At 35.4% G+C, this 72,089-nt stretch overlaps 5 protein-coding genes across 5 annotated transcripts in view; 1 reads left to right on the top strand and 4 right to left on the bottom strand.

Annotated features, from left to right (window-relative positions):
- Window positions 1-3,638: 3,638 nt before the first annotated feature.
- Window positions 3,639-21,395, bottom strand: znfx1 (zinc finger, NFX1-type containing 1). Its single transcript, XM_051112308.1, has 16 exons — window positions 21,353-21,395; window positions 20,523-20,675; window positions 19,127-19,212; window positions 15,913-17,393; window positions 15,206-15,492; window positions 14,768-15,006; window positions 14,469-14,591; window positions 13,989-14,137; window positions 13,068-13,211; window positions 11,622-11,724; window positions 10,656-10,906; window positions 9,158-9,297; window positions 8,000-8,300; window positions 7,677-7,787; window positions 7,070-7,165; window positions 3,639-6,955 (listed from the first exon to the last, which is right to left on the bottom strand). The coding sequence occupies exons 3-16, from the start codon at window positions 19,191-19,193 to the stop codon at window positions 4,499-4,501; spliced, it is 5,949 nt and encodes a 1,982-aa protein (XP_050968265.1). The 5' UTR covers window positions 19,194-19,212; window positions 20,523-20,675; window positions 21,353-21,395; the 3' UTR covers window positions 3,639-4,498.
- Window positions 21,396-22,117: 722 nt separating this feature from the next.
- On the bottom strand, window positions 22,118-33,511 carry ddx27 (DEAD (Asp-Glu-Ala-Asp) box polypeptide 27). Its single transcript, XM_051112313.1, has 21 exons — window positions 33,209-33,511; window positions 31,991-32,140; window positions 31,840-31,899; window positions 31,211-31,409; window positions 31,076-31,125; window positions 30,880-30,963; window positions 29,757-29,862; window positions 29,462-29,635; window positions 28,269-28,419; window positions 28,089-28,188; window positions 27,148-27,289; window positions 26,514-26,667; window positions 26,357-26,438; window positions 26,091-26,268; window positions 25,034-25,140; window positions 24,818-24,914; window positions 24,199-24,290; window positions 23,896-24,016; window positions 23,713-23,803; window positions 23,557-23,628; window positions 22,118-22,609 (listed from the first exon to the last, which is right to left on the bottom strand). Exons 1-21 carry the CDS (start codon window positions 33,293-33,295, stop codon window positions 22,594-22,596), a joined length of 2,313 nt encoding a protein of 770 aa, XP_050968270.1. The 5' UTR covers window positions 33,296-33,511; the 3' UTR covers window positions 22,118-22,593.
- Window positions 33,512-38,609: 5,098 nt separating this feature from the next.
- Window positions 38,610-42,123, bottom strand: snrpb (small nuclear ribonucleoprotein polypeptides B and B1). Its single transcript, XM_051112321.1, has 7 exons — window positions 41,972-42,123; window positions 41,035-41,186; window positions 40,836-40,947; window positions 40,601-40,753; window positions 39,289-39,421; window positions 38,941-39,066; window positions 38,610-38,847 (listed from the first exon to the last, which is right to left on the bottom strand). Exons 1-7 carry the CDS (start codon window positions 41,972-41,974, stop codon window positions 38,810-38,812), a joined length of 717 nt encoding a protein of 238 aa, XP_050968278.1. The 5' UTR covers window positions 41,975-42,123; the 3' UTR covers window positions 38,610-38,809.
- A 1,018-nt stretch (window positions 42,124-43,141) lies between these two features.
- On the bottom strand, window positions 43,142-60,002 carry itcha (itchy E3 ubiquitin protein ligase a). Its single transcript, XM_051112310.1, has 24 exons — window positions 59,837-60,002; window positions 55,325-55,385; window positions 54,849-54,990; window positions 54,159-54,283; window positions 53,362-53,493; window positions 53,178-53,226; window positions 51,967-52,136; window positions 51,666-51,855; window positions 51,373-51,468; window positions 50,133-50,307; window positions 49,938-50,007; window positions 49,737-49,821; window positions 49,216-49,344; window positions 48,918-48,990; window positions 48,204-48,275; window positions 48,019-48,107; window positions 47,782-47,941; window positions 47,553-47,686; window positions 47,278-47,418; window positions 46,387-46,507; window positions 46,079-46,183; window positions 45,845-45,941; window positions 45,266-45,338; window positions 43,142-44,750 (listed from the first exon to the last, which is right to left on the bottom strand). The coding sequence occupies exons 2-24, from the start codon at window positions 55,347-55,349 to the stop codon at window positions 44,651-44,653; spliced, it is 2,553 nt and encodes an 850-aa protein (XP_050968267.1). The 5' UTR covers window positions 55,350-55,385; window positions 59,837-60,002; the 3' UTR covers window positions 43,142-44,650.
- A 5,363-nt stretch (window positions 60,003-65,365) lies between these two features.
- necab3 (N-terminal EF-hand calcium binding protein 3) overlaps window positions 65,366-72,089 on the top strand; it is a 41,927-nt gene continuing 35,203 nt past the window's right edge. The window contains exon 1 of the mRNA XM_051112320.1: window positions 65,366-65,649. Within this exon, the coding sequence (XP_050968277.1) occupies window positions 65,521-65,649 (129 nt within the window). The 5' untranslated portion in view covers window positions 65,366-65,520. The remainder of the gene's footprint in view (window positions 65,650-72,089) is intronic.

Raw genomic sequence — 72,089 nt, forward strand, 5'->3', positions numbered from 1 at the left:
ATTCTAAATCACTGGACTTTTTCACCTGCCGGATAAAAAAAGCATGCAGAAAAATCTCATAGATGCAATTAAAGGAGAGATCCAAGTCATCAGTACAAACCAGATGTTCACAGGGACTAGTAACTGGAAAACCACCTACAATAAATAATAATGCACTAAAATCCATACAGAACAGCTAGCAAATGAACAGCAATGACCTCTACCCACAAGACTTAAGAATTACTATTTTATCTCCCAAAAATAAAAGAAAGAAAGAAAAAAGTAAGAAAAACATCGACATTTAAAGCTGCAATTACAACTTCTCCCTCATCCTACAATGTGTGTCCTTTGAGCGACCAAAAAATATTATTCTTATTAATCTTGACGCTCACACTTTCTCATCTTACAGCTTTGCCAGATTTTAATTGCAACTTTCAAATTCGCTCCTATCACAAAAAAGCATGTCGATGCATGTTTTTCTTTCACATGGCAAACAAGGCTTATTAAAAGCATGCTTTGCTGAGTCTGTAATTGGCAGTGGTTTTACAAAATACACTGGCAGAACCGATGCCAAGAAAGAGGGGAGGCACCAGAGAACTGGTCTTGATAAAAGACAAGAATGTGAGCCAAAGTGAAATCAGTTCAACAGGGAGCGAGGAATTAAGAAGCGTCTCAGTGGATGCAAGACTGGTGGTTTTAACAACCAGTTAAATTATTATTTAGTATTTTTTTCCACCCAGAATGCATTGCTCCAAGTCTAGTGAGAAATATTGAATATATGTTTTATTCAGTGCTGAAATGAGATGATTTGCAAACACATTTTACGTAACAGAAGTGATCTGTACTGGTTATTAGGTGAACTCAAATAAAAAATTCGAAACTGTTCATCTGCCAAAAAAACAAAACCGCAATGAAAATGCCAAACCACATTGGATGTTGGATTCATTCACAATCTCGGGCATTATCTAAAAATGAACGGGAATTCTTGTTGCAACAAGCAGGTTTCGTAACGGATGCGTAAGTGGAGTAGATTAGGCAAGTTGGAATGACAGAACCTATTAAGCAGGTTAATCTTTAAGCCACAGTTTTTTTCCCTATACTGTTCCCACTGGTAATTACATGATTAAAAGTTCAGAAATTTTCCACGTTTCATAAGACACTCCAAGACTCGACTTCCGATCACACCTCGTTACATGACAAACCTCCTTTTGAACATGAATCGGTGACTGTTCAAAGCACGTATAATCCAACATTAATTAAAGTAGCCGTACTGCAGGACAGAAAAGTGGCTGGCGCTGAAATGAGACAGTCGAGCACATGTATAGAACAAGTCAAGAGCGAATAAGGCTTTCATATGCTTTTATGGCGAAGCTGTAACCTTACCAGATCTATATTTACACACCCACATTCACATTATTTCATGAAAGCATATAGCTGGTCACCACAGGGCCCAATGAAATTTTAATCAGTTCGTTCCAACCAGGCAGGTTTGATAAATGTAATGCGGAAAACAGCCACAGATATCATAATGACGTGCACATCTACTGATGCTAACAGTGAGAACAATTTGCAGTCATTGAACAGATAAACCACTGCTTCGCAGAGGATCACGCATTGCAAATTAGATCTATTTTTTATTCAATAGTTTCTCCTAGAAAGCGACGAGATTAAATGGAGAACTAGCCTTGAAGTTTTAATTATTTCTGATGTTTCTCCTGAGAAAAGACACCAGTAATTGCATGTGTCTCCTCTAGAATTTAAGAAGAGATCTCAGTGTGTCTCAAAGTGTGCTCAGATTTTCTAAGATAGCAATATCTGCATTGAAAAACAAACCCAAGCATTTCTCATCAAATGATCCAAGTTGCTCTCCACATTCATTTTAAAGGTCAATAAACAATAACACAGCTATATTCTACTAAATTCCTAATGAAACAATGCTAGAAACAATGCAAAATAAAACTAGCACGTACCATAGTATATTTGTGATACATACAGCCTACCATAGTACTGAATGATTACCATGTATACCAGGGTTTCCCAGCTTTTTTCTGCCTCAACATGATGAAACCTCTGAAAGGAACATTTAAATAAACATAATGAATAATTGATTTAATTTACAATTTATGTAGCTCAAGCAAGTAAAACGTGGCAAACTAGCAAATTCCAATGTCAAAGACTTGATTTGATTTCCAGGGAATGCATAAAATGTACATATTTTATTATTTAAAAGTATATATTATTATTTTATTCAATTTAAAATAATTAATAACTACATTTGGTTTGGTTTAAATAATAATTGTTTTATTAATTATTATTTAATTAAACCCTGCCGTAAACCATATACCAAAAAATATAGTGTTACTATGTCAAAATGTGGTACATTTTGTCCTAACCACCTGGAATCATTTTCAACATGTGCCACATCAAACCAGAACCCTATGTTTCTTTCATCTACAGTCCTGTAACGTGTTTTTCCCCATCTGCATACTGAGGTACTTGAACCTTAATTACATTAGCGCTCAGGATGGACAGCACAAGTTAGCGTGTGCTCATCTGCATCTCTTGTGAACTCCAGCATCCAATCGGTGTGACACCTAAACGATTCTCTCCATTAAACACAATGACTCATTGTGACGAACAACCATGCATAGACGCTCGATCCCTCCCCCAATCATGCGTCAGACTCGTGTCCTGTCCTAATCTGTCCTTGAATTCAAACAGAAAATAAAAGTCACATCCATAATGAGCAGATGAGTGTGAAGGCATTGAAAAATCGACTCCTGGAAACCGTAACCTCACGCCAATTATGCATAAATCTGCCAAAATGCTGTGTTGATCTGTGGCGACAGTAAATGCTGTACAGCTAAATGAATAAATTGTATTAATTAGCAAAACAACTCAAGTCATCATCGTTCAGTGATTTATCGAACATCGCTACTGGTGCACAAAAGCAATAAAAGCACTGAAAGATTGATTTTTACCAGAGTTAAGGGATGTTCTTAGGCACTCATGAAGCATTAAACTAACGCAAAAGAATGTGACACGTGAAATTGTGGCGTTTTGCTTCACTTGCTTTTTTTCAGGCCTATAAAATCACCGGCTGTAAATACTGTCCCTCAGAAATATGCTTAAACTTCTGCTTGCTTTTCCTTCGCATCCTGACACAACAGTTTTTGTCGTTGTTGTCGCTTCTCCACCCCACCCTTAGTTCCTGTGCAGAAAGTGCCGACTTTGCATTCGGGTTTATGTTATGACAGGACGACATTCATCACATAATGAACTGATGTAAGCTGCTGGGAAGCCTAAATGGAAGCCGTCCCAGCAGCTCACAGACTAGCCTCTGGACTCACTCGACTGCTGGTAATTTGGGCTGAGAGCTCGGGTAATGCTTTATTATGGGGCAGATATCAGTGGAGAGCAAACCTGCTGAAGTTGACAGAGACCAGTGTGTTTCTTGATGCAGGTCAAAGTCTGACCGTACATGAGAGAAAGCACAGCTTGGGTTATGGAAAGCACGCCCTCTGAGAGAGTTGTTGATGATACACCGCTGCCACCTAGTGAAATCCAACCTAGTGAGGCCAAATACAACCATTAGTAGGGATATACTTGAAGCCAAGGCCTGAAGTTGCTTTCATGAAAACATTAAGGACACATTTTCATTAAAACTTTATTTTATTAAGCATATATAAGTGCTATTCTTTTGTGACATAGTTTATAACATGTAAGCTACTGTTAATCGTTAATGTGCTCATTGGGTAGCATTGTGTATGTTAGCACATCTGAATCAAAGACAATTAAGTACATTATTCATATTGCCCAATTAGCATTCAGGACCACAACTACCCATATATTTTATAAGAATGATTACATACCGACCTCCTTAATTAGGAGCATGTATATGTTGCACTTAAACAAGAAAATGCTTTTTTTTTGTCACTGTTATAATAATTCAAGTTTTTAAAAGCTAATAAACTGAAATGTGTGGAGGACTTATTTTAACCAGGTTCCACATACAAAGCATTAAATGTGAATAAAAACAGGCTTTGAGGAGTAAACAATGTGCAGTTCATTTAGCAGGCAGTAGCAATTATTTTGAGTCTTACGTCTGACATGAGCAAATCACGTATGAGCTGCTCTTTTTTTTTTTTTTTTTTTTTAGATATTTTGTGTTAATGAAAAATCTAAATTTTAGCTAGGAAGTTGAGAATATAATGAGGATCAAAATTCAAGTTCATTAAGAGATTGCCTAGTTGTGCACATAAATGTACATACAAGCAAAAAAAAAAAAAAAAAAAAAAAAAACCCAACAAAATTCTCTCAACATAGGTCAAACATAATGCAAAATACAATTTAATTCTCCCATCAGTGGCAAGTGTGGAGAAAAAAAAATCATTTTGAAAGCTCCTGCTAACTTTTAAATGACTTCACAAAGGTGCAATTACCTCCTTACCTCACTAAAAACAGCATTTAATTATTTGTGTTAACCAGATTAAAACCCTATCAGCAGTACTTAAGAATTTCAGAAGTCTTCAAAGTTTTCCCGGTCAAAGTTTGCCAAGTTGGCAGCATCTGACCAGGCACCATGCTTTGCGCCATCCATCTCAGTCGCCACAGCATTATCTTGAATGAGATTGTGATTGGTGCCTCCAATAGCAGCGTCGCATTCAGGACATTTGGCTTTTTCCATAGCACCCCCACATTCGCCGATTGCATACACGTGCCCATTGGGACATTTGTACCAATGGCCTTTACTCAAACCAACGGCTTTGAGTACCATCACCCTCTCCTCGTCAGTGATGCCCAGGCCACTGCGTGGCAGTTTGGTGTCCAAGTCCGTAAACATCTGCTTGACTGTACATTCCAGACCTTCAGAGAAAGGCAAATTGTCCTCCAGGATATCTCGTAATTGCTGGATCTCGGTGGCATGAACAATACTTTTGGTCCGCGACATGCCACAGCGCACATCGAGTTCAGCCAGGTAGGAGAGTCTCTTCAATTCACGCTCGAGATCTGCAACCTGCTGGTCTGAAAACCTCTGAGTCGGATTTAAGAGGAATCTAATGACTTCTTCAGCTTTTCTAGAGAATGGCTGAATTTCGTTCAGATTGGGTGTCATATGGTCTGCTTGGTTTGCTTTCAGTTTCCCAACGCTCTCGAGGAAGTTCATCAAGTTCTCGAGATGCCAAAGTTGTTGCAGTGAAGGGTCCTTTTTTTCGAGCCTCTCTGTAAGGATGGTAAACTCTTTGGGAAGATGGTTCCTCAAGTTCTTCTTCTCAAGCAGCTCCAAGATAAGGAATTCCTGCTGTTGTTCGATATCATGCGGCACACCGTTGATCTTCTCTTTGACCATCTCAATGGCTGCCAGACTGCGATTGATGTGAGTGCCATATCGAAGGTTTCTACGAATGGGAGTGCGACACCTTGGACACTCCTTGAGTTTGATCGCCCTTTGATCCAATTCGGCATCTTGGTTTTCATCAAGATTCATATATTGATCCATTCCTGTAGTCTCGAACAGGTGGTTGCAATCTTCAAGCTGAATGAAACAAGCATCCGGGTCGTCTTCATTGCCGAAGAAGATCTCCATGACCTCATCTTTATGGCAAATGCGACACTTATCGGGACAACGGTCTCCGCAGAGACCTATGCAGCGGTGTCCGCAGGGCAAGGTGTTGTTGCAGGGAACAGAACAAGGCGGACGGTCGCATGGTTCGTGACACAGCTTGGTACAGCTGTGGTGAGGGCACTGCCATTCGCAGGGTTCCATGCACGGGGCGCAAGGCTGACCGCAAGCCTTCTTGCAGATGCTGTGAACGCAACGGTTCTCACAGGGAACCGAGCATGGTGGACAATCTCTTACGCAAGGCTCCCAACACTGATGAGAACACACCAGGATTTGCTGGCATTTGTGGGAGCATGCTTTGTGTAGGCGACCTTGACAGCATCCATGGCAAGTTCCTGGGCAAGGATGGCCACATTTTAAGGTGGTGCCACATTTAGTTCTGCAGTGTGGCTCCCTTCTGTGGTCCGTGGAAATGTAGCATGGTTCTTCCTGCACGTGTCCACATTTCAGCTGCATTTGAACTCTAACCATGCACTGAGTGATGCAGGACTCTCCACAAGCTGCCTTGCAGGGATGGCTGCATGGAAGGGTCTTTTGGCAATGCTCTTGACAGACAAATGTTGCAGGATCCTGGTGGCAAGGCACCTTCTGGATGTGCTGGCATGACGGAATTGTCTTGTCTAGGAGTACCCGGCATTTACCGCACTCTTGGTAACAGCGTTTGGTACATTTGTGTTCCAGTTCGCACAGCACCTTCTGGCAGTCCTTCATGCACTTGAATTTCTTGTGGTCCGCATCATATGGGTGGCACATACGGGTGCACACGTGACCACAATCCAGTCGAAATTGGCAGGGCTGATCGCAACCACCCTCAGGGGCACCTTTGAAGTCAGCACTGCAGGACGCGAGGATCTGTTTATCTGGATGGTTTTGACAACTCAGCGTCAAAGCACGACCCACCTGATTACGCTCTCTCAGAGTGTGAATGATGTTGCTCCACAGCTTAACGGAGCTGAGCATGTCCATATTTCCGATGCAATAGAGACCCATCTTAGCACGAGAAAGGGCAACGCAGACACGGTTTGATATGTTTAGGAAGCCGACTCTTTTCTGTAGATTGCTACGCACCAGAGACAATATGATAATGTCGTTCTCCTCCCCTTGGTATTTGTCAACAACGTGGACTTTGACGCCAGAGAACTCCGTAGAGGGCATGAGCTTACGCAGACAGTGAAGCTGTCCGGTGTAGGTGGTGAGAATAGTGATCTGGGAAGGCTCGTAGTCCTGCAACAGCAAGTAGCGGCAAAGCGCGACAACAAAATGAGCCTCGTGAGTGTTCTGGTGGCTCCGTCCGTCCTTAATCTCTTCCTCGAGTTGGCAATGCTCCACGAAATAGAGATTTTCCAAAAGCCCCTGCAGACCGTAAGATGCAAGTGTCAAGTAGATAATAGTACATAAATTACCAAGTATCTACCAGGACTGATTATAAATAAAGGTTGTGTAATTGTATTTGCCTAAATTACTTACCTTAACATTTTCATACTCCAGTACAGAGGGGTGGTTTTCCAGAGTATCATATATATGAGGAGTCAACAGTCGAGCGATGCTTGGTCTCATGCGATGCTAGAAAGGCATTGCAAAAGAAATAAACAGAAAAGGATTGTTGTTTAAGTATGTGATTCATGAGAGGAATGACTGACATCTGTGTTGCCAGATCAAGCTATTATAAGCGCCTTTGGGCTTGTCTTTTCCTATTAATTTGACACTTTAGAAGTTAACAAAGTGGGAAGTTGCAGTTTATGATTAGAGATGTTTTTATCTTATCTTATTTACAAACAGTTTTAACAAAATTTTGGTCATTTTAGAGTATTTATTTTCATAGCAATATCTGGCAACACTGACTGACACGTAAATATGTAATCAAATGGGTTACACTTTATTTTAAAGTATGTGCACTTACCTATATTTACAGTGTTCTTATCTAAGAAAGTACTGATAATATCAGGTAACTAAATAGGTTAGGTTCAGGGTTAGTACCTAGTTATTACCCAAGTTCATGGTGTGCACATGCATAATTAGCCTGTAAAATAAAGTGCTACCCTTAAATGGCTGATGTGATAGTACAAAAACTAACCTGGTAGTTAAGGCGCACAAATGGAAAGTTCACTCCCACAAGCCTCTCAAACATCGACACTTCCAGATTGAAATTCTTGGCAAGTTCGTACACTGTTGCACTAGGCCTCAACTGTGCAGGTTGAAATGCATAAAGGCATCCGTTACCACATGAAGCATCATGGTATTTTATTATACAAGCATTTATTGTTTATGCAGTAAATCAACCTAGTTAATTAACATGACCTAAAAACAACATATTAATAAAAATAAGCAATTAATTTAAATAAAAATAAATAATATATAAATGAAATGGATTATTTTTATTTTGTAAGTGCTGTCTACCTGTTGGTGATCTCCGATCAGTATGAGGTGCTGGCAGGCTTTGCTGAGGGTGGTGATGGTGTGCGCCTCCAACACCTCTGCCGCCTCCTCCACAATCACCAGCCTGGGCTGCAGCTCCTGCAGAGCCTGTCTGTATTTAGCCGCTCCCGTGGTGGTCATACCGACGACCTGAGCCTGTCGCAGCACACACAGGTCCTCACGACGGCGGATTTCATTGAGCCGCTCAGCTGCGTCCTGATACACCTGTTCAGACGTGAGGGCCTTAGCGCGGAGTTCAGTCCGATAGCGCAAAATCCATAGCCTGAAGGACAAAACAAAGATGTTTATAGTACAAATCTAATCTAGTTGGTGTATATTTGGAATTAACAACTTAGTTCACTGGTGCATCTTAAAGGAGAAGTCCACTTCCAAAACAAAGATTCACATATAACGTACTCACTCCCTTGTCATCCAAGATGTTCATGTCTTTCTTTCTTTAGTCGTAAAGATGTTTTTTAAGGAAAACATTTCAGCATTTTTCTCCATATAATAGACTGATATGGTGCCCCAATCAGAAACTTCCAAAATGCAGTTTAAATGCAGCTTCAAACGATCCCAAATACTTTTTAATGTCAAATGCTCGTCTTGCTCTCCCTATGTCGAAAAACTCCCATCTCATGTTCTGCCTCAACTTCAAAATCTTCTTCTATCACTGTTTTACCCTTTTTTGAAAATATGATGTTTTTCGACATACCCTAACTGTCTTGAGCCAAAATACAAAGAGTTCAAGGAGAGCAAGACAAGGCAAGATTAAAAAGTATTTAAATTGGATTTTTTTAATGAAAATAGCCAATCGTTACGCTAAATAAGACCCTTCTTCCTCGGCTGGGATCGTTTACAACCGCATTTGGGATTGTTTGAAGCCGCATTTAAACTGCATTTTGGAAGTTCAACATCAGGGCACCATATCAGTCCATTATATGGAGAAAAATGCTGAAATGTTTTCCTCAAAAAACATAATTTCTTTACGACTGAAGAAAGAAAGACATGAACATCTTGGATGACAAGGGAGTGAGTACATTATATGTGAATCTTTGTTTTGGAAGTGGACTTCTCCTTTAATAAATTTGTAGGTAAATGCTGCCATCTGGTGCAAGGAAGCATGTTCGTGCATCTTACCGATACAGTCTCCAACGGTCTTTCAGATTGAGGCTCCAAATATCCCTGATTTGCCTTTCTTGTTGCTCACTCATGGCTGAAGTCTTCCTCAGCTCTTTTTTAGCCATTTGCTTCATTTTTTTCTTTTGGTGGCTTTGCATCTGAACACAAATCAGTAGAACATCAGCAACATACACATGGCAAAAACACCATTTAACTTCTGTAACGTTGCATATTTCCAAATAAAACAGGTTAAATTATTTCATAACTCTGGCTTTTATGCTTTTTTTTATGCAGTTTTTGGAGTTGGAAAACCATTAATTTTCATTGCATGCAAAAGAGAAGCATGATTTTTTTTTTTTTTTTACTTTTCAATTGCTTTGAAACAGTCCTGCGCTGTTAAAAATAAATTTTTAATATGCAAATTTTCCATGTAGTCTCAATTAAAGGAGAAGTCCACTTCCAGTACAAAAATTGACAGATGATGTACTTACCCCTTATCATCCAAGATGTTCATGTCTTTCTTCAGTTGTAAAGAAATTATGTTTTTTGAAGAAAACATTTAAGGATTTTATATGGTGCCCCAAATTTGAACTTCCAAAATGCAGTTTAAATGTGGCTTCAAACGATCCCAAATGCGGTTGTAAATGATTCCAGCCATGGAAGAACGGTCTTATCTAGCAAAACGATCGGTTATTTTCATAAAAATAATACAATTTATATACTTTTAAATGTCAAAGGCTCGTCTTGTCTCACTCTGCCTGAACTGTTTTTGTTCCGGTTCATGACAGTTAGTGCATGTCAAAAAATTCCCATCTCATGTTCTCCCTCAACTTCAAAATCGTCCGACATCACTGTTTTACCTTTTTTGTTAAGGGTGTTTGATCTTCTTTGCAAGAAGTTGCACGTTGCAAAGACTGTGTCGGTACTTCTGCAGCGATGTAGGATGACTTTGAAATGATTTTTGAAGTTGAGGGAGAAAATACGATTGGAGTTCAGGAAGAGCAAGACAAGGTGAGCGTTTGAGATTAAAAAGTATTTAAATTGTATTTTTTAAATGAAAATAACTGATCGTTTCACTAGATAAGACCCTTCTTTCTTGGCTGGAATTTACAATCCTGCATTTGGGATCGTTTGAAGACGCGTTTAAACTGCATTGTGGAAGTTCAAAATCGGACTGATCAATATCAGTCCATTATATGGAGAAAAATGCTGAAATGTTTTCCTCAAAAAACAAATTTATTTACAGCTGAAGAAAAAAGATATGAATATCTTGGATGACAAAGGGGTGAGTACATTATCTGTAAATTTTTGTTCTGGAAGTGGACTTCTTTCATATAAACTCATGAAAAGTTTACATAATATTCATAAAAAAAGTTTTATTTAAAAACTGTTATTTTTTTATGTGCAAAATATTTTCTACATTTTCATAAATATTACATAAACTGTTTTTATAGCTTATACATTATGCGAACTGTTTTTAATTAAATATAAATGATTAAATAATGAATTCTCATACCTGCCATTCGCCTTGATTAGTCTGAGCCTGATTCTGGGCTGGTCCTTGTGGTTCAGTTTCGTTCAGGTTCATAGCCAGCATCAGCTCAGCCATGTCAGCGATGTTTTTCTCCTCCCGTTTCAACTTTTTCCAGTCTTTATCCCCATGATCTGCATCAACCACGATCCTCTCAGCCTCGATCAGATCGGCCTCTTCATCGATATCTATCAGTTCCTCATCGTCCAGCTGTGCTCCGTCTTCATCTGCCATCTCTGAAAATGTAAGAGAGAGAGGTTTGAAATGTTGCTAGATGACATTTGTAATGTAAGCCTTAATTTTTTGTTCTTTATCAACATGCAGTAATAAAATGATTTATTTCATGATGTGCTTGGCCATGAAAACTTGTGCTTGGTCACAAGAGGCACATTTGAGACACAAACGGATTACAAACAGGACTCAACTTGCAGGGGGCGCTGATATATTACTATATTATTACCATATTATCTCCAGCCCTGCTCCTGGGGGGCTACCATCCTGCAGACTTCAGTTTCAACCTGCTCCAACACACCTGCCTGTAATTATCAAGTAACCCTGAACCCTTCATTAACTGATTCAGCTGTGTTTGATTGGGGTTGGAGCTGAACTCTACAGGATGGTAGCCCGGTTTTACTACCGCTGTACTTATGCCAATAACTGAGAAATATTGAAGACTGTGTCTTATGAATAGTTTGGCAGTTGTTGCATTCATGACCAAATGATAATAAATACTGCATCTCAGCGGTGAGAGAAAATCATTGTGCATTAAAGAATGAAGGTAATGCCATAAAAGAGCTCTTCCTTTCTTTAATGAGCATGTGCTGAAAGAATGATGTTGTGGAGGGCCCGTTTTTTTCCTTAAGGGAACAATCCACAGTTTAGCTTCCCTCATACAAAATATAATAAGATAAATTGTTGCTGATATTTTGGTTAGTGTATTAGAGTCTTCACCTGTTAGTTGTGGCCCCTGCATAAAAAAGTTGGATCCGATGCCGAGCCACTCCGTTATCATTGAAGGCTTCTTTTTCCCCACAGTCTCATATTCTTCCCACGCCTAACACAGAAAGAAAGGATGTTTTAAAAATTGCTGAGTTTAAACACAAAGTTACAAGATTCATTGCTTGGTGAAATAAATAATTAAATAAATGTTACTGATGTTCTAGAATAAACGCGAACATGAATTAATTCATCTCACTTGCACAAAAAAAAAAAAACAGATTCAGTATTCGTCAAAATGAATAAAAACAGTGAAATGCAACTCAGAATATGACAAAACCTGCATTAATTAAATGTTAAATAACACAAATATATCCTTTTTGTATTTAATCCCATTGTATTAACCAATGTCTTTGGCGATGACCTTTGATGATCCAATTCAACCATACTAATAAGCAAAAATTACGCTAGATAAACATTTGTGCTTCTTCTTTTTTATTGCTGAAGTGTGTTGAACTTTCTTCTTCTGCATTCTACTGTACAGACGTGAATTTACTTTTCCTTCACCCTGAGGCTTATGCATTTAACATTTGGTGTAAAAGAGCTTTTATGTTTGCCAAAAATAGAACTTTTTTATATTAAAAACAAACAAGCAAGCCCCGTCCAGATTTAAAAAGTAACGCAAAAGTAACGTAAGAATGAGTAACAAATAAAAACATGATAATACGTGTTATGCACATGCCTGATAGCACTTTTAATCTAATTATTAAATTAAACATTAATTAGATATTTATTGAGGTTTTTTTTAGGAACAGTTTATGCAAAAATAAAAAGGGTTTCATTTCAAACATTATGTCTTTCAAAACTTGAGTGTTCACAGAAGGGTTATTATGGTTAAATAAAAATAAATATAAATTATTTAGACATATTTTAATAATAATAACTTGAATAATAACAATAATGATGATGAAAGACAAATTTACTAAAACTTTAAAGAAATTAAAAATGAAAAATAAAAATATTAACTAATATAAAATATTATTAAAAACTATAACAGCATAATAATAATATAATATAAATAATATAATACTATAATATATATATATATATTATTATTTTTTTTTTTTTTAGCATGATATATTGTGAGAATATAGAGGTAAAACAGCTCAGTTTTATTCAGAGACCGAAACTGGGCAAAAAATATTAATTTTGGTGCAGTTTTTTAACAAATACTTTCATTTTAATTGGTCATGATTTTAATGGACATACACCACCTGAAGGTTTAGCAAGGAAGCCAAAGTTGTTTTTGTTAGCTTGTGCTGTTGTTCAGCTCAGATGTTCAGGAAAAATATCATAATGCAAAATATAGCTTTATCATGATCTGAATGCACTATTTATAGATGGCACGTCTGACAGCTGTGGCAAAGCTTTTCAGAGTCGGTGTATGTATCTCACACTCACTGGCTGTAGAGACAGACTGTCCCAGTGCTGCTCAGAGATGTATCTCTCCAGGAAGTCTTCTCTGAGGACGCCACGCAAGCTGCACTCGAGCTGAGCGGACTGTCTCTTTAAGAGCTCCTCTGCGGCCTCCATCTGTGTGTAGATCTGTGGACACAACCCATTACAACATAATTGCCACATAATTGTTTTCAGAGAACTTTTGAATATGTATTCTGGCATTTTCACAAGAAAGAGTAACAAAAAAAAGTGATAATACATGTTATGCACATGCCCGATAGCACAGTCACACATTTGATGTAATTTTTAAATTAAACATTAAGTTCCTGATTTTTTTTTTTTTAGAAACAGTTTATGCAAAAATAAAAGGGTTTTCATAATTTATTCATTCTTGTATCATTCCAAACATTTGTTTTTAACTTGAGTGTTTACAACAGGGTTATCATGGTTAAATAAAAATAAAATCATTAAAAAATAAAAAATAAAAAATAAAATGCTTTCATTACTTGAAAAGTACATTTTAACTAAAATAATATAAAACATAAAAGACAAACTTATTTTATTTTAGCTAGTTGCCAAGGTATAATTTCTTATTTTCATTTAGTTTAACTTAAAGTACTAAAATATATATATAAAAAAAAGAATAAAAAATTAACACTAAAATAATAAAAATTATTTCTATATATTAAAAATGAATAAGAATGCTACTTATAAAAATGACAAAACACAAATTTACTCAAACTTTTTAAAAAATTCTGAAAACATATACTAATATAATTAATATAAAATATTTATAAGTTTCTAACAGTATATCAATAATACTAAAATTATTTTTATTCTATTGACAGTCCTAAGAAATAAAGGATTTGTATAAAAATAAAATAAAATAATAAATCTGAGTTATGTCCATGATATAGGGCTCACCTCATGATGGGCTCTCCTCAGGTGCTGTGGCAAACTTTTGCGGAAGTTTGATACCCTGGTCAGCTCCCTCAGACCAAAGGGCTTTAGAATTTCACTGTTACTTCGTCCTCCAACTCTTACAATGCCCGTTTTTAGAAATCTGTGGATGCCTGGGACAAAAGTTACAAAATATCTCATAAATTCATACATGAAACAGTAGAGTTATCTTTTACTGGACTAAAATGAACTCTCTGAAAAAGCCATAAAGTTCAAAGTCCCTTAAATGCTTAAAAGACAATCTCTTCTGAGATTACTGGTATCTTTTTATCACAAGCAAGAACTCAGAAGTAGGAGGCATTTGCTATTTGCTTTCCATTTTATCTTATTGCTGGCTCTAAGAAACAACTGAGAGATCTCATTTGTGACCTACTTATGTTTGTCCCTGGATTTATCCACAAAGTATTGAAAAACGCAACACAGTTATAGATATTAGCACCATACCTTCCAGAAACTGGTCAAGAGCATGATTGGTATAGCAGACCACCAGCATAGGGCAACCGTTTGACCAGGCCGTATGATTCTCCAGCAAAGCCTGAGCGATCCTCAGTCCTACATGCGTCTTCCCTGAAGAAGAAAATAAACAGGATCTTCAAATTTTCCAGTTTGGAAAATGAACCATCTTGCACAACAAAACCAGATGTCTTTATACTCCAGAAATAGGTTGCATCTATTATGCTTTTATATGCATATGGAACTTGATTTCGAGAGTACCACGTTGGTTCACAGCAATCTCTAGTCACCTGTTCCTGGTGGTCCCTGTATGATGGCCAGTTCATTGGTTAAGGCTAGTTTAAGTGCTTTAAGTTGGCTTTCATCAAGACCCATTTTTTCCTCATCAGGCCAAGCGTGTGGGGTCAAGGGGTTGAAGGGTGGAATCTTCTCTTGTCCTTCTGCCATGATGCTAGACAGATCGTATGATCTTCCCTCCACTCGAAGGTAAGCTGGAGGATCTACATTTGTGTTGCACTGCACTATGTACCTAAAAAAAACAAAAATGTAACATGACTATTATTAAGGCTCAGACGTGGAACTGACAATACAAAGCCTTGGCGGTAAGTACTTTAGACATAAAACCACACAGGAACAACCCAAGCAACCACAAAACAACACTCAGAATACCTTAGATAGCAATTCTCTAAAAACCAGCCACAAACTTTTGCGCAAGTAAATCTGCGTACCTTTCAAAGGGAACATCATTCTCGTCTTGCTCTTGGAGACCTTCTAGGACATATCGGTAGGCCTCAAAGTAAGCCGTAGTCTCGACCATCAGGAAGGAGTCTGAGGGTTGAACACTGGCCAAGCTGGCCCTGCTGTCAGAAGAAAAACAGAGATGCACCTGTCCCTTCCTCAGCAGCTTTGGATCCCGATCGGTAACAGTGGCGAACAGGAAGCTTTGGAAGTTGTCCATGGAGAGACAGACAAGGGATCCGTAAAGCAGGCGTTTGGAATTTTCCCACCTGACAAACTGTAAGAGAAGATACAAAGGAATAAACCAACAGAAGGATCAATGGTAGCAGGTAGAGATGCACGATATTATCATAACGTTATTGGAATCGGCCAATAAATGCAAATGCAAATAATGGCATCGACCCCATGTGAAAACAATATGCTGATATGCCTTGGAAAGAGGAAGAGAAGCTGGCCAACCTGGCGCAGAACAGTTGAACAAGAACTAAGAAATAGCAATTACAACTAGGGCATGCTAGACCTTCTGGCCCATGATAAACATAAGTTTCCAACACCAAGTATATATTGGTATCTGCAAAAAATATCGGCATATCGGATATTGGCAAAAATCCAATATCGTGCATGCCTAGTAGGAGGACAAGGTTGGGTGCTACAGAGCACATGGAGTTCTCTCAGACAACTTGCAATTTGTTATTACCTGAAGAGGCCGTGGGTCAAACTGCACTTTGTAGGCAATTCCTGTTGACGTGCAGAGTGGCAAAATCAATCTGGTGTCATGGTACAGTCTGATGTCATCAAACTGCCTCTTTTTCATCGGTATTCCATCAGTATTGTGCTGGCTCCTTAGGACCTCCTTGACTCCCTCTCGCAGCGGCCTCACGAAATCTTCCCGCAGAAGTCGGAAGTGAGTGTCTAGATAGATGCGCGCGTTAGGAAAGCTTTGAGACATTATGTTGGGTCTCAGGAACGGCTTCTGGTCTAGGTGGAACTCCTCAATGGTTGGATAGATGCTCATCGTCCTGAAGTCTTCCTCCCCAGGTGGTGCATCCTCGTCAGCTGCAAGGAAGGAGTAGTTGTCTGACCGTAAGGTGCCTTCCCTTGATTTCTCTTGGAGATGGTTCACCAAACCCTGCACCCTCTCCAAGTCTTCATCTGTACTGTCGAGAATATCCACACCAGAAGCACGCAACTGATTGATGGTCGTTTTTAAAAGAGCTACCAGCATGGAGACCGACTGGATAGAGCTTTGTGGAAACATGTTGAGAACCTCAGAGAGAAGGCTGATGATGTTGCTCAGATACTGGGGATAGTGCTCCCTTCGAGCTTGCGTGTAATCCGTCATCATTCCAGTCACGTAATAAGGCAGAAAGTTACGGAAAAAGCGAGAGTCCTTGACGACGCGAGCCAAGTGCAGCACAGTCTTGCGGTCAATTCGAGACCCAAAGGCCTTGCAGAGAACTTGACAGACCAGCTGCACCAGGTCGCTTCTCATTGTATCGTCGTCAAGCAGATTCTTGAGCCCAGTGCTGGTGGAAAGAGTGATGGCCACCTCAGACGCTTCTTTCTCCAGCAGGCCTTCAAGCGTTTTATATCCCAGTCTGCGTACTTCAGGGGTGCCGTCTCTCCCTCTTCCTCTCCCTCTCCCATTTCCCCCTCTACCTCTCTGAGTTTCTGCTCTTCCCCTTTGAGGTTCTTCAGCGCTTACATCTGTCATACTTCCACTGGCTTGTTGGTGATGTGGGTTTTCAGGGCGGCTGCTTGAAATTAAAGGAGCTGGAAGTAAATAATTGGTCAAACGCTGATGCATGAGCCCGTGAATAGGTCTCCCAAATCCTCGAGAGGGTGAAGATGCATTAGAGAAGCCTCCCCTTATCATAGGGCGGTGGGAGTTGTTCCCGTTTGGCCTTCCGTGATGATGTTGCCCGCCTTCTCCTCTCCTCTGTCCTCTGCCCCTTCCATCTCCTCCTCCACCACCTCTTGTACCTTGAGCTCTTTCATCTGGCCATCTTTCCCTTTGGCTGTTTGAGCTTCCACTGGCTTGATGGTGACCTCGACCCCTTCCATCTCCTCCACCTCCTCTTCCACCTCTTCCTCCCCCCTCCCCTCGGCCATCTCTGCTGCTTCCTCTTCCTTGACTGGAAGACCTGCTTGCTTGTTTTTGACCAGGCACAGAACCATCTGTTGAAAAAAATATAAAATGTGGTGTATAAGTTATAAGGATGCATACTGAGTTAAAAGAGTAGTTCGATTCTAGAACAAAAATGTACAGATAATTTACTCACTCCCTTGTCATCCAAGATGTTTCTGTCTGTCTGTCTTCAGTTGTAAAGAAATTATGTTTCTTGAGGAAAAAATTTCAGGAATTATCTCCATATAGTGGACTTCAATGGTGCCCCCTAGTTTGAACTTCCAAAATGCAGTTTAAATGCAGGTTCAAAGGGCTCTAAACGATCCCAGCCGAGTCTTATGTAGCAAAACGATTGGTTATTTTCTAAAAACATTTACAATTTATATACTTATTAACCTCAAATGCTCATCTTGTCTAGCTCTGTGATGCACATACATACTCTGTGTAATCCGGGTCAATACAGTTAGGGTATGTCGAAAAACTCTAATTTTCTCCTCCAACCTCAAAATCGTCCTGCCTCGCTGCAGAAGTACCGACCCAGTGTTTACCAGTGAACGTGCAAAGAAGGTCAAACACCCTTTACAAAAAATGGTAAAACAGCGATGTAGGATGATTTTAAAGTTGAAGGAAGTTTTTTGACATACCCAAACTGTTTAAACCAGAGTGCACAGAGTATGCATGCGCATCACAGAGCTAGACAAGACAAGCATTTGAGGTTAAAAAGTATATTTAGAAAATAGTTTTTTAGAAAATAACCGTTTGTTTCGCTATATAAGACCCTTCTTCCTTGGCTGGGATCGTTTAGAGCCCTTTGAAGCTGCATTTAAACTGCATTTTGGAAGTTCAAACTCAGGGGCAATGGAGAGAAATCCTGAAATGTTTTCCTCAAAAATAATTTCTTTATGACTGAAGAAAGAAAGGCATGAACATCTTGACATCAGCATGACAAGGGGGGGAGTAAATTATTTGTAGATTTTTGTTCTGAAAGTGAACTTCTCCTTTAAAGCTGCAGTCCGTAACTTTTGGCACACCATTTGTTAATAAACAGAACTGCATGCATCTTGTGGAAGAACATTGTAGCCGGAGTTACATTTCTTTGTTTATGTATATGAAATATTAAATGAAATGTGCATGACTAAAAGAACCAGTCTAAAATAGTATGAATATAAACACTTCTTATAGGTGAACCAAAGTGAGAAACCGGGGTGTCAAACACAGTTTTGGTCCAACCTTTCTCCAACACACATACTATGCAGTTTTCAATTAAGCCTGAAGAACTTGATTACTTGGATCAGGTGTGTTTAATTAGGGTTGCATCTAAACTCTGCAGGGCTGCGGCCCTCCAGGACCAGAGTTTGACACCCCTGGGATAAACCAAAAGCACAGTTTGGAAAATGGATTCATGATGTACTCACTTATTATATACATTTTGTAAATTATGAACACACACACACGTTTGTTTTTGTGAATTGTGGGGACTTTCCATAGACTTCTATAGTTTTTATACTGACTAAATGATATTGTCTATCCCCTAACCCAACCCCAACCCTAACCCTAAACCTACCCCTTACAGAAAAGATGTTTGCATCATTACATTTTCAGATAAACACCATTTACTATTTTTAATCATTTTTTAACATTTTTTAAATGTCAAAAATGTCAGGTTTTACTATCCTTGTGGGGACATTTGGTCCCCACAATGTAGCAAAAACAAGTACACACACGCACAATTATGGACTGCAACTTTAAATAAGGAAATGTAAAGAAGTAAAAAGATCTATACCTCTTCTGTAAGGGGCATTGAAGCCTCCTCTTCCTCTTTGCTGTCCTCCTCCTCTTGGATTGACCATTCTTCAGTGGTTAATATAGCTGCAGAGCGATTATACAATACAGTTAACAGAAAAAAATGAGAATAATTCTTCTCTGTACACATCCGCAATACCTTCACTTCCCTCTAGGTGGACATCTGTTTCTACAAATCTACAATTGCTTTAATACATTTAAGTTTTTGTACATTTCTTGAATCATCCTTAACACTTGCAAAACAGTAAGTGCATTTCTTAAAACATTGCATAAATACAAACAAACAAGCTTTGATAGAAAGCATGGAACCTGTAACTCTGAAAAGTAAATGATTATGTCAATGAACATATCAGTACCATCAGATTGACATACTGTGCTATTGTTCACAAACAAATTAGATATCTATTTATTATTAGTCTGATTAGTCAAGCAGAGCCAATCTGAAACGGATACATCAGTGAATTATTTATATGGCACTGTGAAATATCAGTTTCATTTCTCGTGAACTTACAGTGTATATATACTGTGTATATCATACACATATACATACATGTGTGTGTGTGTGTATATATATATATATATATATATATATATATATATATATATATATAAAAACACACATATTTATATATGTATATGTGTGTGTGGTTCTTTGTCTTTGCGATATCACGTTCTTTACACACACACACACACGTCTGGTTTATTATCCTTGTGGGGACTCTCCATAGGTGCAATGGTTTTTATACTCTCCACACTGTATTTTCTATCCCCTTACCCTAAACCTAACCCTTACAGAAAACTTTCTGCATTTTTACTTTCTTAACTCTTAACTCATTCTGTATGATTTACAAGCTTTTGTACCCATGGGGACCTCAATTTAGGTCCCCACGGTGACACTAGTCCCCATGAGTCTGTGTATTCAGGTTTAGGTCCCCACAAGGATATAAAAACAAGTCCACACACACACACACACACATATATATATATATATATACACATATACATATACATATATATATATATATATATATATATATATATATATATATATATATATATATATATATAAAATGCAATAACATGTTTTTATCTTTTTTTCAAATGCTTAATCATTGTTATAATAATGTTACTACATATTACAATATGAAACGAGAATATTATATATTACTCGCGTTATTCTCTCTTAAAAATAAATAAACAAATGAAATTAAATAACTGCGTGCCAGTCTCATACCGGAAATGACCAGGCTAAAAAACTAACACAAAACGGACTCATTGAGACGAGTGAAACAGCAGCGGCAAATGACACTAGATATAAAATAAAAACACAAGTGTGAACAAAGCGATTCTTATTTAATATGATCTTAAGCACTCACCTGGTTATGATGTCTTCGGTAACACTGCGCCTTTCATTTCCTTGGTGGATTTAAATACCGGTTTAGTTTCGTTTCTCGCGGCTGTGGGCGGATCATCAGCCGGTTTCTCTGACTCAGAACCGAAAGTGATGAACGGAAAACAAAAGTCGGTTGCTGTGGAGAGATACATCGGGGGAGACCGAGCTCAGCTGGCACAAACGATATATCTTAGTAACTATAAAGCAAGAAAAAAACCAAGAAAACAAAACAGCAAAGTACTGCATTTGTCCTACCAGTAAACACTTCATCGGGAACAGTACGAATTTAAATGAAAATGAATGAAATCTATAAGAAAAACAGGATTTCCCCACTGTTATAGAAGTTATTTTGATATTATGTTAAAATTAAGCATGCATATCCTGAACTTTAAAGAAAACAACCTAAATTTAGTGTTATATTCATTGATTAATATGTTTGCAAACGAACACTTAGATCTTTACAGACTTTCCTGTCTCTTTAGGAGGGTGACTGCATTGAAACACCTCCCCAAAGCCATTTCACAAAACTGAAACCTACTTGGAAATAAATGCAAAGCATTAAGGCAGATAGATGCAAAGCAAATGCAAGCCCAAGCAACAATGTGGTAGAAGTGGTAAGATCTGCAGATTGCTGTTCAACAACTCCATCTAATGTGGCAGAGCAATAAGGGAAAAAAAATCTTGAAATCAAAGCCTTGAAATGTGCAGAACTCATGCAAACATGACCTGCTGCGATAAAAAAGACTGATTTTAAAGAGACTAGCTGTAATAACAGAGAAAATCTTGAATAAAAGAAGCCATAGCAAGACTTACTGAAAACACATGTCCTGTTTTTTAAATAGAGGAAACTGTTTTCAACACTCACTGTCTGTCTGATGAACAAACAAACAGTGGAACTTTGACCTGACTGGAGCTTCATGTTTACTTTCTTTTAGGAAATAAAGCTTCAAATCAAGACACTAGATGCAGACGTCCCCTTTAGCAACAATCACTAATAACTGCACGTTGCACCTAGTATAATCAGAACTCATACACAAACACTGCTAATTTCCCCTAAAGGGTAAAACACCAGCAGTTTCCATTTGGTTTGCCAAACCGGTTGGATGGGTGCCTTATTTGAGAAAATGATTTTTACATAAAGTCATACGCGAACATACAAGATCATTCTCACTGAAAACAGGCATTTATCTCGTTTTGCTTCATCTGAGCTGACAGACACATTTGCAGTGCAAAACAGTATCTATTATTAGTATTCTACTATTTATTATTGGCATTTAATATTTATATTTCAATTCTAGCAGTTTACTACATTCACCCATATTCTGTTACAATGTACTCTATAAACATAATTACCACAATACATATTTACAGAAGCATAATTCACTCTGCATGTACTTATAAGTGTTGCTTTAATTTTTAAATATTTTTTTAAATATTTCAATGAAGTCAACACAGTCTTCGCAGTAAATGAGCAATTTTTATTCTTAAGCAAAAAATAAAAATATTTAATAAAATTAGTAAATTAAATATATAAAATGGATTAATGTGTCTTATTAAACATTAAATATAAAAAATATCAAATGTTATTATATTATGCATCTTTCCTGTGCAGAATACTGTGAGAGCTTTACTCATTTTTTATGGTGCTTCTCTCTGCATTATCTTTAAGATTGGCCGATAAAAGTGTTTCCCGTCACGAACACCGATTCATTGTTTCATGTGGGCTGTAAAGTGGGTGTCTGATATTGTGGGCTCTCTAACATCTCTGATCGTCTTTCAGACGGCTGGCTGATCTCTAACAGGAGCTTCACATCATCTCACTCTGCAGGAATCATTTCAAATTAATCTTATTTCTGACACTCATTATCCATTAATTCATATTTACTCTTCTCTACCATGACAAATGCATGGACATACAGAAGTACAGATTTTTGTTTGTAGTTTTTTATTTGAAGGGTTTATGTTGGGGAAGGGTTTGGAGGGAGGATGATGATAAAATGATAAAGAAGCTAATGTTACGCTGAAGTTCTGCTTCATACGTGTCAGGCACGGCTTCACTTTCTTCTGTATCTGAAAAGACAAAAAAGACTTGAGATGAGACAGCAGGCAAACATTATGCTTCATCCCACCATATTCACTCATATACATATAAAAATATATTTGTACATAAAACTAAAATAAATGTTTTCTTACTTGAAATAATTGCAAACGTTTAAATTCAGAGTACATCAATTTCACACATACATGTACACAAATATATATATTCCTTTTATATAATACTTTATTTTCATGAAATATTTAAAATATTGTTTATCTTATCACAATCTCTGTAAACTTGGAAAAGGAAGTGAATGCAGGGATTTACCAGGCTTACATATATTATTAAATTATTAATTGCATAATGGAATGTAGAAGTACAACATAACAAAACTACAGACAAATACAAATTTTTTTTGTATTTATAAATATTTTTTTTTTTGTACTTATAACTTCCATTATGTATTTTATTATTTTTTGATACAATGATTTGTTGTTTTATGTTGTCTGCTACATTTTAATTCAATATGTATTTTATTTGATATTTCATTAGTTTTTTAATATAAGGGGGAATCTGTGTGGTTTTGAACACTTATATATATATATATATATATATATATATATATATATATATATATATATATATATATATATATATATATATATATATATATATAAATATTATGAAATATTACATGCATATTTCTTGTACTTTTGTATATTTAAATCGCAACATTCCTTATGTATGCTTTTATTCATTTTTATCATATATTTATACAATTTAGTTTTAAATCTCTTTTTAAACCAATGCATTATTTATTTTTTAAACCAAAATTGACAAAAATCTGATAATGCTCTGTTAAATGAAATTAAAGTTTGACAATACTTAATATGTGTATATGCATATATGTAAATAAATGTTCACATTTAATGAGTCTAATGAGAATGTGTTTTAGGGAGTTGATTGTAATATATCTTACCTGGCCTTTGACTTGAATTGTCCTCCTTTCTTGTTTGGAATGCCGAGTCTCTTCCTGTCCTCGAAGGACGGCCTAGACAGAGTAAATCACTGTTAGACTCAGAGACAAGAACACAAAACCCACATTTTTCTCAGTATCACATGTAACGACACACACCCCGCTCTGTACTGCTTCAGAGTTTTCTTGCTGGTGTTTGTGAGCTCCTTATCAAACACAGACTTCTTTTTGACAACCTTGTCTTTGACAACTGAAAGAAGAAAATTTAACAAGTCAGAATTTGAATCCAAATAAATTTAAATACACATTTTCAAACGATCAGGTTTAAGTGTATTTGCTGACCTTTCTTCACGGGCTCGTCTTCAGGAATGGCTCTGGCTCTCTTCTGCTTGCGTTCACGTTTGGCCACTCGTTCAGCGTACATCTGAGACTTCAGCACCTCGAACTGAGCTCTCTCCTCCGCCTGGGGTACAAGAAACACACACGTTAAGCATTAAAATACAAAAGAGCATCTGATGCTTCATACAGTGCTGATTGAGTGGATTCTATACAAAGAGCTGATTTTATTTCAGATGCTACAGTGATGCACAAAAGTAGTTCATAAAAGCATGAAGAAAAAAAGAGAGTTTGATTAAATAATCTTACCGTTAACTCTTTCTTCTTGCCCTGTTTCAGGAACTGTGCACGTTTTTTCTTTCCTCTCAGAGCCAAATCAAAATCTTGCAGTGCTTTCGCCACTATGACAAGGAACAATAAATGAATGAATGAACGAAAGAAAATGAAGGATGAGCCAAAAAACAATTCCATAACGTAAAGACACACACACAAACAATTACTGAATAATAAAGAATAAGAATTTATTGCAAATCTGAGGTGTTAACGTGTTAATGACGAGTGGATTAAATTGTTCTTTTGAACATTCTATTCAAAGAATCTTACAATGTATCACAGTTTCCACAAAAATATTTAGCAACACAACTGTTTTTAACATTGATAATAATCAGAAAACTTTCCTGAGCAGAAAAGCAGCATATCAGAATGATTTCTGAAGGATCATGTGACATTGAAGACTGGAGTAATGATGCTAAAACTCAGCATTAACTAACATAAATAAATTACATTTTATCAGATATTCACATAGAAAACAGCCATTTTAAATTGTAATACTATTTCACAATTTTACTGTATGTTTGATCAAATAAACGCAGCTTTGTTTCCCGCCCCCCAAGATTTTCTTTCATGAAAGATCACAAATTCAACTCACTCCGGTCTTTCTTTCTCTCCTCGTGCGTTTGGAACCACGTCCTGGGTGCCTGTTTTTCGTCGGCGCTCTGCGTTAACCTCTTCTGAGCTGAACTGATCTGGAACCCGACAGAAAGATGAAACACACACACACACATACGGTTTACTACAGGAGTCCAAGTGTGTTTCATCACTCATGATGTAAGTGAATATTTCAAACAAAACATGAGAGGCAGACCTGCGCTTCTGAATGAACCATTTCCTTTTCCTCCTTCTCCAAGCGTAACACCGCATACACGTCCTTCTCCAACTTCTCAATCAGATCCCGAAACTTAAGGATGACCTCTGAGAGACGTCCAGAAACACACACTTCATTAATAGAGTCATCTTCATTAACAGCAATGTTTTAAATCATTTTGATTTACTGAGTTTCAGCAGGGATTATGAAGACAAATGTGAGACTTTAAGACCTTTTTAAAAGCAAGTAAAGACATTTCAAGGAACACAGAGAGTTGCATTAGCAAAACTTCCAACCAATCTCCATTACTTTTTACACAAAAAATTTAATGGAAATGACTTTTAAATGTTTTGAGCTCACTGCAAAGAGATAAAAAATAAATGAAAATTAATAAACAAAGTGATGCTCCCTTACTAATTTTTGTCTCGTTTTCCAGTGAAAATGTCTGAAGACTTTTAAATCAAGTTATATTCCCTTTAGAAGCAAAATTACATAAATTAAGAATCTTTTGCGTTTCTCTTTTATGAGAAGTTGCTCAAAATTAAGTGATTTATGATTAAAAAAAGAACACATCTGCCAATAGAGTCAGAAAAAACAACTTAATTCAAAGGGAAGCAAATTTTCATACCCCGTTGACATATTTCTTCCTATTTTAAACTCAATTTTGTTCAATTTCTCAGAAAAAAAGAGACTATAATTTTGCATCTCAAGTAAATGTATGTTGATTTAAGGATGTTCAGATGTTTGTATTGAAAAACAAGAAAAACAAAACATTGAAAAATCTATTCATTTTTAGCAATAAATGCAACTTCTGAACATGAGTTTAAAACTTTCTGCTCCAATTTAACACCTTTTTTAAGGTTTAATTTGTGGAAGAACAAATTAAAACATTAAAACCTTTTAAGACCACCAGAAGCCCTGGATTTAGATGGATGTGCAAAGAATCAGTTTTATGAATCTTTTTGACAGATTAATCAGAAATCAACTCAGAAGATTTGTCCTAAATTTGAATATAACAGAGTAGGTTTTACTTGAGAGAAAAAGCAAACATCTCTACCTTGAGGAATGACTCGAGCTTTGACGGTTGTTTTGGCTTTTTTAACAATCTCTTTTAGCATCTTCCTCTCAGTCTCACCCACGAGAGACACGGATCGGCCCACTTTTCCCGCACGAGCCGTTCGTCCAACCCTGTGCACGTAATGCTTCACTGTGTTGGGCATAGTGAAGTTTATCACCTGCAAACACACATGCATTCAGACACTGTTCTGTGATGCTCGTGTTTTTACTAACACAGATATCATGTGCAGACTGATAAAAACTCACAGTTTTCACTCCCTCTATATCCAGACCTCTGGCAGCCACATCGGTGGCCACTAAAATATCAATCTGTTCATCCTTGAAACGCCTGAAACACAAAGACGCCTTTAATGTGGCAACTTATCAAAGTCGAATATTTGCTTTATTATTGCGTGAAACTCACCTCAGACTCTCCAATCTCTGCGTCTGCGACAGGTTTCCGTGAAGCTCGCCGACCTTTAATCCCATCAATCCTAGCAGGATGTGCATGCGGTGAGCCTGCTTCTTCGTCTGAGTGAAGAGCATCACGTGATCCTGAAACGTCCTGGTCAAGAGAGCTGCGGACAGACACAGTAACTCGATTTAATACAAGGGTTTCAGAATGAAATGCACTCCAAGAACAATCTGGACTCTTCCCAATTTTTTTTTTACATTTAAACACCTCAAAGCCAATATTGCATGCATCCTTTATGGATATGCAATCCTAGAACGCACTGCAATCAGTGTTGTTATTGTTCAATAAACATAAGCTAATTAAAAAGAATGCCAAACACTATAATAGTATATGATTAATACTAAAATAACACTGTCTGCAATTACCAAAAATTATTTCCTTCAAAGATGCTGGACAGTTTTGCACATTTATGTGTGATTATGCTTATTTTGTGCTTATTAGAAAAACACACTAATGCCAAACTCTACTGGAATCATTGTGAGTGACTATTTAGTGTTACTATTGATGAAAAAAACACTTGAAATCAGTCAGAACAACCTATGTAGACAGCAGACTAACAAGGCCACTCATTAGGGCACCTTACCTGCGACTATAGCCTCTCTGTCTCCTTCTTTGTTCGGTCTGATCCTCACAAACTCTTGTCTGAGATACGGCGCCACATCTGTATTACTGTTCACAAAGATCCTCACCGGCTGCTTCAGAGACACAGAGGCCAGATCTTTCACCTGTAGGAAAATAATAACACAAATACCCTTTTAAATATGTTCACTGTACTAACAGTTACAGCCAAAAATTATATATATGGCATACAACGGCTAATATGTTTTGTCTACAAGCACAAATTATTGTGCAAATTGTTAAAATATACCGTGATTTCATCTATCGCTAATGATGGCCTAATCAAATTGACACCAAAAAATAAAATTGAACAACAACAGAACTGTGTGATACTGATATGACTATCCAGAGTTTGGAACGGAATGACTTTTTTTTTTTTTTTTTTTTTTTTTGTATAGCAAAATGAGAAGATTTTAACTGTTTTTTGTCAATAAAGAAATTGTTTGCATAAAAAGTAATTATTTTACATAATTCATAGGTTTTTTTTTTGGTAAATAATGTATAATGTATCATTTAATGTATTTAATATATTATATTTATTTTTATTTATTTTATTTATATGTTTTTATTTGTTTTGGTTCACTTATTTATTATCCGATATGGTCACTGGTACATGATCTTAATTGTTTTTGCCAGCAATTAAATTAAAAAAAAAAAAAAAAATAGAAAATGTGGTTTTATGGTATTTTTTATTTTATGCATTTCCTAACTTAAACATTCATGTTTTTTTTGGATTCTCTGATGAATTGGTTAATTTTTGTAAATGCATTTTGTATATATTATTCATGTCTATCTATCTCTTTATTACTTGCACAACATAATCTGATTTGAACACTGGATACATAAAGCATCCTTCAACAACGACTGAACTAAAAATCAAATAAAGCTGAAGGTCAGCAGCATCACCTCCTCACTCATGGTGGCTGAGAACAGCATGGTCTGTCTCTGATAGGAGCACATCCTGATGATCTCCTTCATCTGCTCCTCAAAGTACTCGTCCAACATCCTGAGCCAAAGACACACGTCTGAACAAATGGGCACACTTTGAGCAAGTCTCAGCTGTAGTTCTATAGGTTTCGCTCTCACCTGTCGGCCTCGTCCAGGATGAGGATCTCGATCTGACTGAGCTCAAACGATGGTGTGTTGTGTAAGTGGTCGATCAGACGTCCCGGTGTGGCAATCAGGACGTCTGGCCCCGCCCTCAGCGCCGCCTCCTGAGACTTCAGGTCCAACCCACCTGACAGACGTGTCACAAACTTGTTATAATACTTCCTGTTTTCCTTTCCAACAGTACATCCATTTCTTCATTCTATTCTATTACAAATGTCTTCGTTGAATGCAATGACAAAGAACAGGAAATTTCAAACAGGAAAAAAAAATAAAGAAAGAAAATAGAAATGTAAAAGAAAAAAACCCTAATAAAAAATAGCACATAAAATTAATAAACTAAAAAATAAATAAAATAACATTATTAGAAGAAAAACCTTGCAACATTTCTCATTTTCAGTTGAAGTACTAAAATTAATATTACTAAATTTCTAAGTTAGGTTAAAGTACTAAAATAATTAAAAAACATAAAAATGAAAAATATTTTAAAAATAAACATGACAGAAGCACATAATTACTAAAACATTTAAAAATAAATAAACTTATTTAAAAAAAAAAAAAAAAAAAAAAAAAAAAGTATTAGATGAAAAACATAATTTAACAGTTCACCTGGCAACTAAAGACAGATGAAAATAAAATAAGAAAAAAATAAGCTAAATAGAAATATTAAAATAAAAATCCCAAACGTACATAATTGTGACCTTGGACCACACAACCCGTCTTAAGTAGCATGGGTATATTTGTAGCAATAGCCAAAAATACACTGTATGGGTCAAAACTATTGTTAGTAACATGCATTGCTAAGAACTTCATTTAGACAACTTTAAAGGCGATTTTCTCAAAATTTAGATTTTTTTGCACCCTCAGATTCCAGATTTTTAAATAGATGCATCACAGCCAAATACTGTCCTATCCTAACAAACCATACATTGATGGAAAGCTTATTTTTCTCAGCTTTCAGATGATGTATAAATCTCAATTTCAAAAAATTGACCCTTATGACGGGTTTGGTGGTCCAGGGTAACAATTTTAAATTAAATTGTTAGATTTTCTCTTTCTCTTTCTCTTTCTCTTTCTCTCTCTCTCTCTCTCTATATATATATACAAGCTAATTCAAAATATGAATACATACTACAGTAAATAAATAAATAATAAAGCAGCACTGCTCTTACCCACGGCCAGGCATGTGCTGATGTTTGTGAACTGTGCCAGCTGGCGGGCGACGGTGTGCACCTGGATGCCCAGCTCTCTGGTTGGCACCAGAACCAGCACACGCGTCACCTGCGTCTCTCTCGGCTTGTAGATCAGACGCTCCAGGACGGGCAACATAAAGGCCGCCGTCTTACCTGCGCCACACAACAGAGGAGACACTTTTAGAGGAGTCATTTAATCGTGTCACACAGACATTCATTTACAACCTTAGCTTCTCATTCGTTAAAACACAAAGTATTTCATATTCATACTCACCAGTTCCAGTGGCGGCACAAGCACAGATGTCTTTTCCCAGCAGCCCCACAGGGACGCAGGCTTTCTGAATTGGAGTGGGCTGCTTAAAGCCCATAGTAGTGATGGCCTGAGCAAAACACAAGGAAAATAATCACATACTGGCTTTAGAAACACAGTGCATCCTATTAAAGGCTCATGTTACATATACAATGTTTAAAGCAGTTTTATTTGGATGCAAATTGTTTCTCAGCTGATAACAGACCATTAAAACATTAAAAATTAAAAATTGGTCAGTTTTTCCATCTACAACATGCACGTATTTATCTCAGGAAATTCCAGGTCATTATCTTTAAAGCACTAAAGTAATTCTTTTACACTGAAGCCTACACTGACATTCCTAGGTCAAAAATGTCAGTAAAGATTAAGAACCACTCAAAAATGATCACTAACATTACATGATTACTACTATATATTAGTCAATATATATTAAAACTACATTATATGAAATTATAACTATCATAATTTGTCAATCAACCACCATTTAAAAGCTGGTCATCAAGGCTACACATCTGATCAAAAATAAACACAGTAAAACTGTGAAATATTATTCCAATTTCAAATAGCTGTTTCCTATGTGATATTGTAAAACGTAATTTATTCCTGTGATCAAAGCTGAATTTTCAGCATCATTACTCCAGTCTCCAGTGTCACATGATTCTTCAGAAAATCATTCTAATATACTGGTTTGCTGTTCAACAAATATTTATGATTATTATCAATGTTGAAAACATTGTGCTGCCCATTATTTTTGTGAAAACTGTCATACATTTTATTTTTCAGGATTCAAAGATGAACAGAAAGTTCAAAATAACAACATTTATTTGAAATAGAAATCTTTTGTAACATTATAAACATCTTCACTGCTACATTTGATCAATTAAAGGGATCCTAAATGTATTTAAAAAATAAATAAATAAATCAATAAATATCTGAACCTACACTTTTTAAATGCTGGTCACTTTCAGAAAATAAAAAGGTAATTTAAGAACAAAGAAATAAACATGATACAAAGAACATCAAGTTTTAGTTTTACCAATCCTCTGCGTATGCAGTATTTTTATGATGAATGTGACGTCAGTCTCACCTTCAGTAAAGGTCTGGACAGATTCATATCCTGGAAGGTGAGATTCTCATCATACTGTGAGGCGTCTTCAAAAAATGCTTCAGCCTGGAAGAGACGGCAGGAGTAAAACACTGATCCAACCTCACTCATATACAATACAGAATCAGTTTGTATCATAAACAACAACAGCAGCTCAAGAAAACAGATCCATACTCACACTTTCTGTTGTTTTCTTCTTGCCCTTCTTCTGTTTTTCTCTCAAAGTGTCTAGAAAAAAAAAAGAATATGGCATATCAAATCTGTTCATAAAGAACAATAATAAAGGATGTTTTGATTGACCGTTAACACACACCTGCTTTTTTGAGCACCTCTTCATCACCTGACGTGAACTCATCTTCTTCCACATCTTCATTACCATCATCATCATCATCATCTCCACCTGATTCTTCATCATTGTCATTTTCATCATCTTCATTATCATCCTCTTCATCATCATTGTCGTTTTCCAGTTTAGATGCTGAAGCTTCTGTTTTCTTGCTTTCTTTTTTCTCCTGCAAAACACACATATAAATACGTCAGAAATATTTCTTAATTTGTTGCATGTACATAAAAAAAAATTAACGTAAGAATAACATAGAATAAAATATTTTACTGCATTTATATAACAATAAAGTAAGAACAGTAATATTGTGAAGTATTTTTCCATTGTAAAATGTGTATACATTGTAAAATGTAATTTATTGCTGTGAATTTTCAGCATCATTCCATTCTTCAGCATCACATGATCCTTAAGAAATCACTCAAGAGACATTTCCAAACTATGAAAGAAACTTCTTTTAAAAACATTAAAAATGATCTGAAATTTGAGGCTGCTATTATTTGATCAAAAAAAAACAGTAATGTAATGTGAAATCTTATTACAACGCAAATTAACTGCTTTCCATTTAAATAACTTTTAAAATGTTGCACACATTGTCTTACCTCAATTTTGCGCTTTTTCCGCACTTTCTCAATCTTTTCGTCCAGTGTAGTGGGTGCTCTCTGGAAAAAGAGTGAAAGGAGGAATGAAAATTATTCAACATGATCAACTGCCCAGTAGAATCCAGAGCTGTGATGTGAGAATTCAACATACCCTCTTTTTGAGCTGTGCCATCACGTCTGCCATGGCCCAGTCGTCACTGTACAGCCCGTCCCGCTCGCCGAACTCAAAATCAGCGCTGAAGTCTCCATTGTTGCGGCCCTTCAGGGCGCGCTTCACCTTACTCAACACGATGGGCTGGTCCTGTTGATACATACCAACATCATCTCACTATAACAACCGTACATGGTGCAGTGATGCCATCAGATAATAGTATAGTACTTAGAAATACACCATTCACATGCCATGGTATTTACATGGTGCACCAAGGTACCTCCAAGAAAACCATGGTACATGTTCAACATACTACAATAATATCACATGCCAAAAAAAAAAGTAGTATTTGTACACTACCAGTCAAAAGTTTTGGACAGTAAGATTTTTAATGTTTTTTAAACAAGTCTGTTTAACAAACCTGCATTTATTTGATCCAAAGTACAGCAAAACAGTAAAATGTAGAAATATTTTTACTATTTAAAATAAGTGTTTTCTATTTGAATATATTTTAAAATGTAATTTATTCCTGAATTTTTAGCATCATTACTCCAGTCTCATGATCCTTCAGAAATCATTCTAATATTCTGCTTTGCTGTTTAAAAAACATGTATTATTATGTTGAAAACAGCAGAGTAGAACTTTTTCAGGTTTCTTTGATAACTAGAAAGTTCAGAAAAGCAGCATTTATCCAAAATAGAAATCTTTTGTAACATTATAAATGTCTTCATCATCACTTTTTGATCAATTTAAAACATCCTTGATGAATAAAAGTATTCATTTCTGTAACTAAAAACATGGTATCACTGTGGTACAAGTTCAAAAACAGTATTACCGTGGTATGCAAAACATTTAATTACTATAGTATGAGGCTCAAAACACATTTTTTATACAGTATATGAACAGACAGCATATTATGACGCACATCAAAACACATGACATTACCATACCACTGTGGTATATCACTAAATAATATATTATTAGCACAATGCACATCACAAAACGTGGTATTACCACAGTATGAGGCTTAAAAACATAATACTACCACATTACATCCTCAGAGAGCATAGAATCACCATGATAAACCATTAAAAACATGGCACATTCCCGCACAGCATAGTATTAACATGGCAATTCACAACTCAAATCATAGTATTACCATGGTACGGGGGAAAAAACATGGTGACCCCAAGATTTTTTTTTTTTTTTTTAACTTACGGCTTCATCGTCAGACGCGGAGTCCGGCTCCTCAGGCACATCATCATTATCATCAATAGTTCCGATCAGATCCAGATCTGAAAACATGTTTGTGCTGCACTCACAAAATAAAGTTCACAGACTCGTTGACGATTAATAACTATTATTAATAATTATATATAGTGTATATATTCACTTATACATCTATAAATATATCAGAAACATAAAACTGTGTCCGTTTGACACACTACCAGCGTTAAAAACTCATTTACACACGTGTGTAGCTGAAGCGACGGATCTGCGTCATTCTCACACGTTGTTATTTAGTGGCTGCGGCGGCCTCATGAAACCGCACTGACACCTAGAGGCGCGGAGGACGACACTAGTGATGCGGACGCCGCTAATATTGCTTCTATTAGGTAAAGCATTGAAATGTAAAATGCACAAAATTACATTAATAAAATCAAGACTGCAGATGACTGCGTCCACAATAAACAGTCTCTGAACACAAAATATGACGTAAAAAAGAAAAAAAAAATTAAATATTGATCCTTTCAGAGAGAATATTTTGATGGTTTTTGGACTCCCAAGCCTTATTTTAAAACCTGGCAGGGGGGAAGAAAGCCAACAATACATTGTATGGATCAAAATGATTGATTTTTCTTTTATGCAAAAAAATCATCAGGATATTAAGTAATGATCATGTTCTATGAAGATGTTTGTAAATTTTCTACTGTAAATATATCACAACTTAATTTTTGATTAGTAATATGCATTGCTAAGAACTTCATTTGGACAACTTTAAAGATGATTTTCTCAATACTAAGATTTTTTTTTTTTTTTTTTTTTTTGCACCCGCAAATACCATCCTATCCTAACAAACCATACATTTATGGAAAGCTTTGGCTTTCAGATTATGTATAAACCTCCTATTTTTTTTTTTTTTTTTTTGACCCTTATGACTGGTTTTGTGGTCCAGTGTCACACACACACAGATACATATATATATATATACATATACATATATACACACATATATATATACACACATAAATACACACATATATATATATATATATACACACACACATATACAGTGCACAGCATAAATGAGTACACCCCCTCTGAATAAATGTAAAAGATGCATTTTCTTAATGATCACTAATAAAATTCATGGAAAGCTGGCAAAATTGAAATGTATGAAACATATACTTAATACAAACAACAAAATATATGCCAATATTTTCTGTGAGATAAGTAAATTAGCAGATTTTGTTTAAGTGAAGGATTGCAGAAAGGAGTACACCGTAGATTTAATTCAGCAAATGTATAATATTCTAGCACTTAGTATGTCCTCCAGAACTTTAAATATACTGCTCTGATCCTTCTTGGCACTGAGTGTACAAGTTCTTGACAAATTTTCACATCTATCCTGTTTAACTCCTGGGCCCGGTTTTTCAAAAGGTTTAATCCGGATAAAATTGATCCAGATTTAGTAATCCTTTTTTTTGCGATCCGTGATCACGTAATCCATCTTACTTTTGAGCCAGTTTTTCAAAGCAACATCGGATTGGATCAATCTGATCCGGATAGGAACTTTTCAGGATCACCAAATCTGGATAACCAGTGCTCAAACAGGATAGGAAATCACAATGTAGAACTATAGATATGTAAAGAGCAACAAGTAGAATAGCCAGTGTGGGGTCAATATAAGTTTATTTTTATTTGAAATGAAAACACACACATTTAAAAAAAACAAAAAACAAGAAAAAACCCCACCCCATCCTCTTCCAGCAGTCCGCTCATCTGAGACCTACAACACAAACACTGTACATTGAGGATATTTATAACAAGTATCAAATATAGATGTATTGAATTAAAAAAAAGACTTAATGTCAAATACTCCACAATAATTTCAGACTTCCTCATCTGATGTGGAGAGACCAGCTTGTCTGAGCGTAGCCTTTAGGAGGCGGATCTCAAGTCTGGCCTTTGTTTGCTGCAGTTTGGTCAGAGTCAGTTGTTCCTCTGCCAGAACGAGCAAACAGGACGTGCAACAAGGGACGCAATAGTTAGACACTATTTCTGATTTGGATTTGTTTTGGATTTCAAAATCCGTGATTGCCATTCTTTGCATTTTTTTGGTTATTCTGTAATCATTGCATGCTTCACTAATAAATATTCTAAAAACAAAAATATTTTCGATTGTGATGAATATATATATCAATTAGTGACAGAATAAAATTTATTGTTTTTGGTCAATTTTGACAGCTGTTTGGGGGATTATTTTTGAGGCCAAACTCTTTCTACTTTGCTGTAGGCCTATACTGAAAGGCTGAATACGTTAAAGCTTACCTAATCACTGTACCCTGACGGATGAACAAATAAACTTAAAACCTTATGAATAAATAGGATATCTTGTAAGATACTGCATGATCCAAATATAGTATTATTTGATACATTTTTAAAGTTTTCATTACATTTTGGGCATGAAATCCACGCTCAGGGCCCAGTTTTTCAAAAGTAATCCACTAGGATATTGGATAACAGATTGGATCAAATCTTGAAAATGGGTTTTTCAAAAGAAAAAACGGATTACATAATCGGATTAGATCACGTAATCCAATCTTGGTTTTGATCCGGATCAAACCTTTAGTTTGGGTTTTTCAGAACTTTTTTGTAGGATTTGGATCACTTTGATCCAAAAAATCTGGATTAAACTGATCCCATCAGAAGGGTGGATTCAGCGTGGATTTCATGCCCAAAATGTAATGAAAACTTTAAAAATGTATCAAATAATACTATATTTGGATCATGCAGTATTTTACAAGATATCCTATTTATTCATAAGGTTTTAATTTTATTTGTTCTTCCGTCAGGCTACAGTGATTAATAGGCTTTAACGTATTCAGCCTTTCAGTATAGGCCTACAGCAAAGTAGAAAGAGTTTGGCCTCAAAATAATCCCCCAAACAGCTGTCAAAATTGACCAAAAACAATAAATTTTATTCTGTCACTAATTGATATATATATTCATCACAATCGAAAATATTTTTGTTTTTAGAATATTTATTAGTGATGCATGCAATGATTACAGAATAACCAAAAAAAATGCACAGCTTCGTCTGGCAGAGGAACGACTGACTCTGACCAAACTGCAGCAAACCAAGGCCAGACTTGAGATCCGCCTCCTAAAGGCTACGCTCAGACAAGCTGGTCTCTCCACATCAGATGAGGAAGTCTGAAATTATTGTGGAGTATTTGACATTGAGTCTTTTTTTTTTAATTCAATACATCTATATTAGAAACTTGTTATAAATATCCTCAGTGTACAGTGTTTGTGTTGTAGGTCTCAGATGAGCGGACTGCTGGAAGAGGATGGGGTGGGGTTTTTCTTGTTTTTTTTAAATGCGTGTGTTTTCATTTCAAATAAAAATAAACTTATATTGACCCCACACTGGCTATTCTACTTGTTGCTCTTTACATATCTATAGTTCTACATTGTGATTTCCTATCCTGTTTGAGCACTGGTTATCCAGATTTGGTGATCCTGAAAAGTTCCTATCCGGATCAGATTGATCCAATCCGATGTTGCTTTGAAAAACTGGCTCAAAAGTAAGATGGATTACGTGATCACGGATCGCAAAAAAAAGGATTACTAAATCCGGATCAATTTTATCCGGATTAAACCTTTTGAAAAACCGGGCCCTGGAGGATGACCTCCTTAAATGCCCTGGTCTTTACTGGGGAGTTTTGCTCAGCTCGTCTCTACAGAATCCCCCACAGCTGCTCAAGAGCATTAAGATTGAGTGAAATACATGTCCACTGAAGGATTTTCACCTTGGGAGAATGAATATCTTCATTGTCATGCTGAAAAAATGCCCAACAATACAGGGAATGAGGGGAGGGTAGCATCTTCTGTTTCAAGTTTTTCTATTACGTCACACAGTGGTGTGTGAATTCATGACAGCATTGATAAAGCACCACTCCCTCACACCTTCAGCACTCATACATCCCAATATAAGAGCTTTACTACCACTGAACGTCACTGTGGGAACCAGGCACTTCTCACTGTACTCCTCCTCTGAAATGATTGACTTGGTCTCTTGAGACCAGAGTATGGATTCCCAGAAGTCTATATTTTGTAAATATGGGCCTTGCAAGAGGTAAAATTAGTTAATTGTGCTTTGGCTACAGTAGATACTTCTAGTGGTAACGACAACCATGCATGTCACTTCTGCAGGCTGTGTCATACTCTGCGAGATGAAGTGTTACTCTTTTCATAGCTTTTGCTGGCTCTGAGCCACTTGCATGGTATTTCTCCTGCTCTTTTTCTAGCAAAGATTCACTCATCACTAAATTAAAACTTGAAGTGAAGACCTGATTGTTTCAGGAGCCTTGTCACAAGTCCATTGTTTTTGAATGTCGGTGCTACTTCTGCTATATTTTCACACTTAATACAATAATTCGGTATTCCTCTTGTACCATTGTCCCTAAGTAATAAATCACCTGGCAGTTTTCTCCCAAGTGGTTCCATTGCTGCCAGCATTAAGTCTGAGTATGATTCAGTAGGCTTTATAACACTTTTAATTGTCAGGAAATTATCTGCCTTTAAAAGTTTTGGTTCAATATACTTACCCGTTGATCAAAAATATCCTTAAACCTGTTTTTTTTTTTTCTTTAGTTTTATTTAATAACTTTCAAGAGGGTGTACTCATTTTTGCAGCACAACATTTGATCACTTTGATAAGAAAATCTTTTTTTTGCTGAATAATTTTGACATTCCTCTTTGGTAATCAATCAAGCAGGCTTGTTGGAACATTATATCTCCAAAGAACCCTAACATGTCTTGCAAGTAAAGAGTAATTGCTGAATTTGTTAAGTTTTAGAGGGGGTGTACTCATTTATGCTGTGCACTGTATATACATACCAAGTCTAAATCATAGTACAAAATTAATAAATCAATACCTTAATTTAAATGAAAACAATTATAACAATTTTTTTTTTTTTTTTAAACAAAGGGACCTGTGAAAACCCTGTATAAAAGCTTTTACTATTGGTCTTAAAAAAAAAATAAATTCTGCTAATATGTAAAAATTTAACAATCACCTAAAATATGGTTATATTTCTCTGCTTCATCAGTTCTTAAATGCAACAAGCTTAGATAAAAAGGTGGGTCTCTAAATTAATTATATGCAGCACCCAAACATGTCATTGCATCACTCTATATTCTACAAGAGGCCAAATGTATAAATTATACTTTTCATAAAAGTGCCAATTACACACCATTTAAAAGAGTTCAAGTTTAGGAGATGCTTTGTAGCAACTCTCAAATACTAATAATGCATGTTTTTGATCCATTTAGCTGCACCAGAATAAAGTCAAATAAGCTCAGAATTTGATGCACCGGATGTTTAATTGGCATCAACTGAAAGCAAAACACAGGAGTCTTATTAAAACATAACTGTCAATTAGACACTTTATTTAAAAAAAAGGAAAGGAATGACAAAATACAAAAAAAAAAAAAAAAAAAAAAAAAAAAAAAACTATACAAGAACTTGCAGCCAAACTTTCCTATACAAGGAAAAGATGCATTTTAGACATCTCAGTCCAGTGCGGTGGTTTAAGGTCTGGGAGGACGCATGCCTGGAGGAGGAGGACCTGGTGAAACATGAGAGGAATTAAATATCAGACAGAAAAGGAAACATTTTGCATTTAAATCAAATCCATTTAAACCAACGGAACGGGCCTTACCTCTCATACCAGGCGGTGGTGGCCTCATGCCAGGAGGCGGCATTCCCATCGGAGCTCCGCGGCCGGGCGGCATTCCCATCGGCGGTCCCATGGGTGGCCGCATGCCTGGAGGAGGACCCATCATACCTGCGGCAGAGGGAGAAGTGAGCACGAGGGTGAACATCAAACATTATACAGCAGGATGAGTGTTCGTTACACAGCCATGTGATTCTGAGCTCAGTGTAATCCTGCTACCACTCAAGCAGATTCGTCATCAGACTCAGAAAACATTGATGTCATCAAAGCTGCTGAATCAGCACAGCCGTCAGAAAGACGGAGTGATAGAGAGAGAGACAGACAAAGACTCACCTGGAGGAGGTGCTCCTCTGCCCATCGGAGGAGGAGGTCCACCCCGGCCTGGAGGATACTGTGTGGGTGCTCCGGCTATACTGGCACCTGCAGCGGCAGCCGCAACCGTGCCTCGTCCCTGAGGGGTCATGACCTGAGATAAAGAGACAACGTTTTATTCATTTATTTATAATAATAATAATAATAATAATAATAATAATAATAAAAAAAATAAAAAAGGAGTTACTTTTACTTTTTTTTTTTAAGTTTTTTTTTTATTAAATTATGAACAATATAAAAAAAAAAAAAAAAATTAAGACCTATATTAAAATAACCAAGTTTACAATTGATTTATATAAAAAAAAAAAAAAAAAAAAAAAAAAAAAAAAAACACACCACACTTCTTAACTAAAAATCATTAAAATATAATAAAATAAACCATTTAGAAATACTACATTTGTATTAAAACAATATAAAAATTAAAACAAAAACCAGCACATTTGCATCACAATCAGATGTTGTATAATTTTATACTATATATACAAATAAGACACTATTTGTAAGCTCAATCTTGATTGCTCTCATTAAAACAGTTCTGGAATTGTATTATACTGCCCAATTTCTCTGAATTTTATTACCATATTAGTGAATTTAATTAACAAGAATACTGTATTAAATTGTTCTAAAAGTTCAAAAACTGTGAAACAATGACCAATAATTTACAAGAGAAAAAGGGGAAAAAATAAAATGAATCCAGGAGGGAGAGAGGGAAAAAAAAAAAAAAAAAAAAAAAAGCAGTTACTTTAATTTTTTTTTTTTTATTAAATTATGAAAAAAAGTTTACAATTGTTAAAAAAAAAAAAAAAAAAAAAAAAAAAAACAACAAACCAAACAACTAAAAATCATTAAAATATAATGAAATAATTTATAAATACTACATTTATATTAAAACAATATAAAAATTGAAACAAAAACCAGCACATTTGCATCACAATCAGATGTTGTATAATTTTATACTATACTTAATACACAAATAAGAGACTGTTTGTGAGCTCAATCTTGACTGCTCTCATTAAAACAGTTCTGGAATTGTATTATACTGCCCAATTTCTCTGAATTTTTATTAACATTAGTGAATGTAATTAACAAGAATTGTATTAAATTGTTCTAAAAGTTCAAAAACTGTGAAACAATGACCCATAATTTACAAGAGAAAGAGGGGGTGGGGTGGGGGGGAAATAAAGTTAATCCAGGAGGAGAAGGGAGGGAAGAAAAAAATAAACAATAAAAAAAAAAAAAAGTCCGGCAGCAAAACTGCATTTAAATTCTGTACCTGCTGTGATGGGCCACCAACTCCCCTTACAGGCCCAGCGAGTCCAGCGGGAGCCTGTGCCATTGGAGCTCCAGCAGGAACACCTCGACCTGCAGCTCTGCCGACACCTGGACCTCCAGCCACTCCTGCCAACGGCACACGGGCGATGCCGGTCTACGACCAGACACAAATATAGCACGTCATTATCCGCATTTACAATAACAAACCATTCAAAAGACCCAGAAAGTGGACTCACGTCTTTAGGAGGGGGTCCTTCCACAGTCATAGAAACCAGATTCTCTCCTCTGAGCAAAACCAGACCCAAAACCCTCTTCTCCTCTCGCTCCGGCTGCTTGGAGTTCTTGGGTCTGTGAAGGACAAAGACAGGTAAACACTGATTGTAAAATACAAATGGTAATAATGGACTTTTATGATTTGGGTTCACGAGGACTTACTTGATCTTTCTGAACTCATCACAATCGCACAGAATCAGGTTCATGTGTTTGTCGAACGCTTTGAACGTGCCGATGAAGATTCGCCCGTCCTGCAGGATACAGCGCATCCGATAGTCGATGTGCTGCAACATCTTACTGCTCTTACCGACCGTCTGGAAAACAAGCAAGGAGTAGATAAAAACAACTGTGAAGTTACAGAAGCATCACATGAACAGCAACCAGCAAATACTGGTAAGAGATAAAATGAGGACTTTTATTTTGCAATTCACTCTATTCAAGGTACGCAATTTATCAATGCGTTTTACGGTCTGTTGTGTTTTGAGGGCTGATTTAGAAAGAATATAACATTTAATGTGAATATCTAAAGCATGCAATTCTATTTTTTTTTAGAAGAGAAAGATATAAAAGGCATTAGAGGCCAAGACGGAAGTAATCGGTGACCAAAATAAAAGTCTTCTTCCTTATTGCGCTGCATAACCAAACAGCTTTATTCTTTCTTACTGGAGAAAGCAAATAACGTAAACAATGGACTTAAACTCCTCAAAATGCCCAGCAAAATATAATTTCTTAGTTTGCATTAAGGCTTATGTAATAAGGCACAATAACACGATTTAAATCGAACTCTGAGCTGCAAGAGCAAACAAACGACGCTCACCATTAGCGCTCATTCATTCCCCAGACCAGATTTTACAGAAAGTTTTCTGCGTTTTGCTTTAGAAACGTTTCAGTGACAAACTACCATTTCTAACGCGTTTAAATTTTTTATTTTAGTTCGTTTTTGGCCGCTTTCCCTTTTAAAATCGCAAGCGGTTTTGCTCTACGTCTCAACAACGTAATGATAACGTACACAGTTTTAATTCAAAATCTTCACCGAACAAAAGAAATATTAAGGTGATTGTTTAATCATACACGAATAAACCAAATAATGAAATCTTACCATGGTTGCTGTTCGGATGGCTCCGATTAATATCGGATTCTACCAAACAAGTTTTAAAAATTGACCCGCGAACCGCCGCTGAGTCTTTTAATGGAGGCGAAGCGGAAAAGAGTGCGACAAGACAGGAGTCCGACCGGAAACACGGAACACGATCTAACTGTCCGGTTCCGTAAACCGCGCCTTCTGCTTGTCATTTTTAAGAAAAACAGTTGAATTGAAAAATCAGCATACTTTTAATAAAATGAAAGCAAAACCGAACACTAAATATGATCCAATAAAAAAAAAAGAATAAATAAGGAGGGAAAAAATATAACATTACAAAACATCACAGAACTGGTAAAATTCGTCATTGATTTCTTGAAATAGTTCTCTCAAAGTTTTAATATATTGCCTGATTTTATTGCAATTTTTAACGTAAATAAAGTAAGGATTAAATTGTGGGCAACTGTCCTTGGTTATTTTGAAAAAAAAAAAAAAAAAAAAAAAATATATATATATATATATATATATGAATATTAATTAATAGCACACTAAATATATAAAGTAATAAATAATTCTAATACAACAATCCATTACAAGACACATTTTTACTATTTCACATATTTATTATTATTATTAATTTTTATTATTCCTATTTTCCTTATAACCCTCTGAATTACTACTTTTTATTTACTTTATTCATCAAAACCATTTAACAGCATGTTTATTTTTAAATTAACTCTTTTAATTCATTTTAAATCAATTTATAAATCACTTTAAAATGTTTAAATTCCTTGTTTTTATTGCTGTGATTATTTTAATTTTAATTCTGTTTATATGTAAAGCATTTTGAATTACCATTGTGAATGAAATAAGCTGTTAAAATTGCATTGCCTTGCCTAGAGAATAAAAAAAGCAACACATTTTAATGTATTTTTTTTATTTAGCTGAGAATAAATTGGTATCATTATGTTAATCATCCAACTGTACACATTCACTTAAGAAAAATATAATTCAAATCATTGAACCCAGCTTAATCAATGTTATGTTATAGATCACAGGCTAATTGTGACATGATTTACAGTGTTAAGAAAATAAAGAGGTAAGCCACTCATCTGGCCTTCACATATTCAGAGCTACAAAACGCTTTAAGACATGACAACACATAACATCAGACGCGAGGCGTTTAGCTGGACAGTTTCCATTGGTGACGTTTATTTGTCAGTTCACTTTAAATCAAACAATCTGGCAATTAGAAAATATGACCTAAAATAAAGTGCCGTGTAGCGAGACATCCTAATGAAAATAACAGATGCTGATCCAAGCACCCAAAGGATTCAATTCATGATATGTACTCATTTACTGAAGAAAACAAATCACTTTCAAATACTTCAGAAAATCATGTTTTGGAAAGAAATGCATACAGCTCCTATCACATTCATGATGAAACATCCTGTTAGAATCAGAATGCGTTAAACCGAACACAAGAAACTCCTCTTTGACATCTGTAAGTTATTCTTTGTACCCTGGTATTTACAGTCCTGGTTTTGTGTTTTGCATCTGAATCAGAAGTCTTTGAAATACACAGAAAGTCCATGAGTTCAGTGTTAAATCTTCAGCATAACAACAAAAGGTGTCAACCAAATGCTGTAACATCTCTAAAGCACACACACAATTTTTTTCCTCCAAAATAAAGCACATTTCTTCAGTTTTGCACTAATTCCTCCTGCACATTTTGTGATTTTTTTTCACATTAAAGGTATAAAAGGATCTATATTTCTAGCTGCGGATTTGATCATACTAAAACAGCTAACATTATAGCTTCAGTCATGTGGTTTGTGAATTGAAGATTGGTGGGAAAGTCAATATTTTGACTACGGCATGTGGAGATGACATCAGATGGCATTTTGAGCTATTGCTATATGTTTATATCCAACCATATGTGCATATTTATACTCTTAGTGGGCATTTCCAGCTCACAGCTCACCTGAAATCAAAAGAAAATATATTTTGCATGGAGAACATTAAACCTATTCTTTGCAACTATTTCTTTTATGAGATTTTCTTGCACTACAGTAGTCAATTTTAAGAGAAAATGTGCTTGATTTACATTAACACTTTTCTTCATGCAAAATAATATTTCTCTTGATTTCTGAGGTGAAGTATGATCCGTTGCATGCTTCATATTAGCCGTTATCACTCTGCCAGTGTTTTCACTAATAAAGTGCAACCCTTTTCAATTGGTAAACCCACATCTTCAAATGCCTAATATCTGTATGAACACATTAAAAAACTGTATGAAATTGCATCTTGCACTCCTCTTGACAAGTACGCACAACAGAACAGACTCAATCAGACACATACCATGCAAACTCAAACTTCAAGTTCTAGAGGAAAAGTCTGTTGCATGTGCATTACTACAGTAAAGACGGGCGGCAGTCATTAACGGGTTAATACGAGGATCACACAGTGTGCATAGAGTGAGCCGAGGTGTGCGGATCTTCAGTCTGGCTGCAGTGCTGTGCATCCATCATCGACTAAGGCAGCGTAAAATCAGAAGTGGATGGTAAGAAAATGGGAAATGGAAGCCTAAGCTAACAGATAGTGAGTAGCAGCAGCGGCAGCGTTCGATATGACGGTGAAAGCTGATGTGTGTTGTCGTGGAAAGGCGTTTAAAGACGCTGCGGTGTGCATCATGCATCACTCCTGACCGAAGCCTTCCGTTTCCTCGATGGCAAACAGCAGCTTCTCCTTTAACTGCTCGTAGCTTTTATAGGGCGGCAGATCCAGACGGTTAAAGCTGGTGGGGTGAAAAATAAAATAAACACTGTTCAAGTTGTGATTGTGCATATTACACACCCCTGCACCTTTTGCCTGATTGGCCAAAACAGCTGTTTAACAAAATAAGAATGTTAGATTTTTCAAGTTATATACAAATATCACCTTTAATGCACTTAAAATAACAAATCAGTCCAAATGTCAAAAATTTCAGAAAAAAGTAGAAATGAGGATTAGACGTAAACAATGTCTTTGGAATCATTCATACATGTTAAAAATTGGCTGAGAATTGATCAAATCATTGTAATCATGTATTTGTTGTGTTTTATCATACAAGACTTCTTCACCTTACAAATGGTTGTCGAAAGCAAAAATGCTAAAAGATGCATCATATTTTGTGAAAATGTGATTTCATCTTGATTTGAAGGTAATCATTTTAGCGATTTATATAAAATTCCATAAACATGATTTAAAAGCTTATTTCTTATTCTTATCTTAATGAAATCTGTGTGTTTCAAATACAATTTCTGATCTTACCATGTGTGGCTCCTCGGCAGCCAGTTTTCTTTTCCCACTTTCTCAATGCAAAACTTCTGCGGCCCATTGCTCCCTACAGAAATTAAAACATACTTTCTAATAAAAAAATATTCTTTAAAGTGCAATAGACAGGACTGGCATTGCATGTAAACCAATAGGTTATATTAAAAAATGTTATTTACTTGCTTCCATACTTTGTAAGGGGAAGATACCATTTTATTTTGATGAATTTTAAACACTAAACTTGAATTTAAACACTTTTTAAATATCTGCTTTAAGTTCTCCTAAGTTTTTAAGCTAATATTTAAAAAAATGTAACACTTTCGAATGTTCACAAGACATGCAGGTAAGCAAATTGTTCCTTTTTATTTTAGATTGCTTTTAATCTAATTTTTTGTTATAGTAATTTTGTTATGGTTTTGCATTTTTGCACTTTTTTATTTTGTTTTATTTGTTTTAAATGTTTTAAATATGTCTATATAGTTTTCATCTAGTTTTATTTTAGTATTAGTTATTTTAGTAAATCAGAAAATGAGAAATATTTCCATAGATATTAGTTAAAAAAAATTTGACTCTTACCCATAAGGTCAGCGAAACCCCCGACAGGAAGTCGGCACGTGCCGGTCACAAACTGCAGCAGACGCATGCGCTTCTCATTGTCGATCTCCTTCACGAACTAAACAAAGACGGACAACAGACGATGGATCACTGATACCAATATGGTAGCATCTCCACATTTATGAACATCTGGCTTTGATTCAACCAGTGGTCTGATGCTGAAGTGTGAAATGAACAGCTACTGATTAGACCAACCTGCCAAAACCAGACGATCTGTTTGCTGCTGCGAGCGTAGTGTCTGTAGATGGTGTTCCTCTGCCAGTCGCCCAGATCGATCTCCTGCATCCCGCAGAGCATCACCTATACCATAAATACACATTCAGAACACACAAAAATAGTGTGTTTACATTTAGAGAAACTATGGCTTTATTTAATCTGATGTTAACAGCGGACACAAAAAAAACAGTTGAAAAAGTCTTGCGACATTTGAAGGTCAGAGATGCATTTGAACATATTGCATTAGTATAAAAAAGCCTCAGAACATTCTGAAGCATAGTTTATACCTCCAGTTCTTTGGCATCAAAGTATTGCAGGTACTGCTGCGGCAAGACCTCATTAAAGCCCTCGAGAAACGCCTGAGTCTGTTCTTCAACCCCTCTGGACAACCTCCACTCAGCAACCAACCTGCAACATGTTTGTTTTCACAGTCACTAATATTATGGCTAATAGTGATGTAACTATATGCAGATTGTCAAGATTCTTTACAAAATAATGCAATTCATCATGCAATCTAAAATTTGGTTTGTTATGATTATGTTGTTATACCAATTATAATTACTTAAAAAAATATATGCTTAAGACACAAGTGTAAAACAAATAATCAATACATCAGAACTTTCAGAACTTTCAGAACTTTCATTTAATTTTAACAAGATATTTTTACAGTCCTAGTGGCTTAAATAAAACAAAAAATATATATAATATTTAATATAGTTATATTATTTTTTAAAAATATAATTATATATGAAGAAGAGCTCATTAGCAAAAACAGATCATTCCGTTTTTAACGATTTTCAAATATCATGTTTTTTCATTGTGCATTTCAATTAAATCTGCAGTTGGGTTATTTGATTAAGTAAAAATAACAAAAATTAAATAAAATAAAAAAACAGCTAACTAACAATAAAAACATGATAGCATAATAAAAAACATGACTTCTGAAAATTAAAAAAAAGGAATTATCTGTTTTTGTCTGTTATATAACAATTATCTGTTATATTTTACATATAATGCTTCTAATATAACATTTTAAAATATAAAATATATCTAAAAATATTGTATATAATACTACATAAAGAGAATGTTAAATTATATCTTAATATTTATATTAAAATACTAATATATTTTCAATTTAAATATGGTCTGTATTTTATCTGTGGCGTCTGAACTCTTACCTGATATACTCCTCTTTATTTTCTTCTGTCACCTGAATGTTTCCTCCGTCAGGTTTGAGTTCATGCGTGGTGACTTCTCCTAAAATCTCCTTATCCACTGAGAAAAACATTTCCAAGCCACATTCCTCTATATTATTATCCCTATAGAAAAACATTTCAGTTAGGACCAATTGGGCTTCATAATCTCCTAGTAATTCATATCCCTAATTATCACAGTTTTAATCCCCAAGCCCTCACTATTGTCTCTGTAACTTGTTCAGCTCATTCTCACTCACTTGATCCAGATGAGCGAGTTGTAAAATTCTGGGTCGATGGACTCCAGGTCTTTCAGAGCCAGAGGTTTGTTCAGGATGCGCTTATAAAAAGGCAAAGAGAAGCCCGTGTCTATGAACTTCCCATGAAACAGAGCCTGTGTGAGAGAGAATGCACATATAATACTCAGAAACCTTCACTGCATTTCCAACTAAGATCCTTCAGTGACTCCACGGTCCAGTTCAGTCATACCATAGCGATGAAGCGGCCAATGAACTTGAAGTATTTGAGGTGGTCAGGGTTGATGGAGGAGGCAGGGTTAATCTGGAGGCAGTAGTTGTCTTTGCCGGCGTACTCGAACAGACAGTACATGGGGTTCAAGACCTCGTGAGACAGCAGGAAGAACCATTCCCTATGACATAAACACAACATTATTGTATGTATGTGTGTTTGTGTGTTGTATATCAACAAATAAATCATGCAATATACCTGGCCACGCCTCCATAGTCAAGTCCCTCCTCTCCTGGGAAAATAATCCACAATCTCCGCCTCAGATCTTGCGGGTGGCAACTCACGATCTAAACAAATCAATTCACAAACATTTCATTTCCTCCTGCATGCAACATGATTACACAGGTAAACCAGAAATATGTCAAATATGAAGCATCATTTACCTGTTGAAACGAGTCCTCGAACAGTGTTTTGCGACTGACGTGGATCTTAATGTGCTGAGGCATTGCTAGTTGCTTTGGTATTAAAAACAAAATGTGTTATAAAATAAATCACATGTGCAAATACTTTTTGTTTACTTTGATACTATTTTCATAAGCCATTCATTTTCAAAACTCTTTAAAGTACTCACATCTAAACATCCATTTTTCAAACGCTAATGCATATTTACAAAACAAATTATTATTATTTTTTTTTAATCACACCTTAAAATATTTTGCATAATAGTTTTATAATGAATTAATTTATTAAAATAACATTTAATAATTGTTGTGTTATAATTATACAAATTATTCATAATTATCATGATTATTAATTATATATAATACATTCATTTAAAAATCTACATTTTAAATATGTATCTTCACTGACAATACTGCAAAAAGTTTCTTGCACTGTCTGCTACTGAAATAACGATCATTAAAAAGACTACATTTATTCTGTTGTGTTCAATCACTGTTGTTTTGCTGATTAAAACTTAAAGCAATGAAGATTTTAACACTGAAAACAAACATTTACAAGCCTAATGATAGAACGATAGCAGGCTTTAACAAAAAGCCTGATTGGTTTTGTAGAGTTCTGAAGATTAATGAAAAGCAACTAAGAAAACTGTAATTTAATGAGCACTTCTAATCAGTGCCAGTTATATGAGGTCCTACCTGACACCAGAAGCGGAAATAGTGCACTTTGGCTTTAAAGTCCCGTACGTATGTGATCTGAGGGCCGTTCTCACTGCAGGTTCACAAAGACAGAAACAGACTGTAAAACTGCACCAAAACATCAATACTACATTATTTAAAACAGCATTAAACTGCGTGTAACAGCATTTGACTTTTGCGACATATTTCTATTTCCATGTAAACATAGTAGTAGCCCAAGACAAGAACAACCCTTCTATGTCTTGCTTTTTTCACGAAAGACCTTCTCTTTACATATGAAGCTATTAAAAGGACTCACAGGGAGGATTTTCCTGTACGAGGATCAATGTATGTCGTCGTTCTCCTATTGTGATCTACAAAATAGGGAATCCCGTCCACTGTAAACCTCATCTCCCAACCCTCCGGCAAAGGCTTCTCATTCAACAACCTGACGCACAAAAAACATTTAACTCAAGCAATTACAATAAAACCATAATGCTGCATGTCAGCACATTATGTTGAGTTCACATGATTAAAAAATAATATTATATAGTAAGGAGACAATTTAGAGTTATTATAGTGAACTGAAAGTATCAAAAATATTTTGTCATTTAAAAAGAAGCTGAAATAAAATATACATTTTAGATGAAGAACTGAACAGAAATGAGAAATGTTGCTTTGGCAATTAATTACAAATTATAAAAAAAAAAAAAAATCCCCAACAAGAGAAAAAAGAAATATAAAATATAAAAAAGCTATTTCAAAATATTAATAAAAACAACAATAGTGTGTAAATAATTAATAAAATAGCACTGGCTGTGATTTGTGATTGTGTCGCACCCTTGTGTTCGAGGGTCTTCCCACTGTGTGGATCTTGTAGGATGATGAACGAAATACATCCTCCTATTACTGTCAGTCCGTTTCTCTGTGGGCAAAACCAGCAGACGCACGCAGGTTTAAGAAATGACAGCGTGAGCTGCTTTATTATGAGGGTAAAATGTGATTTCCTCTTTCTGCCGCATAAAAATGAAAGTGACTCACCCCATCCCGGTGGCAGAGGACCCAGAGGGTCAAACTCTTTATTAGCTGTAGGCGCAAGCTGCTCTTGCAGCTGAAGAGATGAGCAGACAGAAAGAGCAAGGACAGCTCGGGTTATAGAGGAAATCCTTCCATTTTAAATCCCTTGAAAAGAGTCTAACTGGCTGACTGTACATTATCTTTTATGTATTTACTCACTCCATAGATGAATCTCTGGTTGAAGCGCTGCATGGCTCCCTGCAGCTGACTGCGCTGGTTCTGCCACTCCTCGTAGTTCCGGACCGACTCTATTGTGGGTCTTTGCCATGTGGTGGTTCTGTTTATATGATCCACATAGTACACGCGGCCCATTGGGTCCAAACGACGCTCCCAACTAACACAAAAAAACACACAAGATTCTCTAAACAACTGCCTGTCAAATGACCTTGGGTTTATTCACTGGCAATTTTTACATTTAAAATACATTTTTAAATAATAATAATCATAATAATAACACTATTATTGTTAATATTATTACTATTATTATTCGTATTTAAAAATAAACAATGATCAGTTTTGATGATGATTGATGACAACTTTTTTATTAAAGGAAAATTATAACTGCTTAGCATTTATTTTAAAATTAAACTTAAACCTGAATTAAACTTAAATTAAAGATAAAAAAAATAATTTAAAAAAAATCATGCAAAATTCAGCTAAAAGGTCAGAGGTCACAGGTAAAAAAAACATTTATTGTAACAATATTTATATAGTAATAACAATATGTATCTTTGTTATTATGTTATGAATAATATCATTTAAAACGTAAGAATGATAATTACTGACAACACCAAAAACAACAACAGTTATTATAATAATTTAATCAAAATTATAATTATTGTAATTACTGTTATTTTTCAAATTTATTTAAATATAATATTATCTTTCATACAAATAATTCAGCTAGAAGGTCACAGGTAAAAAAAACCTTTAGAAAGCATATAAACAATAAAAAGCATGACATTAAGAAATGTAAATGAAAAAAAAAAAACTAACATTTGGTAACCTGGCCATAATTTTTATGCATTTTATTGAAACTGAATTAAACTTAAAAATAAAAAATAAATTAAAGCTAAAAACATATAATTAAGCTAAATATAATTAAGCTAAAAGGTCACAGATCAGAAAATAATTTAAAAAAAAACCTTTAGAAAGCATAAAAACAATAAAAAGCATGACATTAAAAATGTCAATAAAAATACATTAACTAAATAGGGTTAAATATACTAATCCAAAGTCAGCAGAGAGCTTGGTTACACATAAAAGCATCTATTTAGGTAACTTAATCAGTACATACTTTACTCTCTTTGTATTCAACATGCAACTGAATATCTATTAGCAGCAAATTAATGAATCTGCAAAACTGAAAAGTGATCTCTAAAGAAAACAGCATGGTTACCCTGGTGGTAGTGGTTCCGGTCTTTCCCATGTGGTTCTTTTCTCAATGTGATCCACGTAGTAAACACGGCCATTCTGATCCACTCTTTGCTCCCAGCTACACAAACGCACCACGAAACAAAAAGAAAACATATCAGACTAAATTCATACAAGCTTAAAATGTAAAATTACTTTATTTGTATCCATTCATTCTGACATGCATCTGCTCTTAATAAAGGCCTCACATGGAATCATATAGGAGTTTGATATAGCTAGTAAACGCGGACTTTTCTTTACTGTAATTGTATGACGTACCCAGGAGGAAGAGGGCCGTTACTGATCAGTGAAGCTCTGGGTGGCGTTGGACTGGCTCTGGGGGCTTGATTTGACCCTGAACCTGAGCTTGACCCCTGACTCTCCGTTTCTCCGTTCACACACACCCGTGGAGACGTTTCCGGGCTGGGAACGCTGCTGCCGTGAGTGGGAGTCGAGCCAGCAGAGGACGCTGGAAAAACAATACAGTGAATAATTGGGAACTTTGCCTTAAAGAAGACACCCCGACTAAATACAACACTATGAAAAACCAGGATGTGGCTCCTTTGATAATGTGCCCTACCTGTGGAGGAAGTAGGTTTATGAGGTGAAGCGGGCGGTGGCCGCTGGGGTCTAGGTGGGCGTGGTCTCAGAGCCCCAGCAGATGGAGAGGCAGACCCCGTACTTCCCACTGCATGACCGTTGGGCAGCGGCGCTTCATCAGCGATGTCACTGGATGGGGAAGAATCTCGACTAGACCAATGACAAACAGACACAAATGTCAAAATTCAATTAGTGCAAAGGCTCAGGTACTTAAAAACAGGTGATTTTCAACTTAGATAATAGCTAAAAAATACATATTTTTAATGTCTAGAACATTTCAGTTTTATGTGCATGACATACAAGCTTTATATTCCATAATTTAACAGTTAACATGAAATATCTGGTCATAATTGTTATGCACCTAAAAAAAAATATATTAACATTCAGTAATCTGGCCATCATTTTTGTGTATCTTATTGAAACTGAATTAAACTGAAAAAAAATCTAAAAAATTAAAGCTAAAAACAAATAATAAAAAAGTACACTGCAGTTTTATGAGCAAGACATAGAAGTTTTCTTTTCTACAATCAATCTGCTAACATTCAATAACCCGCCCATAATTTGTTATGCACCTTATTAAAATTGAATCAAACTGAAATAAAAAGTAAATTACAGATAAAAAGACATTTAACTGCTAACAACTAATATTAAATAACAGCAGCTAACTTAAATAATAATAAAGTACTAAAATTACTGAATTTAAAACTGAAATAAAAAAATCATTTTTTTATATTTATAATATATAACACATTTTGTAAATATATATTTTGTGTGTGTGTGTGTGTGTATATATATATATATATATATACACACACACACACACAATACATACACTAAAAATTTTATATTTTTATATTTAATTTAGAACATTCCTGTTTTTTTTTCCACAACATTCAACTGATAACATAAAAATCTGGCCATACCTTTTATGCATCTTGTTAAAATCATAGTAATGAGAACATATAAGAACAGATAAAATGAAAAATATTTTTTTTTTTAGCTTTTATTATCAATAAACCACGCATTATGATCTCTAAAATGTCAAGTGCACTGAGTAGGCAGTCAAGAGATTTCCCTGGAGAAGTAATTTCACCAAGAACACAAACAAAAGCAAGGAAGAAAGATTCAAGCTCTTTCTACACATATTATGTTAATATTCCCTCAGAAATGGCATAGCAATTTTTACTTTACCTTCCTGCTACGTCCCCGTTCAGTTTGGATTCTCCATTTACAACAGCGTCTGTGATTGAAGAGAAACATTACACCAAATAGCACATGTGGGAAGTCTTTATTTTAAACAGCAAATAATCTAAATCTCTAAACGGTTGTTGGAAATAAGCCGAATGTGTTTTGTAAGGATAAAGAAGGTCTCAACTGTGCTTTTGTTCCTCAGAAGCAAAGGTCTCAGGATCCACCTGCAATCCATCCAGACACACTGAGAGATCTCCAACCACGTCCGGCCGCTCTCGGTCTGAACTTAACTGCAGCGTTTGCACCACCTCACAAACTGAGACACATACATACACATGTGATTTTTAACATAACGCTGCTTACAAAACTGAAAAATGAGTATTAACACCAGCATCCTGATTGATCAATGCATTTCCATAATGTTTCTAGGATTTACTGAATAATGACTTTTTTTACAAAATCATCCTGTTTCGTAACTGATTTCATGAATGACTCATTCAGACTGAGTTATGAACTGATTTAAAAGACATACTGAAAAGAACATATGAGGCATCACTACTGCAATTTGCAAGCATGTTTCACCACAAGAATAGCACTATAAAGCTGATTAAATAAATGTAAGCTTTTAAAGCATATTCATAGAAGCTGACCTGGAAGGCTAAATTGGCTTCAGGTAAACAAGCTCACAGTGACACTTCAGGTCACAGGAAAAGGAAATGGTAACCTGGATGTGGGCTACTCAATGCCTCAGTTTGCATTCACTCTATCCGCAGTTCTGTAATTCACATTAGCTGTGAGTGGTCACATGATTCCCACGTGACAGAAGTATCTGAAAAGACTCTTTGTTTGGTGCTACGAGTCAGTTCACCTGCCTTTCTCCATTACAAAGACGGAATAAAACACAAAAACACTCTAACACACACTATAGAGACCGAACTCTAACTAATGAGATTCACACAAGTGGAGAATATGGAAACTCACTCTTCATATTGTTGGCTTTTAAGGTCTCGCTGACCTCCAGAGCGGCCATGCCCAGCAAAATGTCAGATTTAAGTGTCTGGTGACTCCAAACCCGGAAAATTAACTTGCTGAAAGGGGTGACGATCCTAAACAAAATATAATTAACAGAGCAGTGTTGTTATTGTTAACCAAAACTATAACTATTAAAATGACAATTTTATGTAATTCAAGTAAAGCTGAAATAAAATATAAATATTTAAAAAAAAAAGCAAATGCCAATGAGAAATACTGCCTTAAATGTAAATTGAAATACTAAAATTACTCAAAATACAATACAAATTTATTTAAGCTTAAAAAAAATAAAAGTGACAAAAGCACAAAAGTATTCAAATGAAAAAATATATTGCTTTAAATTTAAGTTGAAATACTAAAATGACTAAAATTAAAATAAAATAAAAAAAATTACTATTAATCACAAAACACAAAAAAATTATTAAAACAGAAAAAATAAATGAAAACTAGAAATAAAATAAAAGCCAGTTTGAACTATTAATAAACACTACCAAAGTATATACATAAAAGTATGTAAATAATAACTGCAAAAAAAGTCAGTACACTTTAATATCATATATTAATTTTTGTCCAGAGAGTGAATATAAAATAATAAACACTGATCTTAGTGACTTATTTCAGTATTTATTTCACTCTTACACAGTGAGAGACTGTTTCCATTTGGGACTGTGAGTGTTGGTGCATTTCTCCGTCTTCTTGGACTGGCCATCCACACACACCTCAACATAAGGACTGGGCCCAAACCAATTCTTCTTATTGTCCCGCAGCTTAGCGGACAGAACTGATAAAAGATGACAAATATAATGACAGATCTATTAAAAGTATTCATCTGAAGATATGACAGCAAATAGCAATTCAGCTGACATCTCAAAATGTTAAGGCCACATTGCAAACAAAAAACAGTAAACAAACATGAAGTTCTGCAATAACATAACATTAGCTCTTCCTAAATTTTAGGAATTTAGTTTTTTGTGTAAGATTTTATTTTAAGGTATCCTTGTTACACAAGTTACATGTGCGTACTATTATAATAACAATTAATTATGCATAATTACAAGGACAAGGATAACAAGGACAAATTAAAATAAAGTGTGACTGTTTTATGTAAAGCTCACCTGTTATCTGAAGTTGAGCCTTCATTGTGCAGCCATTAAAAACACTTGTTGTGGCTCGAATCTGAAACAAATAAGCATGTAGATCAATATTTATTCTGTTAATTCTCATCATCATCACGAGAACTCATGACCCAGGATAAAAGTAAATAGTGGAAAAAAGGTCAGCTCACTTCATCAACATGTAACAGCATTCGCAACCAATTTTACTTCTGTAACGTGCCCCATTTATGAGCGAAACGCTCATATGATGTCATGTTGACTAAGCTAACAAAACCCACTGTCTTGCATGGCTTTTACTGGCTGATCTGTCACTAAATGCACTCCACTGACACATCTGATCCCTAAACAGTGCTGTACGTCGTTTAGTGCTGGTGTGTGATGCATGTCCTCGTTCCGTCTGCGGTAACAGCTAATCTCACAACAGAAGTCTTGGGTAATCCTTGCAGATTACAGATGATGCAATTTCAAGAGACTTCCACGTCTCTCAGTCACTAAAGAAGTCAGTCTGTCCACACACGCAGACATTTACAACGAGCCCAAAGACATTCTACTGATGAACCGAAGAGAACAAACAGAACTTGATGGGGGAAACGGTAAACGTCAACATAAAATACTGGTTGTAAATCATTTTACTTCTTCAAGTCATTAATTTGATCAGAAATCAATAAGAACTACTTGTTCAGATTTGTACTTGCTCTGCTGATATCTGCCACCACCACAATATAATTCTTTCCCATACAATGAAAGTTAAAGGACACTGGAGATGTCAAACTCCAATAAGAACATAAAAGTATCACAGCAGTCATCCATACTCACATATGCAATTCTCATTCTCAGTGACTTAAAGATGAGTAAAGTTTTGTGAGAATTTGATCAAAAAGTCTAAACTCCGTCAAGATGCCTGATAAACATTCATCCATCAGTTCCTCAGCGATGCCAGCAGCAGAGCTGAAGGCTTTATCGATAAACCAATACACTATTAGTCATTACAACAGTTTTGATATTCCTCTAATCCATCTTTAGTATTTTCTGCCTTAATTCTGCCGGCCAGTGCATTATGATAAAAGCTCACATCAGCACACTGTCAGAGGTTAGTTGACCACATGAAAAATAATGATGAATGAAGTGAGGTCTCACTTTTAATAAGGCAAGACACTTCAGGCAAAACCATAGTGTTTTCATGCACTGGCCAATTTTGAGATCTTCTTTCAATCTAGTAGAAAGAAAACATCCTAAATACACATTCAGTTTTTATTTTCGTACATTTTATCTATATGCACTTGTAGATTCCCAATACTTATCACATACGGTACATATCCAATACATACCTCACTTACATACAACAAACTTTACAGTTTTATTCCTATCTAAATTGTGAAGGGTTTTGCAGAAGGGTTTGTACATATGTCCTTCACTTGATTCATCTTATTTTTTTTCTAAAAACATGGTAAAAATGTATTTTTTCCAGCTGTTGACAGTATCTATGGACAGAGGTGGAATGTAACAAATTACATTTACTCGCGTTACTGTAACTGAGTAGGTTTTTTGTGTACTTCTACTTTTTAAAGTAACTTTTAAATTTTGTAATTTTACTTTTACTTAAGTATGTTTTGATTTAAGTATTGTACTTAACTACATTTTAAATCCTACACATTACTGAGTAAAAATAAAAAAAAAAGTAAAATTAAATAAACCAAAAAAAAAATAAAAAATTGTGCGTGGAGGGAAGGAGGGGAGCGCGCGCCGGAAACTACTGATTGCTTGATGGGCGGGAGAACAAACGCAGTGCGCTAACTCAAGAAAGATGGAGACGGACAAGACAGACACACATGATGTAGACCCAGATGAAAGTGAAATGCTGTTGAATTTGAATTCTTCAGAAACAAACCCATGGCCATATTTACAAGACCACTTTGAATTTAAGTGCAAGAAAGGCAACAGCTTTATTATGCGGTGTAAACTTTGTTTGCCCAAGACGACTGAATTGGCAGCTTACAAAAGCTCAACATAAAACCTGCGCAAGCAGTTAAACATACTTCTTTTTTTTTTTTTTACGTAATTATTGTTCTGTTGCGTTGCATCAGTGCGTGACATTGCTAATGTTGGTTAACACTTGGGTTGGAAATTAACAGGAACTTAGGACAAAATTGTCAATGCACAATTAACGTTAAGCTATTACCAGTGTCACGATTTACTTAGTCTATGAAAAGAGTTAGAATAGATCTGCAGATGTCGTGTTAGAATTGGGCATTACTGTAACCAATCATACACTTTTGTTGAGAATGCAGTGTCCAGTCAAAGCGTTTTGATTCGTCACTGAGTTCAATGCGTGAGCTGACTCTGCATTTGCGATTTCTCTCATTATCGTAAGTTAAATGACAAATTGTAACAGACTTTTTTTTTTTTTTTTTTTTTTTTTTGCTGTGAAAGTGCATAACTTACAGTAGACTCAAGTCGTGGATTGCTACTGAAATAAACAATGTTTTTATTTTATGATCAGTAAAGGTCATTAAACAATATTTTTTTATTATCAGTAGACAGAATGACTTATTTTTTTAATAAAAATGTTAAAATGTCCACCTGTTTATGTATGCATATGAGGTTACAGTTACATCAAATTTAACTGTGTGAAGGTTAACATTCAGTGTGTTTTTTTTTTTGCGGTCTAATATAGCCACTGTTTTTCATAAGCATGGTCTTATCTTCAGCTTAGTCAGCAATAATGTAATATATATATATATATATACACTACCGTTCAAAAGTTTTGGGTCAGTAAGACTTGTAATAGTCTTTAAAGTAGTCTCTTATGCTCATCAAGGTTGCATTTATTTGATTAAAAAAAAAAAAAAAAAAAAAAAAACAGTAATATTGCTAAATGTTTTTACAATATAAAATAATGTTTTTTATTTTAACATACTTTAAAATAGAATTTATTCCTGTGATGAAAAGCTGAATTTTTATCAGCTGTTACTCCAGTCTTAAGTGTCACATGATCCTTCAGAAATCATTCTAATATGCGGATTTATTATTAGAATGATCAATACTGGATAATATCAACAGTTGTGCTGCCAAATATTTTTTGGAACCTGTAATTTTTTTTTCAGGATTCTTTCATGAATAACAAGTTTAAAAAGTACAGTGTTTATTCAAAATATAAATATTTTATAACAATGTAAATTATTTATTATTAACTTTTAATAAACTTTTAATTATTAACTTAATACATCCTTGGTGAATAAAAGTATTAATTTCTTAAAAAAAAAAAAAAAAAAAAAAAAAAAAGAAACAATAAAAATGTACTGACCCCAAACTTTTTTGATATATAGTGTATATATATATATATATATATATATATAAGAATGTAAAAATTTCAAATTCTGTGCGTTTAATGAACATTTTTTTTTAATTATATTGCACTTTTTATTGCACTTTAATTTGTAAAGTTATTTCCTCAATTAAAAACAACCAGGTTAAGATTTATATCCCCGTCTTCTTTTTTTTTTTTTTTTTTTTTTTTTTAACTACACTAGAATCACCCACCCACCACTGTTGTTAAAAAAAAAAAAAAAAAAAAAAAAAAATACTCAGTAAATTTTACTCAGAGTAAAATTTTAGTTACTTTTTACTTTTACTTAAGTAGATTTTTTGGCCAGTACTTTTACTTGTACTTAAGTAAAATTTGATTGAAGTAACCGTACTTTTACTTGAGTAGCATATTTTATTACTCTTTCCACCTCTGTCTATGGAGTAATAAAAAGAGAAATCCAAAACCGCCTCTGGAAATGCTTTCAACTCTAACGCGTCTACAAAATCAAACAACGATTTTGAACCTGGCTTCATCCAAAAGTTCAGGTTTCTGTTCTGGAAATGTATGCAAATTGTGCATATTTATTTAGATAATGCCTCGTTTGCATTTGTGAACATGACATTTCAGAAAACTTGTAATTGAACTGTCTCAATGTAGTGAAATTTTACCCTATTCACCCGTGGTATCTTGCCTTAATAGTTTGTAAAATGCAATGCAGTAAGACAGTAAGACACTGTGGTTTTACCATGGTACAGAGGTGATATCAGATGGTAACAGAACGATACTTTGACATACACCACAGAAATAAACAATTCCATGGTATTCTAAATATCTTGGTGTAGCATTTAAATTTCGAATAGTCAAATAGTTTTACATAAACACTATCACTGTTATGATACTGTAATAAGTACATAAGTGACGTCACGTAGCGTTTCTGACTGACGGTGTCGCAGCTACAAAAATCAGCAAGACGTCAGACGGACGTTTACGAGTCAGCTAAATGCATATATGTCTTGGAAACTAAAACTGGTAGTTTATAATCGTTTCAGACTACCATTTACGTACAGTAATCAATGAGCTGTCAAAACATCACCCGCCAAACAGTCTAACAGTCAGTCACCGGTCAAACGAGCTAACGCGTTATCAAAACACGGCTGTTTTTCTTCCATATTGTCCTCTGTAGGCGTGTGTCGCTTATGTCTTACCGTCTTATGATCACGGGAAATGTTTCTACATCTCGGTTTTAACGGGATCTGAGGTCAACTTCTTGTCGTTTGGATAAACTTTGGTCCATCTCAACCGGGTGACCAAAGGTTCGCCGCCAGCACTGGCTCCATGTCAGAGTGACGTCACTGCGCGACCTCGTCACGTGACGCGACGCGCGTTCATTTGGATAATGTAACATTTGTTTGTACAAGGTAGGTGTGTACAGTGTGTTATTTTACCAGTATAAAGCCTGAAACATCAGGTGTGCGTGAGTACTTCAGAATGAGCAGAAAGTGGGTTTATTCACATTATTTAAGGACTGTTGTTCCACGAGATGGCGCTGTTTCTATTGGAATACATTGGTAATCATGGCACAGTGATGGTACACACAATTACAATTTTGCGTTACTGTCTAAAAAGTATCACATTACGTTACTTGGTTACTTTTTATGGAAAGTAATGTGTTGCGTTACATTTATATTACTTGCGTTACTTTTAAAATCTGGGCAGGGCTTGCTTGTTTGTTTTTAATATAAAAAAGTTCAGGTAGAATGCAGGAGGAAAAAGTTCAACACTCTTCAGTGAAGCACAAACGTTAGTTTCTCTAAAGTAATTTTTGCTCGTTAGTATGTGTGAGATTGTAATAATCCTGACCTCCTGTGCCCTTCTCATACTAACCTGAAAAGCAGACATGACCCAGGTCTAGTCTAGAGAATCATAGGACATGGTGTACTGTTGTGCTTCATTATAAGGGTGTGATGTTTGATCTTTCGCTTCTCTATATTTACCATATACCATAGCTTTCAAGCCACTCCCTAGCAACCAAACAGATTACCCTAGCAACCATTTAGCAAGTCCTATATCTCTACATCAGAACATCATAGAGACATGGGACTTGGTTCTTTTGACTCATGCTAGCAAATAGGAATCCTTAAGATGCTAGTCATGCTAGCAGTGAATACCTACATGCTAAAAGAGATTAGCTAAGTGCTAAATCTGGTTAAGAACATGCTAAGAACTCTATAACACTCCATAGTAATGATCTGTGACAACTAGTAACAGCCTAGCAGCCACCCTAGCAACCACCCCAGTTACCCTAGCAACCACATAGCAACACCATAGCAACCACCCTGAATACCTTAGCAACGGCATAGCAACACCTTAGCAACCACCCTGGGTACCTTAGCAACCGGCCTAGCAACCACCCCGCGTACCCTAGCAACCGCATAGCAACACCCTAGCAACCACCCTGTTACCATAGCAACGGCATAGCAACACCTTAGCAACCACCCTGGGTACCCTAGCAACCGCATGGCAACACCCTAGCAACCACCCCTGTTACCCTAGCAACGGCATAGCAACACCTTAGCAACCACCCTGGGTACCCTAGCAACCGCATAGCAACACCCTAGCAACCATCCTGGGTACCCTAGCAACCACCCTGGTTACCCTAGCAACTGCATAGCAACACCCTAGCAACCACCCTGGATACCCTAGCAACGGCATAGCAACACCTTAGCAACCACTCTGGGTACCTTAGCAACCAACCTACCCAACCACCCCGGGTGCCCTAGCAACCACCCCATTACCATAGCAATAAAATGGCAACACCCTAGCAACAACCCCATTATCATGTTAATAAAATGGTAAACATGTTAGCAACATGCTAGTAAAATGCTAATCATGCTAGAATCATTCTAGTAACTTGCTAATTATGTTATCTATCTATCATCTAACCATTACTATCTATCTATCTATCTCTGACAGACTGTATTGCCTTCAAAACATTCAAATTTTAACCTTTTAAAACTACTTTAGACTTCAAACTGTTTCAGACTGAAAACCATCAAATGTAAAACTTTTTAAAACTTCTTAAACTTTATAAACTTTTAAAACTTTTTAAAACTTTCTGTTCCGGCTTTCTCAAGCCAACTTAAAGTTTGTCTTGACAAACTTTTTTATCTAGTTTGTTTTTAATATAAAAAAAGTTCAGGTAGAATGCAGGAGGAAAAAGTTCAACACTCTTCAGTGAAGCACAAACGTTAGTTTCTCTAAAGTAATTTTTGCTCGTTAGTATGTGTGAGATTGTAATAATCCTGACCTCCTGTGCCCTTCTCATACTAACCTGAAAAGCAGACATGACCCAGGTCTAGTCTAGAGAATCATAGGACATGGTGTACTGTTGTGCTTCCTTATAAGGGTGTGATGTTTGATCTTTCGCTTCTTTATATTTACCATATAAATGTTGGAGTCTTCTCTCAATAAAGTGCCTTTGAGTGAATTACACTTTTCTGTGTGTGGTCATCTCATTGGTCCAGGATCCAGACTCTGTGCTCCATCGCTCAACCAAAAACGAATCTTGGCAGTTAATCAAGTTAGATATTAAATTCTAACAGTATGGTTGAACTGAATCATGGTCGGTCAGCAGCAAAGACAATAGTTAAAAATATGGGATTAAATTTTTTTTTTTACTCCCGATTTCTCTCAACATGGGGACATGAGAGCTGTTAGTCAAATGGGAAAACAAAGTTACTGCTGTTACTTATTTAAAAAAGTAACTCAATATTACATCTGAATTTTTTTCACACACCCACCCCCACTTACAGATTTAATTGACTTCTTTTAAATTGCATTGACTGCTCTAAAATGAGACACCAATGTTTCAGGAGTTTAGGACACAGAACAGGACACATGCTTATTCGATAACTGTTTTATTTCCTATTTGGGTTTATGCATAAACTTTATTTTTTAAGATTGTTTTTTCCAAGGCATTGTTAGATGCTAGTGTTTTCTGTCATAGCTATGCAAACATTTGATTTCAAACCCAGTATCATAGCTATTTCTTGTTATGATGTTATTTATATTATGATCTTGTTATGACATATAGCACAACTGCGCTCACCGTGACCCGAGTTCGATTCCCGTCTCGAGATCCTTTGCCGCTCCCGCTCCCCGCTCTCCTCCCAGCTTTTTCCTGTCATCTCTCTACTGTCCTATCACAATAAAAGGCATAAAAAGCCCAAAAATATAATTAAAAAAAAAGTCAGTGCTATATGCTTGATAATTTTTCTTGGCGGAAGCTTTGAGTTTGGTTAGCTAATAAAATATTAAAGCTTAATTCAATATTATGTGTGCAATATTATGTGTCATCCTGGTATCGTGGACTTGCTCTGTTGTTTTATACAAATGCAGCTGCTGCCATTTTTTTTTTTTTTTGTACACTGTAATGGATTATAAGATAACTAACAAACTAGTACTACTACTTAATTATTTATGTGGTGAAATGTTGTGTAAGAAAACTGGTCTGACTGCACTGTTTCCCTAAAATGTCTAGTTTGAACTTGCCATTTGCTAGCAACTGATTTCTTCATGGAAGCTTTGCGTTCAAATATTTCAACTCAGATCAGTGTTTCCTGTCTAATAATTTTGACACAGAACATCTAAATAATCTATCAAGCAGCTGTGTAATAAGTGAGATAATGTACATTCAGCCAGTTGTTATCGCAAAATAAAGATGTATATTATCCCTTACTTATTATAATCTTAATTCAAGTGATAAAGGATTTTGAAAGTCTGACAGTAATCAGTGTTGAGTGCTACTGTAAGGTAAACTCTGCCTGGTTTAAATGTTTTTGAAAACATTTTTAACAGTTGAAAAAAGTTGAAAAAATTAGAAATTTAGAAAAGTAATCAAAAAGTAATTCAAAGTAATAAGGTACATTACTTTAATAAAGTAATTGAAAAGTTACACTACTTATTACATTTTAAATCAAGTAACTTGTAATCTGTAACCTATTACATTTTCAAAGTAACCTTCCCAACACTGACTATAATACAAAAACATGGTGTATTTGTTATTACTACGGTACATGAATACCATGCGTTTTTGGATATGCCAGTGAGTACAATGGTTTTGGCACATTTTTGAAAATGAAACTTTGGTTTACAATGTGTTTACCTTGAATATGTATTTATATATAATTTTATATAAGGGTCGTTCTCAATGGATGTTGGCCCCTTAGGTAATCTGTGAACATTTAAATACTGTTTCAAAGACATTATAACAATTTTTATTTAATGTTTAACCGTCCCACCTGTGGGACGCTTGGCGCTCTTTTTTCCGTTGTCCTTTTTCTCTATCAAATATTTTAGTAATCATCACAAATTATATATCATTTGAAAGCTTAGACATTTTGAAATCGGACATTGTGTTACCATGGAAATGATACTGTAAAATCTTTTGGCGGTCTCCTCCCCCTTAGCAGCGGTGTCAAGTGTCAAATTACAAAATGCATTATGGTCTTTTAGAATCCAAACTTTTTATGATCTTGACAAAAAACATGTCATTGGAAAGGTCTGAGTCTCAGGACTTCATATTTGGTGGTTATTTTGTGATAGAAGTAAAATTGACTGAGAAATTTAGACGTTTGTGACAGAAAAATGCATTAAAAATTTTTTTATAGCGTTTGTATGGCACCCAGTGGCTGTTTGTGGTATAACGCCCTAAACAAACTTTTACAGGAACCTCGATTTTTTTTCATATCAACTTCAAATTTGGAACATATCTTATTTAGACATAAGGCTTCAATTTGATAATTGGGTAAAACCTGTTATGTAAAACATGTATTTTATATAAAATATAATAAAAATGGTACAGTGCATTTTCTTTTTAGTAAATTTAAACTTCTATAACTTATTCATATTTTATTTTTTTGAAAAAAAAATCCACATCTGGCATAATCTGCCTTCTTTAAAAAGAGACCAACCTTAGATCTGTATTCCAACGTGTTCATGAATTACAACAAATTAAGTTTGGATAGTGCACTTTCAAGCCTATTTTAAAAAATGGGGGGTGACACTTAAAGGGTTAACCTTTAATGTTAAATGTTAATGTTGATTCATTCATTGTAATATCATGTCACATCATTTAATAAATTGCTGTAAATAATGTAAATTGATTTGTCCAAGCAAAAGCGAGTCAAGGGAGTGATGTTAAACTAGGACCAATCAGCATCCGAGGAGGTGGAGAAACGGAGAGCAAGTACTTCCTCAGTGGCTCCTGGAAGTCTGAATCATTTCTGCGAATCGGTTCGTTCGGAGGATTCATTTCAGTAAAGCGCTGCAACAAAAAAAGATGCATGGATTCGTTTTGTCCACCGGTCAAAACTATCCCCATAAGGCAAGACACACATGTTATTAGGGTGAAAATGAATACTAATCTGAAATTACGTAAATAAATGATATAAATAATATAAAATTTAAAATAAATGTGTTAAATAAGTATATAAACAAATGAGCCAATATCTGTTTAAATATGCACATATTTCCAAAACAGAAATCTGAACTTTTTAAATATTGCACGTTTTTTACAGAGAATATTTTGGTTATATCTTTTCATCACTCCAAAAATCTTGTCAACAGACAAAAAAATCCACAAAGCTTCACACGCGCTTTTCGAATCAGTACGTCCGAATCATTCAAAAGAACCGGTTCAGTTAAAAGAATGATTCTTTGGCGTTCACTAGTATTCCTCAGCATCATTCAGCAGCATTCGCCCAGAAGACAAGCGCCGTACTGCTGTTCACACCCCGGTTCCGATCTCATTACCTCCGAGATCTGCTTATATATCGGTGTCGTTAAGAGCATACTCTTCTTTCCAAATTTTTGAACAGCTTGTTTAAAGATGTTGGCGTGCACCGAAATGATCACGATGTGTCTCCAGTCGGCGAAGCGCGAGCATCTCCGCTCCAAACAGCAGCAGCAGCAGCATCAGATCCAGGATGCGGTTCATGGACTGTCCATCTTTCACGATGTAAGTAGACAAACGTTCGGCCAGTGAACCCAGCAAGGTGACAATGCAAACATTAACCTTGAACCCAAGAGCACAAGTCATTGTGTCACTTCTATTAATGTAGGATACAGAGAGAGGTTGGTTGTGCACATATGAAAATATAGTCTTAAAATAGGTTATGCTATAAAGCATTGATTGTTATAGGGACAGTTCGAGGAATAAATAATGCAGACGCTTATGCGCTTATTATGAAGCACAGGAAGATAATCCAAATGCATTGCAATGTCTTATTTTTAGTCTCCCATTGGAACATCAGATAAATAGTATACAGTATATACAGCTCATTTGCATATTTAAATATAGGCCTAAGGCATATGTAATGTAGAGGTTTCGATATGCATATGAACATAAATTCTATAAAATCTCTTTTTATTGCAGTGAGAATGCCTTTCTTTGTCACTCTCCCAGAATTGTCATTCATGCTTAATGATTTTGATGCTTGCGTGCATTTATGCTGTACAATTAAACAATTGCAGCAGCCACTGGTGAATCACATTTGAAGGAATCGGCTGTCATGATTTCACAAATGCGATGTGATATATTCTCTACAAATGGATAGATGTTCACATGTTTGTTTTTTGTGCTCATATGCATGAAATATTATAGAGCTTTTAGAGATTAATTCAAATTCTAAACAAACAAACAAAATAATAATAATAATCATCAAGGATCAATGTTGCTTTGCATTATATAATCTTCCTGTATTGCATTTTTATTGCATGTATTGTGGCAGTGTGTAATGTACAAGCAGTACCTGCTTCAGCACCTTTAAGGCTGTGTGCAGTCGTGTTAGTGACAGATAAAAAGTTGCAGATGTTCTCTCAGCAGGGTTAAGTAAGCTGTCATAGAGGGGGTCTGACAACAGAGAGGATGTGTGTGTGTGTGTGTGTGTGTGTCTTTGTGTGTATGTGCGTGCTTGTCCTTAAAGTCAACCTGAAATCAAAACTGACCTTATTTAGCACACGCTCCTGGTCTTATTTTGCATGATTCATTAGTGCAATCTTTAATTAAAAAGCATTAACTTGCTTTCTCTCTGAGACAACTTCTTTTTTGGCTGCAGGCATTTAGTTAATGTTAACCACTAGCCAAATACTCAGAAGTCATTGTTTTAGACTGCTGTTGTAAATGCTTTCTAAAATCTATGATTCGAACTGGAGAAGCTCTGTAGAGTGAAATTGATCTTCCATTGCAATCCACATTTGGATCTGGCATTGTGATATAAAATGCTCGCTTTTCTTAATCCAATCGATTCCAGCTGGATAAAATCAAGTCCCATCCTACATTTTTTCCTCTTTCACATCACATTAGACATTTTATGTTAACTTTACACACAGCTTCAGCTTTTGTTGTCTGTAAATTAAGAGCTCGGCGTGTGCATTTGGGAGATATAAAAACTCCAAGCATTGTGTTTGTATCTCAAGCTTTCATCCTTTAGCGTGCACTTGGGAAAGTAAAGTTGTATGTCTTTGATCACCACAGCAAATACAGCAAAGTTTTCTGACAGTTCTGATGTGCATCATGATTAATGTTGCTGCGCTGCTTGGAAGAATTCAATCTGTTCAAGTGCAGGCATCTCAGCATGTGATTCTGTCATAAATTCTCATAGTTTCATTAAAGAGACCATTGCTAATGTTGCTGTCTTTTGCTGTTGCATTATCTCTTATTTATAAATTTATCTTCAGGATGTAGAATTATGCATGAAATTAAATATTGCAGGAAGTACTACTGAGCCTTCTCATATTGGTTTCTGCACAACATCAAACTAGAGTTTTACATTTTACAAACTTGCAGGTACTTGCAAGTGCAAAAGCTCACAGCCAGATTCTAGAGTGTTTAGTGTGTTTCTAGAATGTTCTAGGTGGCTGCTATGGTGTAAAAATAGCAGAATATTAATGGAGATATATGACATATATTGCCCTATATCAGGAGTGATTTTGCTTATATCTATAAGGCTATATTTCATTTTCACACACAATATATATATACCCTGGGCCACAAAACCAATCATAAGGGTCATTTAAAAAAAACAAAATTAGATTTATGCATCATAAATATGCTGAATACATAAGCTTTCCATTGATGTGTGATTTGTTAGGATAGGACAGTATTTGGACAAATTATAAATACTTGAAAATCTGGAATCTGAGGGAGCAAAAAAAACTAAATACTGAGAAAATCACCTTTAAAGTTGTCCAAATGAAGTTCTTAGCAATGCATATTACTAATCAAAAATTAAGTTTTGATATACACTACCGTTCAAAAGTTTGGGGTCAGTAAGACTTGTAATAGTCTTTAAAGAAGTCTCTTATGCATTTATTTGATTAAAAATATAGAAAAAAAACAGTAATATTGCAAAATGTTTTTACAATATAAAATAATGTTTTTTATTTTAACATACTTTAAAATAGAATTTATTCCTGTGATGAAAAGCTGAATTTTTATCAGCTGTTACTCCAGTCTTAAGTGTCACATGATCCTTCAGAAATCATTCTAATATGCAGATTTATTATTAGAATGATCAATGTTGGATAATATCAACAGTTGTGCTGCCAAATATTTTTTGGAACCTGTGATTTTTTTTTTTCAGGATTCTTTCATGAATAACAAGTTTAAAAAGTACAGTGTTTATTCAAAATATAAATATTTTATAACAATGTAAATTATTTATTATTAACTTTTAATAAACTTTTAATTATTAACTTAATACATCCTTGGTGAATAAAAGTATTAATTTCTTAAAAAAAAAAAAAAAAGAAACAATAAAAATGTACTGACCCCAAACTTTTGAACGGTAGTGTATGTACAGTAGGAAATTTACAAAATATCTTCATGGAACATGATCTTTACTTAATATCCTAATGATTTTTGGCATAAAAGAAGAATTGATAATTACTTATATGAACATGTATGGACAAGTTTTAGGATGGATATACAGGTACATGTCAAAAATCTCAAAAACTGTATTGCACATACATAGACATATGATGCATATTTGTATGAACTAGATATATATGTCAATATATGAAATTGCTCCAAATTTGAATAGGTTTCATATAAGATTTTACTTTGTATGAAAATATATTTAATATGTGTATATCAGATTGAGATTATTATCAGAAAAATACGTCGCCTAGAGATAAATGACTCATATTGAAAGAAATGAGGTACATGACCTGCTAATTCAAACATTAAATTACATTAAAAGTTGCGTTTGTCAACAAAATAGGCCGTGAGTCTCAAGTGTTGAAATATCGCTTTTCGCATCGTGTCGGACAGAGGCTGTGTTTGTGGGAGGTATTTATTTGCTCCCCGAGGCGATAATTGCTAATCATCTTTCCCGGGTCCGTATCCTCGAAATTTCTAAAGCCGACTGACATGAGAAGAGCGAACAGCTACTTATAATTCCCCCGGCCCGCGTTTGAAGCTCTTGTGCACTGATACTGAACCGTGGGCTCTGAAGGAGAAAGAGATTTGGATTAACTAAGATGCTGTCAGGCCTATTTATAAACCGTGACTCAACTGATATTGTGCTTTGTGAATCGTTTGTTCTCTTTCTAGTGAACGGAGTCAGTAGGACCCGTGTCTCCCCACTGGCTCAACACCTGCCAGAGAGCCATTGGAAACGATCTCTCGGCAGGAAGCTCAGATGACCTTTAAAGGACATTGTTAATGATGCATTATCCTACACTTATCTTTTGGCAATGCGCTATTGCACATCTGGCTTTTACAAACCTTATTGTGTCATATAAAGCTGAAGAATCAACAGACGTGCGACCTGCTCTTCATAAACAGAGTATATTTCACCTTTTAATCTCCGGTGTCGTTTTGCTTAGATTAATCTGCTCTACAGGGATTAGTCAGCTCTTGTTTGATTGTTTGTGTGGCTTTTAGCCAAATACACATAGTGTGGGAATCCAACTATTGGTTTTAGTTAATACCATTTGTCTAAATGACATTTTAATGCTGCAAGCCAGTTAGCTGTGTTTTAAAGTTGTTTGTATTTTATTAAGCTTGTGAAACTGCGCCTTTAATTAGAAATGTTAAAGAAATTGTTCAATAAAAAATGAAAATTTACTCGCCCTCAATCCATCCGAGATGGAGATGAGTTTGTTTCTTTATCAGATTTGGAGAAATGTAGCATTGCATCACTTGCTCAGCAATGGATCCTTTGCAGTGAATGGGTGCCGTCAGAATGAGAGTCCAAACAGCTGATAAAAACATCACAATAATCCACAAGTAATCCACACCAATCCAGTCCATCAATTAACATCCATAATGTTGCTTTCAGGAGTGAAAAAGTGGTCTTGTCTGAATCAGGAGAAAAATCTGCACAGATTAAGCACAGATTATAGGATAGATTATCATAACAACATGAGGATGAATAAATAAAAACAGAATTTTAATTTTTGCATGCACCATTTCTTTAAATCTCAAAAAGATCCAGTTCTCATCCATTTGCACAGAGTTTGCTTTTATAAAAGGTTATGTTGTCAATATGAGGCCTAGACAAAAAAGAGTTTAGTAATTCTGAAGGTGACACGCTATCTTAGTTCTCCTTTGTTCTGCTTGATTTTGCTGTATTGTCTTGTAAAATTCAACCACTTGCAGCTGTTTCATATGATATCATAAACAAGCCACCTAACAATGTAAATGTAGATCCCAGAGGAGAAATTCAGCTCTCACAGTGGTGCTTACAAAGACCAGAACTACATAAAAGAAGTAAACAGAAATGACTTTAAAAACTGCTAATGAAAAAAATGAGGAATATTAGCAGAACATATGAAAAATGTACTCTGAAGATTTGACATTCATATGAAAACAGACAATCTGGTTTTAGATCCGTTCATCCAAATTAAATTCAGTGATTTAAAGACACTTTTATGGAACGAACAGAAGTCATTGACACACATAGGAAATAAAATACATTGCTATCAATGATACATATGATATTTGATGATAAAATGATTTTATTTAAAATGGACAGGTGGGAAAAAGCTGGCTGAATGCGAGTTTATTCCCCGAAGCTTTTATTTATATTGGAAATATATCAGTCTTATACAACCATCAGAGACCTGCAGGTAATGTGATATAATTGAAGAAGGAGGCTTGTAAACAGATACTAGAACAAACCCTGGTGGGCATCGACTTGTATTGACAGTAACTTGGCCATCAGAAGTGAAGGCCAGATGGTGTTAAAAGCACTTGAGGAGTAAAAAAAAAAAACTATAACAGCGTGGTGACCTGTCCAGGTGTGAAGGAGCCGTGTTTAGCCACTAGATGATTGTACTGTCAACACCTACATAATCCTCAAAGGCAAACTGTCCAGAAACGTTCGCACCCTGAATCTCAGATGAGTCTCAGACCTTCACAATCTGATGTTTGCACTACAGGCCTGAGGAGCCAGGAGTGGGAAAAAAGGCTCGAGAGAATTTGACAGATAACAGGATTAGTTGCCCTTGAGAATATAGCAACCATTTTCTGTTACGATGATTCTGAGTGTGTACGCAACGGAAGAATTTTTGCTTTTCATGATTTTACAAATCAAATTTTGATCTAAAGGCTTCTGCTGAAATGCTTGAAATTAGTTTTTAGGCAGAAATAAATTGTACCTACATATGAATTTATTTTACAAAACTACAATACCTTTCAAAAGTTTGGGGACAGAAAGTTTGTTTAAGAAATAAATGTTTTTATTAATCAGAGATGCAATAAATTTACCGTAAAGCCAATTTATTTTTTGAAAAGTGATAGTAAAGACATTTATAATGTTAAAAATGATTTCTATCTGAAATGAATGCTGCTCTTTTGAACTTTCTATTCATCTGTGAATCTTTAAAGATAAAATGTATCACAGTTTCCTTAAAAATATTGGGCAGCACAACTGTTTTCAACATTGCTAATAATCAGAAATGTTTCTTGAGCAGCAAATCAGCATATTAGAATGATTTCTGAAGGATCATGTGACACTGGAGTAAAAATGCTGAAAATTCAGCTTTGATCACATGAATAAACATACATTCATTCACATAGAAAACAGTTAATTACAATTAAAATAATAATTAACAATTGCTGTTTTTACTGTAATATTGGTAAAATAATTGCAGCCTTGGTGAGCAGAATCTTGACAGCCACAAACTTTTGAACAATTTTGTGCAATTTTTTTACGAATTAGTTAGAGGAGATAGTAAATGAAAGGCATCATGAAGTGTGCAGCGTACATGTTCCTCAAATATATTGTTAAAAAGCATCCCAGGATGCAGCTCAGCTTATTCAAGTGCAAGTCTGTGGTTATAGCACCACTATAGCAATTGCACATTTGCCTCAATAAAAAATGTTTGGTTTCTGCATGTGGATGGTTTTTGAGAACATGGCTTGTTTGTTTGTGGCTTTATAAAGGCATC

Source organism: Labeo rohita, chromosome 6 (genome assembly GCF_022985175.1).
Source record: "Labeo rohita strain BAU-BD-2019 chromosome 6, IGBB_LRoh.1.0, whole genome shotgun sequence".
NCBI classification, from domain to species: Eukaryota; Metazoa; Chordata; class Actinopteri; order Cypriniformes; family Cyprinidae; genus Labeo; species Labeo rohita.

What these genes read in the sequence shown, in the direction of transcription:
- snrpb (XM_051112321.1), bottom strand. An exon ending in CAGAGGAGCACCTCCTCCAG is followed by an intron (nt 39,067 to 39,288) that starts GTGAGTCTTTGT and finishes CCTCTGCCGCAG; the next exon opens with GTATGATGGGTCCTCCTCCA. An exon ending in ACCACCGCCTGGTATGAGAG is followed by an intron (nt 38,848 to 38,940) that starts GTAAGGCCCGTT and finishes ATGTTTCACCAG; the next exon opens with GTCCTCCTCCTCCAGGCATG.
- ddx27 (XM_051112313.1), bottom strand. Translation starts at nt 33,295, where the DNA reads ATGTTTTCAGATCTGGATCTGATCGGAACTATTGATGATAATGATGAT. An exon ending in GGAAAAAGCGCAAAATTGAG is followed by an intron (nt 31,410 to 31,839) that starts GTAAGACAATGT and finishes TGTGTTTTGCAG; the next exon opens with GAGAAAAAAGAAAGCAAGAA. An exon ending in AGAAGAAAACAACAGAAAGT is followed by an intron (nt 30,964 to 31,075) that starts GTGAGTATGGAT and finishes CGTCTCTTCCAG; the next exon opens with GCTGAAGCATTTTTTGAAGA.
- znfx1 (XM_051112308.1), bottom strand. Translation starts at nt 19,193, where the DNA reads ATGGTCAATCCAAGAGGAGGAGGACAGCAAAGAGGAAGAGGAGGCTTC. An exon ending in TGAGGAGAGCCCATCATGAG is followed by an intron (nt 13,212 to 13,988) that starts GTGAGCCCTATA and finishes TTGTGTCCACAG; the next exon opens with ATCTACACACAGATGGAGGC. An exon ending in TGGAGTATGAAAATGTTAAG is followed by an intron (nt 6,956 to 7,069) that starts GTAAGTAATTTA and finishes TACGGTCTGCAG; the next exon opens with GGGCTTTTGGAAAATCTCTA.
- itcha (XM_051112310.1), bottom strand. Translation starts at nt 55,349, where the DNA reads ATGAAGGCTCAACTTCAGATAACAG. An exon ending in AACGGCCCTCTTCCTCCTGG is followed by an intron (nt 51,469 to 51,665) that starts GTACGTCATACA and finishes GCGTTTGTGTAG; the next exon opens with CTGGGAGCAAAGAGTGGATC. An exon ending in GAAGACCCTCGAACACAAGG is followed by an intron (nt 49,345 to 49,736) that starts GTGCGACACAAT and finishes TTTGTGCGTCAG; the next exon opens with GTTGTTGAATGAGAAGCCTT.